A 71679-nucleotide genomic window follows, 5' to 3' on the forward strand; every position below is an offset into this window, starting at 1 on the left:
ATAGACTAACCCACACTTACACCCGCCTATCTGCAGTCGGATCTCTCTCGGGGTTACGAAATCCAAATCCAAATCCAAATCGAAATCGAAAATCGCAAGTCGCACAGCGCTGACGACGGCGATGGCGATGGCGATGACGATGGCAATGTGTGTGCGGGAGAGTTACCAAGATTAATGTTGATGCTTTTTCAATTACAACTCTGGCAGCATACAAATTTGGAGTAAAACGTAATCGGCCGTAATCTCAGACGTCCTAAACGACCGAACCAAACCGAACCGAACCGACCACGACTCCTCGACTCCCCGACTCCAGCCTTCCTCTGACTGACTGCCTAAGTGGCTGCTGGCTGCCTGATCTGAACTGAACTGAGCCCAGCCCGCTCCGCTCCGCTCCGCTCCGATCAGCTCGGATCGGTTCAGCTCCTCGACTCCACGCGGTATTGGATTTCCTAATGTTTGTTTTGCATGAGCTTTTTGTCTTTCTTTCTTTTTCCATTTCTGTGTGACATGCGCCGCTCGCTGATTGCCTCCTCCTCGTCGTCGTAGTCGTCGTCGTCGTCGTCGTTGTCGTTGTCGTTGCCGCTTCCATCGTCTTGGTTTTGGTCTTGGTCTTGGTCGTAGTCGCAGTCGCAGTCGACGTTGTCGTTGTCTTAGCAATTACAAATGCCGCGACTTGTATCATGGCCCGCCATCGATTTGTATGGCATGGAATGGGAATCGAAATCGGAATCGCATCGCATCGGATCCCATCCTATCCCATCCCATCCCATCCCATCAGGTGAGGCTTTCGTGTGCTATGCTTCTTCCATCGATCGCATCTGGTTTGGCTTGGGTTGGCTTGGCTTGGGTTGCTTTTGTCAATTGCAATTTGTTATCGTGTTGTTCGGTCGCCCGGCTGGACTAATGGGGAATAGGGTAATGCGACTCAGGTGGCTCTCGATTCAATCAAAAGGATTTGCATGCACCGCAGCATGCACTGAGCGGGCTGACTCCAGCGGTTGGCTCGGAATGATGTGATTCCTTCCCTAAGAACTGATTATGGCCAGGACAATACAATGGGAGCAGTAAGCCAAAGGATGCCGCCGCAACAATAGGCGGCTCAGATCACAGAAGCTGGCCAGGGCCAAGGAATGGTTCTCAGTAGTCAGTGGGTCACTGGGTGAGGAGGACAAGGCCTGGCCGGGCAGACAATCGGGCGACAGGTACACCGAGTCTGCGATCAGTCCTGACTTCCCATTGTCTGGCCTGCAAGGTGTTTCCTCACAGCTGATTCCTTGTGACCAGTTCTATCGTATTCCCTAGATTTTTTGCAATTGCACAAGAGACGCGCTCTGATTGCCAGGGAAGTGAATTTATTGTCCATTGTGCTGCCTGAATGTTACCTTCTAGGAACGGTTTTTTGTGGGCTGTCTTATTTATGGTGAAACGGTGTTACTGTTTCTGCAATTGTCGCTAATGGTTCGATCACTGCGATCCACATGCGATCCGACCCGATCCCCTAAGAGTTCGTGACCATCCATATCCAGAACAGGACCCGTGCCTGTCGGGGATTAAATCTTATCGACACACAAATAAATACAGTGGACGACTCTAATCAAACACCCCGGACCAACAGAGTCAGCAGATAAACCGCGTCTGGATCTAGGCTCCGTCTAGAGCACCAAATCTAGCACGGTGACATGTCAATCAACAAGGTCCTCGATAAGCAGCCGTCACTACGACTATCACCTGCACTTCGTGGACGGACGCATGCGCCGAGATCCGTTTGGCAAATACTTACGAAGGTTGGAAAAGGATTGGAGAAACCCCAGAGACCCGGAAATGTGCAGTGTCGTCTGTCGTCTGTCGCTTTGGGTTGGAGGGGCAGCTAATTAAATGTTTGCATTGGGAAAAGGTGCAAATTTCAGATGTTTCTGATACGCACTGATGGAATATTGGGGGCGGGTTAAGAGGAAGTGTCTGAAATGGAAAGTGTATGATAAATCGGAACCCTGTTTGCATTTGGCAAAGGTGTTTCTCTCCAAAAACCTCGGTATGCCCATTGTATTCCCCTCTATTGACTGAGAGGGTTGGGTTGCTGCAAAAACCTTTTGGTCTTCTTCCTGTTTATGGAATCCGTAAGCCCCGTATACTCGAATGTCCCTCTTGTTGTGCTGAAAGCAGCGGAACTCATACGAGCACTGGCATAAGTAAAACATTGCAAAGTTCGTGTTGATTTTTTGTAGTTTTATTTCAGTAAAAATAGATGTTCTTAACACTAGCAAAAGTCCTAACAACGGTTGTTTAACATAATGAGAATTGTAAGTAAAACTAAAACGTTAGCTAAACTAAGAAACTAAATGATTAAATTTGGTCAAATGCTGCTGTGATGATGAGGAAATGTACATGAGCTTAAGATCTAGGAACGCTATAACTGATATAAATAGAGAGTTGTGGGAAAAATAGTCCTAACTATAGCACCAAAACCGAATCGACTTACGGGGGATAAAGTGATAACTAATGTTAACTAGGATCTGAGTGGAGTTATTGTCGGTAGCTTGGTCTTCGCCAGCGGAATGTGTCAGCTTTATGTGTCAGATCTGCCGTGTCCGGCACAGTCAAGGTGCCTCGTCTGAGGGCGATGTCGTGCTCCTCACTACGCAATCGTGATGGTGCAGTTGGAGGCGGAGTGCTTGTTGAGGAGCGACATGCGAGAGAAGGACTTGTGGCACACCTGGCAGGCGTACTTCTTCACGTCCACGTGGGTCTGCTGGTGGGCTCGCAGATTGGAACGGTCGGCGAAGGAGCGCGGGCAGTCCGGGCACTGGAAGGGCTTCTCGCCGGTGTGGGTGCGGATGTGGCCCTGCAGCAGCCAGGGGCGCGAGAAGGCCTTGCCGCAGATGGGGCACTTGCAGGGCAGCGTGTGGGTGCGGATGTGCATCTTGAGGGCTCCGATGGTGGTGTACAGCTTGCCGCATTCCTCGCAGGAGTGCGTCTTCTTCTCCTGGTTGCACTCGGCGGCTGGGCAGTGGAACTGGCGGTGCTTCGAGAGGCCGATGGACGTGGAGTACATCTTCTGGCACTGGTCACACTTGAAGCGGTAGTTCTTGGCGGCGCTCGAGGCGATGCTTACGTTGTTGCCGCTCGTAGATGGAGCACTGCTGGCGGTCAAGTAGGCGTAGGATGCTACGCTGCCGCTGCTGGAGCTGGCACTGCTGCTGCGGGCTTCGTCGAAGAGGTGGAACAGGGCCGGCAGGGGAATGTCGTTGCGCACGGAGAGATCCTCGGGCTCGGAGCTGGCCTCCGAGCCGGGACTCGAGGGTGGCGTCATCTGCTGGTAGCTGTAAGCCGAGTGCGGGGAGGCCATGGAGCTGGCCATTGAGCTGGCCATTGAGCTGGCCGGCGACGGGAAGGCGCTCAGGTGGCTGGCGATGTGCGGCTGGTAGCTGCTCCACAGGGCCGAGATGGGGTTGCATCCGGCAGCCATCACGAAGGCCGACTGGTACGGGTTGGTCGTGTATCCGGCTGTGGCGGCCGTCAGTCCGCGCATGTGAATGTCTGTGGGCTGGTAGTCCGAGTGATCGTCCTTCGGCGAGAGAAGGGCCGAGCACAGGGGCGAGGCCGATCGCGGCGTCTCTGGGGCCTTGGAGAGGTTCAGGACGTATTCGCGCTTGGCGGGCAGTTCGTAATCCTCAAAGTCCTGCTCGCGGCTGGCCTTGCGCTTTAGCGAGAGATCCTGTGGCTGATCCTCACCGGCGGGGAATACGGCAAACGACGAGTTCTTGGTCAGGGCCAAGGCCTCCGTTTGCGGGTGCGGATGCTCCTCCTGCTCCACGAAGACGATGGGCCGCTTCTTCAGCGGGCAGCTCTTGTAGTTTGCAGCCATTGTGGTGTGTGTGTGTGTGTGCGTTGAGAGGGGGTAAGATCGGTTGAGAGGGTTCTTCGCGGTAGTTCCGGGTTAGTTCACTGAGAGATCGTTGCTGTGTGGCTGTGTTGCTGTGAGTGTTGCTTACTCAACGAGCGCTGAGGATGGTGTGACAGGTCGAGGGCCGAGCACTCTCTTTTATACGCCAGAGCTCGGGGCTGCTGCTGCTTCTCTGCTTCTCTGCCGCTCTGCTTCTGCTTCGATTTGGTGGTGGTTCTTCTTCAGTTCTCACACACACACACACACACACACGCGCACTAGGTGGCAGGCGCACGTGTGCGTTGCTACCTACCAGCAACAGCAACAGCAACAGCAGCAGCAGCAACAACAACAGGCACATCGACACTTTTCCCATACCCTTATTGCGTGTTTCCCATTTGTCGCTCTCCCTCGCTCCCTTGTTCCCATGGCCTCTACCTGCCTGCGCTCTCCCTGGGAAGTACACCGGAATCCAAAGCGACGGGCATCCAACGCAGGCGCACCCTCCCCAAACGGCCCGGCCCGGCCCAGCGAGAGCAGAGCAAGCTCTTGGCTGGTAACTTATGACAGCTTCTCGCTCTCAGACCTCCAGTCACCTCGGCTAGCGATACCCAGGGTTCTCCGATTTCCGCCCCGCATCCGTGCTGTAATAACTCGTCAAAACATCTCCTACCATCTCCCCCTCAGGTCGCAGCCACTTGGCGGCGATCGTCAATCTCCTGCAGGTTCGGCAGCGCACTCCTCGGCGCTTCTATTTTTAACCGCTGGCATTTTCCACGAGTCAAATTGGACTCTCTGTCGGGTTACTTGGGGTGGTTTCTGCATTCCATTTGAGCTCTAAGTGCATCGAGTACTTGGGCACACATCTGTCCCTGCAGGCCGGGGCCATAAACTGGAGGGGAGTTGAACCTGAGCAGCACGGGCTTCAGAAATGACACCTTGGCGGAGAGGTGCTCTATAAATAGTGCTGCGAAGCAGTTGATAATGAGCCGAGTGCCAGCTAACCGACAGTCTGCTAGCTCTGGGGTGCACTTTTCACTGACTTATCATCTCCAGTGCCTCATTGAGCTCGATCGAATCGATACGATCCAATACACAATACACTTTAAGGTTCCAATTCTGATGGTCCTTGGAGATTCTGCAAGGCTCCTGTGAACTTGTACAGTTCCTTTTCCCATCCTATTGAAGAGTAAACTCAAGCATACGAGAATATTACAATTTCGACTCTTTAGTATACGATTTTCGCTGTCTTGTTGTGCAGTTGTAGATGCAAGAACAAAGCCTTCCACGAGACAGATAGCCTTAAAAATCCTGCCCAGTTATTAGACAGAATGGAAACTTACTCAGAGATCGATAAATTCAAGGAATATCACTCAGGGCTTACAAGTATTGTTATACAAAGGGATATCTTCCTTCCATACCTAAGAGGACATAAAGTTCATTAAGTTTTGATGCATTTAGCTACTTTTTACTTGACGAAGTAATTGACGTCCTTGTTTGGAAACGAATGCCTTATTAATGAACATAAATAAGCTTAGATTATTGTAGTACCCTTGCAAGTAGAGTACTTGTACTTTGAAATTGGATTACTTGATTAACAATGAGTCCAGAGCTGTCAGCCAAAATACAGATATCAGCATTTGAGTTTAAAAAAAACCCCTTCAACTCAGGAGCATTCTGCTAATATTAAAAATTGTTTCGACTAACTACGGCGACGGTCATCAACAAATCCAATACAAATTAGTTGCGATTCTTTTTTATACCATCTACAACTTTTCGCGAATACCCTTAAATTTGGGGCATCATCCTGAAACATTAAAAACTGTGCAAAAAATGTGCAAAGTAAAAAAGTAAAACAGTTTTACTCCTTTTGTCAGTTTTATCTTATGAAAACTATATAAATAATATTATTACACAAGTGTGATAAATTAAATAAATGGTTTTAAATTGTTTTAAGCTGTTTGTTCCACATCCCAGTGTTTGGACTTTCTCTGGTTGATTATTTATTTCCATATATTTCCAAAATCCATAAAAATAAAATATTTAAGATCAGAAGGAAAACATAAATAAGCTTAAAATAGTTATATACAAAATATACCATGATGGTTTATTTGTATGCCTGTTAGAAATGTATTTAGAATTTTGTTGATAAACTGCTCTGTTGAATTATTTCGCGATACCGTCCTCCTCCCATGATCTTTGACTGGCGAGGGCCTCCTTGCACACACACAGCCAACCTTCAGCCAACCTCGAGGCTGAGGCTGAGGCTGCTACACCGCCCATCAGGACCCACATCCAGAACTTTCCCAACTCTCTTCTCGTTGCCTAAGAAACAGACTTTCAGCCAGAAACCAATTTCCCAGTCATCAAAAAAACCAAATCAGAAGTGCGCATGTTCCCGCACGGAACAGGGTACAGGGTACAGATGGATGAGGATGAGGTTGTTCCCAGGAGAATATTTGTGAAAAAACCAAAGCAAATCAACCCAAAAGTTTTCATAAACCCAGGACGTGACAAAAAAAATTCCAACGCGATCGATCCTATCCGACGATCCTAACTGAAATCGCAGAATCCCAGGACCGCCAGAATTTCCCTTTCGAACAGGCCACCACCTTGTCCGGATGTGGATCAGCATTGGATTTAAAGTAATTTCCCGGATTATCCAATTACGAGTCAGCCAAACTCAAGCAAAACACCGATGCGCGGATCGCGGGAAATGTCCCCGACTCCATCTACCTACCTCTGACGGAATACGTGTGTTATTCCGCGCAATTAACCGCCATGACAGCTCCAGGACAGTACCTCCTCATCACTATCATCACTATGCAGTGCCGCCGCGGAATTGCCACAGGACGTCGCCGGATAGTCCAACTCCTTTCATTCATCGCGCAGAAAAACCCAGCCACCTTCGGCAACCCTCGCACTTGTCGTCCAATGATCGGCTAAAGTACCTAGGCTACAGATTCTGATCCGGGCTGGTCCGCTCATTAGCATTAGGTAGAGATTGTCCGCATAATTTCCACCCAAGCCATTTTTCATTCATGCGAGCGAGCGCTATCGGAATTTCTACAGGTGCTGCCTTGCTTTCTGCTAGTCTTCCCTCTTCCCTCTTCCCTCTTGGCTGTTGCCTGTTGCCTGTTGTTGTTTTCCGCAGACAATGGGCCCGTCCCATTTTTGCACCTTGTGCCGGCTCATTTGTTATAGCCGACAATGGCAGTGATGTACAGACTTCGGATTGTATTGTTGGAAGAGGAGCCAGGCTCGTAAATCGAATCGTGCAGAGAATTGAAACCCACCAGAGATGAACAAAATTTTGCAGAAGAAGAGCGGCAGAATGGCGAAAGAGAACCTATAGGACATAGGATAAACCAAGATACTATTTATAATTATTACTCTCCAACACTGGCAGATTTTACTTTTTAAATGGAGAACAATCCGTGAAGGAAGTCAATTTATGAATTATTTAATTTTTGACTGATAAGATTGCCAAAAATAATTAATTCAAAAATCCACAAACATTTGAACAACTGAGATGGGGCTGTATCAGACCGGGCGTGGGTATTCTTGGGTTCAATCTGTATTTAGGTTTGTCTTAAGTATATTTTCCCCATCTATGACAGGAACTTTTCTACTTTCACAGCTTTCAGGCCTTCGCTACTTTCATTTCGTCCCCCTTGCCTGTTCCTGTGTCTTTCTCCATATCGCCCTATCCCAACAGCATCTTCAAATCACCGCCAGTGCTCACCTGGCCCGGTGCACCTTTTGCAAAAAGCAATGAATAGAGCAGAGGAGAAAGGAAAGAAAGGAACGAACATTTAGAATACCACCAAAGAAAACAAACTCTAGGCCAAGATATACGATGTGTGATCTCGTTGACAATGAATGGTTGATTACTACCCCCAGGCCAGGCCAGGCCAGGCCAAGCCCGGCCAGGGCAGGACCAGAGCGGAGCGGAGCGAGAGAGGCCAACTGCAACTCCTGCTGCTGTTGTTGCTGTTGGGTTTTGGCACACAACAATGAAACTTCGATCCATAAATCGAAGAGGGGGAGCATGAGGGTAAATCTCTGCCACGGGCCCTGCTCCGGGTGCATTGCACAATCAATAGGTCCACGACACAATAAACCCAAAACCCAACGCTCGAACACTGGAGTAAATGTTTTGAAAAGCCAGCGAAAGGAATTGCTTCCAGGAATCCGCCGCCGTAGCTGGTAGCTGGTAGCTGGCGTATCAATGTCCTTTAGCCAGAAGAAATCAAAAAGTTGGATCACCTGGCCGTATCTGGCTGTCTGTCGGCGATTATGTGCGGGTGCCGTTTCTGTCTCCATCTCCACGGCTACCTGTGTCCCATTGTTCTCGCCAAACTGTGAATGACCCCCGACCCCAGGACGAGTACCAGGACCAGGACCAGGGCCAGACCCCAAACTACCCAAGAAGCTCTTTTGTCCTTGGCCTGCACTTGTAGCAGCTGCCTTGACTCTGTCTCCGTTTACGATATCGCTTTGTTCGCGGGACATTCGCGCAGGTTTCGTGCCTATTCATGCTTCGTTATCCTGTCAATGCGACGGCATTACAGCCATTGTTGTCGCCGTGCTGTCGTCATCTACCTCCGATTTTCTCCTTCTCCTACTAAGCTGATTAGGAAGCATTGCGTGTGTCCCCCTTGTTGGCCACACTAAACACTCTGTTTAGCCCATTACATGTGTCTCCTAAATGCAGTGTATAAATATTTTATAATTCTGTTGCGGTGATTACAACTCAAACTGAAGGAGAGGAAGTCCTTTAAGAGTTATGCTGCACAAGAACAAGGAAGTAGGAAATAAAATCATTGAAAATCTCCAGGTGGTGGCTCCTATCTGGCTTGTTCTGTATGGGTAAAGAGTAGAGTAGAAGCAGGACCAGAGTGAGCCTCAAAGGAAACGCTTATTCCGCTTTCAAAGCTTTAGAATTATAGTAGTTCCCCGATATATTAATACTATTGAGCAGACTGTCCTGTAAGTACTGCTCACAGAGACACACCTTGATGGTCTGGATCAGATCTAGCACTCTCCTTGATCTGCCGTATCTTAGCCCAGCCCGAGCCACACACCAAGTTATCACAGGTCAAGCCAAAACTCCCCTATTAACAGCATTTTAACACCTTAGGCATGTTCTTAGCGCAAACAAGAATTCCTGGGTAGCCTGCAAATAAAAAAACTCGAAGAAAAATCAGTCGAGCAGGGGAGGAAAAATCATTGCACCGGGCGGGCGGTGATCGGCCAACAATGGCGAGGAAAACCAAAGGAGCGAAGGAAGGACTCGCATCTGCACTTCGGGCAGGCAGCACAAATCAGTTTTAGAAATATTGTCAACTCGGCAAACGTCGGGACCGAGGCGATGCGAGGCGAGGCGATGCCGCTCGAGGGTGGCACGTTAGTGGCTTGGAATTGACAGCTGCAGCTCAGCCCGGTTCGGTTTGGGCCGGCTCCTTTGGCGCGTCTTCGACTTGGTCGTGGCTTGGGTTTTTGGCAAGACGTGCATCTGTTTGCACAGACCCGACCCGACCCGACTCGACTCGACTCGCCTCGGACGTTGACTTACATCTGCGGGCGCACAATGGATAGCGGGGAATAATTCAAGCAAAAGGAAAGAACAACATCCATGATCGTCTCGTCATCAAAATAATCACAGCCAGAGCAGGGGAGGCAGCCAACAATAGAGCACCGTTCGAGATTTATAATTTTTTTTCTTTTTTTGGCGGCATGCCGGGCGTTACCTGAGTTCTGTATCCTCTGTATCCTTTGTTGATTCCCCAGGCATGTCCCTTGATTGTGGATTTCAATGCCCGTTGCCCGTTGCCCGTTGCCCGCTGCCCGGCTGGAGGCTGAGTGGTGGCTGCTGAATGCTGGAGGATGCTGGAATTTGAATCGGAAAGGCTGGCAGTGGCTTCTGGGGGTAATGCAACCGCAATTGTTTCCTCATGCTTTGTCCTCGATGGCGTTTTGGCATGTGCAGGGATTTGCTTCGTGTTGGGCAAATGAGTTCCGATCCGTTCCGTTCCGTCTTATTGTTATTGCTTATGCAGATGCAGATGCACATTCTTATAGATACGATATGGAAAGTTGCATCACAACATCTGTCCAAACACCGGCATCTTATCATTGAATCGCAATTGAGCCCCGATATCAATAATTACATGTACTCTCTCGTACTCTCTTGATATTTCCCTGTCAGTGGTGTCACTGCCCGAGTGACAGACAGAAACTCCCGAATTCGTGGGAAACCCCTGGCCATCCAGATCCTTCGTAGAAATGGCCAATCCTTTGAATGCCCAAGCATAATGTGCCCACATTAACAACTCTGGCTGCCGATGGGGATCGGCAGTTCAATCATTTATAAGCGACAACAATTAACAGGGGAAAATGAAGATTTCACAGGAAATCCTCCAGCAACAATGTGCCCAGTTCGCCCAGATGGGGCGCGTATATCTAATATCTAGCGTATTAACAATTACAAATTATACACGACTTTATCGGGCGGAAATTCCTGACAAATGATCCCTGATAGCAGCCTCTTTACAGTAGGATAATCGAAGAAGCGCGTCAAGGCGAGAACAATCAATCCAACACGTTCTAACGATTTACATGTCAACTTGACAGACACAATGGAGGATGGAGGTGGTGGCGCTATCCTAACCGGCCATCGATCGCTACAACGTGTGTGTCCAGGTGTCCCTGTCCCTGTCCCCGTAACTCCATCGATTTCCAATTCTATTTTCGGTTTCTGTTTGAGTTCGAATTGGAGTTTCACTTTCATTTGTCAATGCTGTTTGACACCTTGTTGTGTGACAAGCGAACGGCGATAGCCATCGGGAAAGGGCGGGTCTGAAGACTCGCCCCAGTCCCAGCCACAGTCCCAGCCCCAGCCCCAGCCCGCCCCAGTAGAGAAGCAAACACAGTTGCGCCAGCCACAACCGCCAGCCGAATCAAAACTTCGATTATATAGTATAGTATAGTATGCTCGCGTGATAATTATGCATGCAATCGTAAGCTTCTCTTTCTGGAACGGTCTCTGCCGGGGACTCTGCTATCGGACGACGACAATCGGTCTCATTGTTTCCGTTTCCCACCATTTCCCATTGTACGAACTGCGTCTTTGGAAATGCCTGCCCCAACCACCAAAAGTTGTCCAGCTGCGCAGCCCCGTGCGGCAGTAAATTTTATGGTTAACTACGGTACGCTCCGACATTCGTGCTATTTAATTTAACCTTTTTGTGCCATGCTTATCAGAGTTCTCCCCGACTCCCCTCCCTCCCATTGTCACTGGAACAGAAAAGATCCGATGCTGCGCCCCAAGCAGAGCTGCGACTACGTGGCTGCTGTATGCCAATGTGTGCCAATATTGTATGCTCCAATATTATACAATTATTTTCTGTTTGCTCTCTTTCTCTCTCTCTTTGTCTCAGCAACCTGAGACACTTGATTCGTTTCTCCAGCGACGCTCAGATTTATTTTGAACCTGTATCCCAATACATTTGTAGTAGTCAGAGCCCCCAGTAGTCAGTAGTCGGAGAATCCAAGTACTTTGGATCACACAGAACCACAGAGTCGACAGAGTATAGTAGGAAAATTTCCACAAGTTTCAGTTCTCATTTTCCAAGTTGAATTCATTTGCCTAGATGGAGGAGTACTCGCGTGAGCCGTGCCCCTATCGCATTGTGGATGATTGTGGCGGAGCCTTCGCCATGGGCTCCATTGGTAGTGGCCTCTTCCAGGGACTCAAGGGTTTCCGGAACGCACCCCAGGGCATGGGGCGACGCGTCATGGGTGGTATGGCAGCCATCAAGTCCCGCTCGCCCGGGATAGCCGGCAACTTTGCCGCCTGGGGCGGAATCTTCAGCATTGTGGACTGCACACTGGTGCGCCTGCGCCAGAAGGAGGATCCCTGGAACTCGATTATTAGCGGAGCCGTCACCGGTGGCATTCTGGCCGGACGCAATGGAAAGGTCTCCATGGCCTGCAGCGCCCTCGTCGGGGGCCTGCTCCTAACAATCATCGAGGGCGTTGGCATCCTCTTCACGCGCATCTCGGCGGACCAGTTCCGCAATCCAACGCCTCCCGCCAACCCGCAGGACGCCCAAAGCGGACTGGATGAGTTTACTTTCGGCGCTACCAGCGCCAACATATCCACCTAAATTATCGTTTATTTTCTTGTCAGTAAAAGTAAAGTCAACTTAATTATTGACTCCCGCACCAACTGATTTGATTACATTAGCTATGAGGGGAAACACAGGTAGGAGGGAAGGCGACCACTTCACACCCGAGCAGCGTCAACAATCATAGCAGGCGAGGCACCTGCCACGGACACGGACACGCGTCGGGGCATGGTATCGCAGAGCGGAGATATTGGCAAATGTTTACCTGTTCTCACCTCGCCTCTTGTTTGCTGATGCCCACCACCTGCCATGCATATACCTGTGCGGAAGGCTGCGCCTGCCCCTGCGCCTGCCCCGGCGCATAGAGTCAAGTGTGAGGTCTGGCCCAGAGCTGTAGGAGGAGTGTCCTCTTTACAACCTGTCCACTCGAGATGACCGCAGTGTGCGTTGAGCGGGCTAATGATGATCAGTACGCTTCGCTACTGGCCAGTGGCCAGTGGCCACATGTCGGAAAGTTCTCACATGTCTCGCTGCGAGGCAGATTTTTCCCATGCGAGGCAAAAAACCAAAGGCGAGAGAGTAAACTCCCAAAACACATGGGAGATGTGGGATTCGCCTTGAGAAATTCCTTTGCCGGCTCGGACACGCCCGCCCGGGAACATATGTAACGTTGGCTCGTGTGTTTTTTCGAGCGCCGTCTCCGTCTCCGTCGTAATGTGCGAGATGAGATTCTTGCCTTGAGAAATTCCTTTTCAGACTTTGACACGCCTGGCGCTACGGGAAAAGCACAAAACATTATCATGTGGCACAACATGGAAGAGAATGGGAATGGGAATGGGAATAGGAATGGGAATGGCAATCCAAGGACTCGCACCTTCGAGTAGTACGTGCTCTGGAAGCGACTTGGTCACACATGTGTTTGGCTCTGCCCTCCCGTGCGCCATGCCATGCATCGCCCTGCTTGTTTTTCCATTCCCCGCCAGAGTTCCATCATGTGTGAATACGAATACGAATTCGAATAATACCTTGCCGTGAAGGTAAGGAAGGGCGCTTCTATCTCTGGTGGGAAAATTCACACTTGGCATGGGCCAACTAGCCAACTGGCGAGGAGAGCCTAGCGGAGTCGGAGGTATGGCGGAGGTGAGCCCAAAGACTACCCTTGGAAAAGACGTGAAGATCTGCGAACATATTCTCAGTTTGGGAATGATTTTCCCAGAATAACAATTGGAAATAATATAATTTTCGTGGGTAGACATGAAGGCAAATGCAACATCATTATTATTGGTTGTAAAATATCGACATGGCAGCATGCTGAATTGAATGCCAAAATATTAGATTATTAGCATGAAAATACTTCAGTGAATGCTGGACTTAATGGAGCAACCAACCCCCAGTCTCCTGTCTCCTGTCTCCTATCTCCTATCTGTCTGTTATCAGTTCTCTGGTCAGTTCCTTGACCGTCACACCTACGTCCCGACTGAGGCTCGATAGTAGCAGGAGGACTGCCACACATGCCCAACACATGTTTGTCGTTGGCCAACAAAACACCTCAGTGCAAGCAATATGCACATACCAGACAGAGGATGCTGGAAAGGAAAGGAAAGGAGAAGAAAACCTGGGAATCGCTGGTTTCGCATGCTGCGCCCGCATGGCTCTAAGCGCGAGCCATTCGCTGGAGATGGAGATCGAACTGATGGATCGATAGTAGTCCCAGCCGTAGCAAGCCTTGGCACATGTCAATATCAATGTCAAACGTTGAACCAGAGTCGAGGCGCATTAAAGGAATTTCGCCGACTTGCTGGCACCTTTCGAGGCGCATTGGAGAGGAAGGGGAATTCATTTGTTTGCATTTCGGTGCTAGATTTGTTGGAAATCGTATGCCAGAAAACAGGCGCCAAAAATCTCATGCATATATGACACACATTTTGTGTGTCAGAACAGACCTGAGGCGATCGATCGCGGGCAGAAATTTTGAGGACTGGGGCAAGTCTGCAGGCAGACGAATGCATTGATCGCTCGACTTAATTTTAGAATATCTAATAAGGTGCTTAGTGCATAAATTAGTCCCCAGTCCCCAGTCCCCAGCCCCCACATCGGTCAGTTTAGGTTCAAGGTGTTCTCGCAGCTCGTCGACTGTGCCTCCTCCTCCTCCTCCCACTCCTGCTCCCAAAAGCACACGTTCCCTGCTCGGGCTCGGGCTCGGGCTCCGGCTCGGAATCATGCTGAGGCTGGGGCTGGGGCTGGGGCTGGACACTGTCCCTGAAATAGCGTTTGGTGCATTGCACCCTGCCGAAAGCCAGAAAGGGTTACGCCGAAGCCGAAGTAGAAGTAGAAGCCGCGGAGGAGCCTCCTCTTCCATCAAAAATGTGTATTGCAATAGTTTGCGGCGCAATGACTCTTTCCGTATCGCCTGATCGGTGGCTCGGCTCCATTTACATATTGATAAATATTTGAACCGCATCGATAATCGCTTTCAATTTTTAACTGCTGCTCAGTATGCATGCGATCTCTCTAGATGCTGGCATTTGCATGTTTTTGGGTGATGAAATCGATGAAATCATCGCCAAAGCAGGGGCAGAAAGTGCGTTCTCTTTCGCTTCTCCGAAGGGAAACTGCATCCATTGGGGACTCCAGCGGGAGTACCTATCCACCTTATTGACCTTAGCCCACAAATATCGATGGGGATTCCGTTGAACTCATTAATTCGGGATACGGGAATCTCCACGGGACTCGCGGCAGATCGAATGCAAATGGAATTTCTTTGAAATCCGTCTGCTTGGGGGTCTCAGGTGATAAAATGTGTATGCGTAATTGTCTGCATTGTCAAACAATTTCTTGGAACGCCAGAAGAGCTGTCGAAGGGAGTCTGTAAGCGAAGGGGGAAATGGATGCGGTAGGTTATGATTGAAGCCTCCGATCGAAAGTGGAGTATGGCCCAATCGGTTCAATGTGCAATGTGCCTTATGCTCTTGAATGGGTGTACTACGACTGAACCCTCTTCTTATGCACTATCCTTGAATGGCACTTAGGCTGGGAAGCATCAAGCTCTGAACGCAAGAAAGCAACACAATTTGAAACTCTGTAAATTTATCAAGATCAGTTTCGCCTTTGGTTATTGGACTCGAAACTATTCCCTCATTATGTGATTGCTGTGGCCCCCGCGGCTGCAGGCTTCGCTTACACTTCTGCTGCCGCCAAGGGCTCGCTGTGGCTCCCTTTGGTTTGCGCCTCAGCGTTGCGCTTTTCGCAGTCATTAGGCAAACGGAACGCAAAATCGAAGTCAAATGGCAAATTATTCACTGTCAGGCAGGGAGGCGGGCAACGCAAAATGCAAATGCAAATCCAAATCCCAGCTGTGCCCGAGTCTGGCACCGGCAAGGCAAGGCAGCGGCTGCCACTAGAAAAGTGCAACTGGAGGCACACAACTGCAGTTAGTATGAATGCGGCTACAAAATATTATTGCCAAATGGTCGCGCCATCGATGAGGCCGCTGATAAGAGTCGGGGAGTCAGGCGAGCTGTATCAGACCTAGACTTAGAGCTGCAGAGCTCGTTCGTACATTGTGGCCGGGGCTTTAGCTTTCAAGGCGAGTAGCTCCAGGTCCTAACTGCCGTCAATTGTTGACTTTAATTTGTTTTATTCGCGAACGACGAGCGAAGGAGCGACCTACGTTTCCCCACCTCCCCTTTCTACCCACCCTCCCTCCCCCACCACACCACACCACATCTTGATGCCGATAACGCTAACTAAGCGGGTCAGGGCTGCCACGTTGCCAGGGCTTATTGTCTAGGCAGGGGCCCAGGCACCACGAGGTTCTGCTAGAGTTCACACATGACGGCTTCTAATCGCTCGCCTTATGGAACCACACGTCGTATACGCAACCTGAGCAACCCGATTTGCATAACAATCGAGAGCCAGCGACAAGTAGCAAAAGTTGATTTCTGCCTGATACCTTTAATGCCTTTAGGAAGTCGACGAGTGCAGCCTCAAAAGCAGATCAGAGTAGAGCAGAGCAGAGCAGAGCAGAGCAGAACAAAGGCAGAGCGACGAACGAGTGAGTATACTCGTATTTACAATAACAAAAGGGGGGAAGATCGTGGCCAGAGTTTTTCCAGACACAATGGACAGGTCCCCGCATAGGTCCAATAATAATTGTGCAGTGTGCTTCGCAAAGCCGCGGACGGGGGAGACCCACTTATCTTTTATGTAAATGCCATAACAATCTCAAGACCCGTCCCTACCGTCCCGACCGTCCGGGCCAGTAGCGTCTACAGTTACAATTCGGGAAGTCAGCGGAAAGAAAGAAATGCGAATCAAAAGATGTACATACATACATACATATGTAGGTATAAATATATATACATATATATATATATATAAATGCGAGCACAAAGCAAATTATTGTCGAAATATTTAATGACAAACTGTTGATGCCGTGTCACGAACTCTGTCCGAACTGGAGTCGGGTTTTCCTGCTTTGCGTTTTCTGTTTTCCAAGCCAGACGATTCACGAGTTTGTAACGGATTTAGCGTCATAAGTAGGGATATCAGGTTCATAGCCTGGGCCGCAGATTGGCTTAGAAAGTGCAGTGCACAAGATGAATGGCCTCCTTCAATCAAGATTCAAGGGGCAGCCCAGCCAGTCGTTCTCTGCTTACGAATTCAGTTTTAGTTTGTGGTAAATACATAAGTTATATTTCTTCCCTATTCCTTTCCAAGTGCAAAAGAAAAGTACAAATATAAGTCATAGAACAAGTTATTGGGCAATCCACAATCTTGAAGCATTTATCTGATGCTCAAGTGGGAGGCACCCCAACCCCAATTGCTGAATGCCATACTCATAGCATAGAACGTTCCTTGCTGACATACATACCACTCCCACGCACTCTTATCAAAAACGGGTGTAAAGAAATTTCCATCGATCGATTCAGCTCGGTAGCCTACACAACGAACAGGAGCGGAGCCTGCCATGGCCTGCCCCAACACTGGATGCCGGGATAGCAAGGATATGGCGGAATCAGCATCCAGCTACACGCGGCTTATGCGTGCCTGGAACTTTTGGCATTCTTATCATTTCCCAAGAGGCGTGTGAAAATCGATTCCAGCCAGCGACAGCGCGTCACGTGGTGGGGTCAGGGAAGAGGAGTCGGGAATTCATACTGCTATTTGATTAGGAAACTTGATAGGAGCGAGCCCATCGCGTGGCAGTGGAGGCTGGGTGCCCGTTAGATGATAGTGGATGAGAGGAGCCGAAGCTTTACGCCTCTCTTTCTCACTCTCAGTGTCTCTCTCTTTTTCTCTCTGAGGAAGAGTCAACCATCCACCCACATAGCAGGAATTATGACAAAAGAATGTTTTGGTTCGCAGCTGCTGCCCTGTGATGGAGATATTGATGGGTAAGCGTGTACCCAAGCAGTAGGAAAGTCATTTCAGCTTAGAGGCTTAAGTTTATGAATTACGAAAAGGCTGTATGTGTTTAGTATTTAATTTGTATTATCTAAGTACGGGTATTGCTTACAGAACTTTAAATTTTTGCATAATTGCCAGGCTGTACATATTCTGTATTCCAATGTCCGTGAGACATGAGAACTCAGTGCAGAACTTAGTTGCGCGGTATCCCCTTTTCGACACGAAGCCCCACATTGGCAAATGTCGAAAATCGGGAATTCACGTGTACGCCTCCTCCGGAACTCTGCGCTTCTGTTCCAGTTTCTACACCATCCGCAAGTCAGTCTCCCGGTTCTGTCTCCCCATGTGTGCGTGAGCCTGCCGCACAGTGTGTGTGTGTGGCGGAGAGTAGATATTTCTGCGCGCGTGAGTAGAAAATGTTTACCCGTATTTTTTGGGGACTTGTCTAGAGGGAGTGTGGGAGTGGGGGTGGGGGTGGGGGTGGGAGGAATGCTGCATGCCGCATCAGTAGAATCACATCTCCTAGTTTAGTATGCGTGATGCTGCTGGCTGCTTTGGTTGCCTGTTCGCCTAAAATGCGTGTCGCTGTGATAATGTGATGTGCTCTGAGCTTGTGTGCGACGACAGAGGCGCGGCCCTGACTAGCAGCCCCACCACCACCCACCACCCACCACCCGAACAGAGAGTGATAGTGAGAGCGAGAGGAGAGGCGTGGCGTGGCGTGGCGTGGGTGGCGAGGGCTGCTGGGTGGGAGGGTGGTATTGAGTGTTGGACGGAAGCTCTCGGTAGGCTGGCCGGTTCTGCGAGCCCATTACATTTGAGAAGTAAAATCTACGCTATGTCGTGCACTTGAGCCAATCTTCTCTCTCTCTCGGTGTATAAAAAATATATAAAATTTAAATCCCTAACATTTGTTTGAGGCGAGAGGCAAAAAAAACCCGAGTCGCGACTGCTGCAAATGGGATTATCCGCCACTGCTCGAAAAGTAGTTCCGCCTGGGATGGGGAGTGCCTGTCTGTGCCACTCTCCCTTGGCTGTGGGGTGTGGGGTGTGGGGTGTCGGGTGGGATGCTGCTCAAGTGAGCAACAACTCCAAATCCACCACTCACCTGCCTCTGCCACGCTGCCCCCGCCCCCTCCCGTTCCACAGTCGACCACCTCCTGCCGAGCCCCGAGCGAGACACGCACACAAGTGAAAATGTTGAATTTTGGCGCCTTCGTCTACCAGGCAAGCAGCAGCAGCAGCACCACGCAGCACCACGCAGCAGGCCACGCTCAGAGCCAGCAGCTGCGCGCTCTCTCTACCTCTCAGTCTCTCTCGCCGTCCGTGGCTCTCTCTTTCTCTGTGTGTCATCCCCTGTTGCCATGCTACAATCGCGAGTATGTGAGCCGTGTCCTTGATTCGCTTGTGGCTCAAGGACTCCTCTGTCGACTGTTCTCATTTCGGTTTGCCATGACCTTGTTTCATGCATTTGACTCTCATTCGCAGTCCCTTTCCCGTGCTCTCCGATGTTCTCTGTGTCAAAATATTTGTTGCCAGGCAATGGAATGTCGGACCGGAAGTGGAACACTTTCCTCTCGTTTCTGTTGGCCTGTTCAACAGGATGCTTTTTGCGTTTGATTTCAGGGACAAATATAATGATTGATGGAGCCGGTTGCTATGGCGAGAATCTCCATGCGTGAGAGAATGTGTGCATGTGTGAGCAACATCTGAGAAGTGGGCAGAAAACCCAACCCCAAGAGTGGGAACAGCTTTTATTGATTGAGTCAACTAACCTATTCCTTGGGGGGAAGCCCATTAGCTACCCCCACATGACCCAACTAACCCAGATAGTGATAATTTATATGTTAAAATGAACGATTTTAATCTAAAAATTGTATGAATGGCATATGGCATGCCTGAACGCCGCAGCGCTGCTATGAAAATGAAAATCGAAATTCGAAATTCGAATTTGGCTGAGACTAATGGGAAATGCCTCGCAGAGATTTAACATGATAACCAGATTTCGTTTTCCAGTTGGCAAATGTTTCGTTAACTTGTATTCTGGCCTCGCCTCGCTTCTCCTCGTCCCACTCCCACTGAACAACTCCTTCACATCCACATCCACACCGCTCTGCCTGCGAGACCGAATTGGAAGAATTTTTGGGGGGATTAAGGTAGCCCTGTCTTATCAATCGCCAGCTGGCCACAAAAGGTCAAAGGTGGGGGAGCCACTGGGGGGTGCTGATTCCCCCCTGCTCCCTCCAACAACGTCTCGTCTCTGCAGTGATCTGCACGTTTCGCTCATTTGGCTAACGTGATAATAAAGTGCAAATAATATGCCTCACACAGTCGAAGTCGAAAACGAAAATTTCAGACAATTGTTGGGTCTTTTGATCTGGCAACTTTGATAGCTCGCTACAGCAGCGTCAGTGGCAGCAGCAGCAGCAGCAGCCTGTTGCAAGTTTTCCGCAATCGATGCAACAACAGCAACATAGCATTATCGCTGATGGAAATGCACCTGACGCTGGATATCATGAGGCTTTGCTGTGTGCTGCTTGTGGTATTTGCACGACTTCAGTTGGGGCGTTGGTTGTTATTTGCACCTAAGCGGAGACTGGAGACTGGAGACTGAACTGGGACTGGGACTGCAACTCAGACTGAGTCAGGTCTGAGTCGGTGCCCCACTTGGTCCATTCTAACGCACCCAACGTAATGTTGTGGGCAGCAGCAGCGGCAGCGGCAGCAACAGTTGCAACAGAAACGAATCAGCAACCTCCGCAGCCATAGTCAGAGGCAGAGGCAGAGCCAGAGCCAGAGCAAAGTGCAACGCCAACCCAACTCTTTTGCCCTGAAGGCTAGTCTCTCGACATTTGCAAAAACCTCCAGATCCAAGCTGCCTTCGACTCCAGCTCGTTATGCGGCAATTACTCGACAAACAATTTTTACCTTTAGCCTCAAGTTCAAATTTCAAAATCAAAATCAGCAGCAAAACCCGTACCCGAAGCTGGGGCCAGGTAATTGGTCTCCTCTCCACAACTCTCGTAAGATTTCCCATGGGTAACCTGTTGGAGCGACCATCCATCCGACCGACCGACTTCCACCCAAACACAACTGTAATCACTCACTCAAGCAGAGATCAGACCGGCACCGGGACCGGGACCGGGACGTGGATTGGGACTGGGACTCTGGGCCCGATTCACAATCCAAGGTGTTAGCCAGTCAGTTAGTCAGTCAGCCATTCAGTCGGTGCAGAGGGTTCGCATAGGGACACGAACTTCAAATCAAAGCCGGCCTAAGTGCTGGTTTGTGTCTGTGGCCCAAAAGCCACAACACAAGAGGCACAAGAGGCACAACAGCCGCCAAGGGACGACGACTGGCTGCATTCGGAAGATTTGCATGTGGCAAACTGCTGGAATGTTGCCCAGGCCCGGCAGGGGGCCAACAGCTAGACCATATAAATAGTTATAGATAGTTAAGCTTTTTCGGCAGCCTTGGTAGTGGCTGCCACCACCACAGGTTGCCTCAGAAGGGTAGACAGCTTAATTGTGATTCTCCGAGACGAATAATGCTGCTGCTGCTGCTGCTGCTGGTGCTGCTGCTGCTGGTGCATGGAAATTTTTGGGGAATTTGGGTTGCAGCAGGAATGTGTGCTTCCCATGGTCACAATGTGTCGGCGGCTTGTCGGATTTCCATATGAAGTTCTCACAATGAGTATTGTAAAACCATCTAGACAACTTGTTCAACTCTTTAATCCCTAAACTTCATTTCATATTACGCACTCTTTGGGCCAATAATAGGCCATTCAATCTGTAAATTATCTGTATAAGATTTATATCAAAAGTGTTATTTTAATACTCTTGGACAAGGGCACTGCCAAGGAAGAGGTCCTGCTTAGTATTAGTAAAGTATTTTTTTAAATTTATTTACAATTGTCTTTTATACGTGTATTGTATCCGTATGATATTCTTTTTAGGGCGTATGTTCTCAAATATTTATTTAATGGCTACATAGGATATTTTCGTTCTTATTACTATTAATGTTCTATATTGCATCTTTTATATATTATTTTATTTTAAGTGTTTCAAACTTCGTATTGACTTATGGCAAGCTTATCTTTATCATGTGATGCGGAAGTTGATTCCAAATGCGAAAACAAAGACGAAGAAATGCCTCTCCGAACTTAGAGTTTTTTTTGTCGTATGGTGGTAACATTGTTTATTCTGGAGTAATACGGAAAAGGTATTCGTGTTTAAATTTATGGTAATATTAATGAATACAAGTACGACAGGTAAGGATAAATTACTCTTCAAAGCTCTCATTTGAAACTTATTCTTTAAACCATGTTCTAGGTGTCATTTTATGTTTCTATAATATTAATATTATTTGTTTGCCCCCCTCCAATTGCGTCGGAACGGCATAAGACTCTCTTCCATCCATTTAGACTGGATTTATTTGATACGGGAAACCCATTCGCAATTCGCTAGAAATCAAACATTTAGCTTTACCCCCTTTTGGGTGGAGGGGAACGGGGATCTTGGCAACAAGATTTTTCAGGAACAATAACATAATTTGTGTTTGTTTATCCGCGCAGACCCGATACATGCATCCTCGCCCACAAATTTAGCAAAATTGGCTATAAAACGGGCAATTAGCCAACATTTTCACGCACTGCACGCGCCCAAGATGCTCCCTGTAGGAGTGTTGGAGTTCGTTGATGGCCAAAACGTGAGCGAGGCGTGAGCATAAATACGATTGAAAATGGCAGTAATTAACGAGAGTCGAAATCGGAATGGAAATTGGATTGGGATTGGGATCGGGATCGGGATCAGGAATAAGAGTGTGGGTGTATGAATGGCGATGGGAATTCGAGCCAAATGCAAACACTCCCCATCCAGAGAGCAGGGAGCAGTTCAGCGGCCGTTTTCATAAACATAAAAAGCCAATTTCAATAACATTTTCCACTCCTGGCTAGTGGCGGGCGGTGGCGAGTCAGCCGGAGTGCTGCATGCAACATGAAACGGCGGCAGCAGCAGCAGCATCAGCATCAGCAGTCCAGTTGCTGGTGCTACAAATTTGTTGTTGCTAGAATATCGTTTATTGAAACATTAATTGCCCATGTGAAAATCACTTTTCGTGGCCGTTTAACAGAGTTTGCCTCCAGAGACAGCCAGCTGCTGCCTGCCTGCTCTGTACGTAGCTGTTGCGATTGTTTCCCTGACTGAATTTTCATTTTTGCTGCTGCTTCTTTCTCCCCGATTCCAGACACTTGTTCATGTTTTGCTATGGCATTTGGTGCTCTACTGCTCTTGGGGTCGCCTCGCCTTTTGCTCTCGGCTGGCTTCCTTCTGCCATGCCATTCCGATAATTGAAATTTGATGTTGGACATTTTGTGTGCTATTTCCGAAGGTGCTGTGCTGTTGATGTTGTGGCTATATGTAGTTTCTGTTATGTGATTGCTTTGGGGGGAATAATGCAATTTTAGAGATTAGGCTCAGGTTGTTATTGGATGTGGATAAGTTATCAAATAATGACGTTATTGTTATGAAGGTGCTGAAATCATTAAAGAACCAAATTAAAACGAGAAGGAACGTGTGAGTCGCTTCTGGGGACGCGACTCTACTTATACCCGTACTCAGTCAGTATTACATTTTTGAGCTTATGATTTTTTAGAATTTTAGAAAAAAAAATTTTACATTTTACATTTTTTTGCTACATCTGTTATCTACATCTACATCTACAATGTATATTTTACATCTAACATGTAGATTATAGATGTACCATTCATATTCTACATCTCCTCCGCTAGGGGTTGCTCGCGCACTGAACGCGGCAGAGTGTGCGAGCGAGAAGGAAAATGAGTTGTGTTGTCGTTTGCCGGAGGGGGAAGGGGAAGCAACTGAAAATGAATTTCTTCATTCTGGCTATAATTATGATCCGATCTGATTCAGATTCGGCAATCTGGTAGATATGGTTATTCTCTACGATACTGCGTTTATCGCCGCCCCGCCCGGGGGCCCCCCCCCCCCCCGCGCGCCGCGCCCGTGGCTGTCAAGTCGGCCCCCCCGTCGGGTATAATAATATCGGTGTAAAATCGATCAATTTATGTGACATACATACATATATGCTAATATACTGAACTGGCCAGTGATCTTTTATTTTATATGAATTTTGCTCAACAAAGTAAATAGATTTGCACGAATAAAAAATGGATCTAACATTCTTTAACCGTCCCATTAATTATTTGCTTAAGCACCTGTCCTTGCATCTCTGTTTTAATATAACTACAAAAATAACACGAACTAAGCTTTTTGCTGTTCCATGTTTATTTTGTGTACTTTATTCAACTTTTTCAATTTAACGTTTAACGATTCCATTTTCATGCACAATTCGTTCTGTCTATGCTAATCCCTGGGTTCTTGACAATTGAAATGCCTTCAATGACATTTCACGGCTTAATCACAGGCCACGGCCCCGCCGACCAGCAAGTCACCCGTTGTAACACCTACACTAGAAGACACAAAACGATTGACAACCTGAACTGTCAACGCATTGAAAATCGCTTCAGTGAGTGCCAAAGCTGGCCACGCCCTCCCGCCCAGCCCCACCTAAGTGTACTTGTCGTCGCCGGTGGCAGTGGGGCGCGAGAAAGAGCGAGAAAAGACATGGCATGGCCACAGCCCCAGGAGGGAGACGTAGAAAAGGTTCCATAATGAAAATGTCAACCCGTTGGCGGGGCTCAAAGTCCACTGGCAATGGGTGGCTGCGGAGGACCGGCAGACCATTACAATACGAGTAGTTCGCAAACTACAACTGCGATATATCACGCGTGATTCATCGGCAGCAACAGCAAAAACAATAACAACACCAAAGGTAACTGTAACACCCACTCACGCACACATATAGTAGGTACATACATATGTGTGTATGTAAAAATGAAAATGGAGCTAGAGGCAACGACGCGCTTTGATACCCTTTTAGAGAGCATGATGACATTTCTGGGAGGCCTGTCAGTTCTGAAGCACATTTGATCACAGTGGGTGAAAATAATAGCCCAACTGCAGGTACAAACATATGTACTTACTGAATAAAATAGGATCAATATCGGGTCACAGTGGTACGTCGCATAGGAACGATGAATCTGGAAGAGTATCTTGAAGATAGAGCCTCCGGCCGTTTTCCTCGTTCATGCTTGTTAGAGCAACGCCCTCGTCTGCAACAGACACCCCGAGCGGGGCTGGGCCCACGAGGCGGAGTGGTGCACTTTTCTTATTTATTAACCTACCAAAGTCGTAATTATGTAAAACAGGAACGAGCCAACGAACACTGTGCGATGTCTTTTGTGGCTGATGAGTCTCCAGGTAAAGGGGTTCCGGGAGGCATCGACCAATTTGATTGCACAATTACCAAATATTTGTCAGGCCTGAAAACGACTCAACTCCAAATGTACTTGAACTCTCGATAAAGTGTCAGCCAAAGTGCAAGCCGCAGAAACAACACCAACAACACTGTCGGTTACAGGCAGCAACACGGTTTGTGGCATTCAAATGAATAAGCAGCGCTTTGCACCACCGTCCGATCTGCGCGATAAGCACTCAGAACCTTTGACAGAAATTGGTTACATTTTTTGGAAACTTTTTGTAGGGTACACTTCAATTTCCAAGATGTAACGTAACTCTAGAAATGCGAACTTGGATTCAAAGGAGATAATTGCTCAGCGTAAATTAATGTCACCCATAATATTTATTTATGTATTTCGTGTATTTCCAATAAATATTAAAGCTTTGTTTTATATTTATATTTTCAGAAAAGAGCTTAAATGAAATGGGCATACACATTAAACAATAATATACAAATCTACATATGTACGTATTCGGAAAGGGTATTAAAATTTCCCTTTTCTAAGCACAAGCTTTGGCTTTAGGGTGCCGCCAGCATCGATTGGCAATCGCTGAATGGAAGCTCAGCGTGACCCGCTTTCTGGGCCCAGCTCAAAGGGCCCAGCCGTGGCCCTACCAGTAGCAATACCAACAGCAGTAGCAGCCCCAGAAACGAAACCGAAACCAAAAACAATTTCTGGCATCTTCGAGACGACAATTTGGCAATCATTTGCATATCGATGCAGTGATCACTCCAAAGATCTCGGGGAACGTGTTGGCATTTTGCATATGCTGGCCGCCTCTTCCCCGCTGTCCCTCTAGCCACATAATAAGCGACGGAAGCCGCGACGAGCCGAGAGATTCATCATCCGCCAGAGAGTTTCCAACTTAATTAGCAACTGAAAAGTTTCGTTGATTACACCCCTTCATGTTGTGCTGCTCAGTCCGAGGGGGCGCATAATGTAAGCACAGCTGAAAATGAAATCGAAACCGAAGCCAAAAAGAAAACGAAAACCGAAACTGCGAACAAAATAAAGTTCAATGTTTTGTTTTTAAAATTTACCTAGAAAATCCTTGAATCGAGTCAATAGCCTCGCGCAGCATCCATTCTCAATTAATTTACAAATAGTTGAAATTCTTCCGCAAAAAAGAAGCAAAGACACAAACTTTGGTGAACAACAAACAACCACTCGAAATGTAGATGATCATGATCCCAGCACTAGCACTAGCCGCACTAGACGAGACTGAAAAGTGTCTCCTTGCGAGGCCGTGTCAAGTCAACGCACTTTGCCGCGGCTCATGAATTTTACTACAACTGCCGCTTTACGCACTTTTATCCGAATATTTTGTTCCTTTATCTCGTTTGTATACCCGTACTCAAAAAAGAGTTAAGGGGTATATTAGATTTTTGGTAAAAGTGGATGTGTGTAACGCAGAGAAGGAAACGTTTCCGACCCCATAAAGTATATATATTCTTGATCAACATCTGTCTGTCCGTCTTGTTTGTCGCCTGGATCTCAGAGACTATAAGAGTTAGGGCAACCAAATTTGTTTTACAAACTCATGTGATATAACACTGCTACAAGTGTATTTGAAAATTTCGCCCCGCGCCCTTCCACCCCCACAAAGGACGAAAATCTGTGGCAGGCACAACTTTAAAGATACGTATCGGAGAGAAAAACCATATCTAGCAGATTTCCGAAGCTGAATCAGATCGGATCATAATTATAGCCAGAATGAAGACAATTAATTTTAAGTTGCTTTCCCGCCTCCTCCAGCAAGAGACTCATTCTCTCTCTCGCTCGCACACTCTGCCTCGTTATGTACGCGAGCGCCCTCTAGCGGAGGAGATGTAGAATCTAAATGATACATTTAGAATCTTCATGTTAGATGTTGACTATACATTTTAGATATAGATGTAGATAACAGATGTACGGAAAAAATTGTAAAATGTTAAATTTTTTTTTTAATTGTAAAAAATCATAAGCTCAAAAATGTATATGCTGACTGAGTACGGTATAAGTAGAGTCGCGTCCCCAGAAGCGACTCGCACGTTCCTTCTCGTTTGTTTGTGAATTTCAACCAATATTATTCAAGCGCACATGAAACACGGAAAGTTTGGTACGTGAACCGAACAAGTACGAAAACCACCGATGCCATTGATACCATACCACCATTTTTCCATTGTGAAAACAAATAATTGTCTAGCTTGGAGGAGTGCCATGGACGCTGACTGCCGTCTCCACGAATGTCCACGAAGACATTCCTATATGTACATACATATATAGTGGCGAGGGATTACCTATATATTAGACGCTGTTTTAGACCCGCGGATACCATTCATTCATACCATACCATCCGAATCTACGGATACACACTACTCACATGAAGGGTAGCCAAAGTCTTTAAAATGATCGGATCTTCACTAAGAAAACGAGTTCCCGGAGACAAGGCCACATATCCATCACGAGATCATTGTGTGTGAAATAGAATTTGGTGCATCACACATGGAGAGCTGCAAAGCAGCAATAGGTATTATTATATATATGTAAAAATCTCGTGTCACGTTGTTTGTGACTGAGCTCCTCGCAAACGGCTGGTCTGATTTTCATGAAATTTTTGTCGTCGTATATTGAGTATATACGAGTATATACGTATATATATTCGTATATACGAGTATACGTCACATATTTCCGTCGACCTCATCCTTATTAAATTTATTTGGCAAAGATACTTTTAAGTTTATTGACAGTATACTGTTAACAGTATAGCTCCTGCATGGATTCCGGACCGCAACAGCCCTTCAATGGAGTACATCCTAGAGGAATCGGAAGTCCTTTCCTTTAAGGACTTGATAAGGCATCGCATGTTGGATGGACCATTTCTCATGCTCTTCACCCGTGATATTCTCGCGCAATCTTTAACATTTATTATTAACATAACACATAACATATTTTAAATTACTTTATCGTTATATCTGACAAGAGCTTATAGCCATTAAATACTTTACCAAAAGGAGCTGCCACATCAGGAGAAAAGATTAAATTAAGTTTTCTAGCCAGCTTAAATATTGGAAAACGCCATCTAGTGCTGAAGAAGCGAACTAGAAAATTGAGTAGCACTATGTGATTTTTCCCCATTTACTGCCAGCACCATCTGTCGTTCAGTGGCTCCAATACATAAATCCATACGAGCCACCTAGCGAATTTTTGTAGCACTGTTCAAATTTATATCGAAAGATTCCCATCACCACGGGAGCGGTTGATTCAATATGAGTTCAAATTCAAAGTGCCCTTTAATAAGTTAAATGAAAAGTCGTTTGCTTTTGAGAGCGGTACTATAATAAACGACTGCTTTGATTTATTCGAAGTTTTAAACCTTACCACTGTCCGTATCCTTTTGGGTAATTTAGTTACTCGCATCATGAAGTTTTCCGTAAAATCGTTGTCCTTGGCGTAATTGATTCCGATCCTGGAGATGGCGTGTTTGTGTTTGTTGATATACTTTACGTTAGTTAGCTATAAAAATAGTGGCTTGGATATGACCACTGTAACGTAGAGAATTGTTATGAGCTTAGTCGAGGAAAAATACAACAAAATTAAATGCGCAATGATAAAAAGCTTTAAAAACAGAATCCTCTGCCTAAAAATGGACACGCGGAATACTTGGAGTAAATGTCCAATTCATCGATCACGGTGAAATATGTGTAAGGGCCTGATATAGATGAAAAAATCTCACACATCCAAAAACCTCTGCACTGAAATTTATACCATCACGACGGATAATGGTCGAAACATGGTCAAGGCAGTGGAACTGCTAAATAGTTGCGACGCTGTTGATGACGAAGAAGAAGAGGCAGAGTAAGTTCGATAAAATGGTAGCACATACCCTTCAACTTGCTGTATAGGATTTTTTACAACGCCTCGAATCGATCGATTTTATTGACAAAGCACGACGAATTGTGAAGCTTTTAAGATTTTTTTATTGGCTTATTATTCAACATATCAGTGCAAGAAAAATAAACTAATATTATGTTTAATGAAGCTCACTGCAACTGAGTGGGGTTATTAAAAATGGCTTGTTGATACCCTGGAACCGGCGTACATTGCCACAGAAAAGCTGCAAAGCACTCAATTATTCATGGGTGACTTTTAGAAGCTATGGCTTGAGATGAAGCACAGTGTTGCAGGAGGAAATACAACTGAAAGCCAAACTTTGAGCCAGTGCATCCGTGAACGGGAAGAGAGCCTATTGGCGTGCGATGCATTCATTTGCAGAATTTACTTGGATCCAAGGATAAGGCGAGTGCTGCTGCAAAATACTAAATACTAAATACTAAAGCAGCTATTTTTGAAGATATTTTTTTTGTTTTAAAAAACCGGTTAGTATTTGTGTAATTCATATAACATATAAGTTATTAATATATACATTTCAGACTTTTCCAATAGCGCAGCCTTGCTCAAGTACGCCTAACTCAAACGCATCAACATCGTCCATTTATTTCGCAAAGCTCAAACACCTGCTCGCTGTGGAACGAGTTTTTGCAGACCATTGAGGTAGCTTCAGATGATGAAACTGAAGATGGTGAGCCAGCAGACCAAATAAAGAAGGGATATGCTGACATTGACGGCTATATCCCAAAGCCAATTAGCTTGACCTCCAATATTATGGAGTATTGGGAAGAAAACGATACGGATATCCTCATTTATACCAGCAGACCAAAGTGGTGCATTCAGTTCCTGAAAAATCGTTTTCGGCTCTCAAAATGTTGCTTGCAGATCAACGATGCTACATCGCTAAAGATTCATTGTCGAAATTGCTTTTTGTAACATTAAATAATATTAAGTAATTAAACGTAACCCAAAATATGGCACCAAAACCGAAAATCGTATTTTTAAAAAGAACATGAAAGCGCGTGGGGTAGCTTTGTGGTCCCTTTACAAGGATATGAAATAATATTGGTGAAAAGTCAAACGTAGAGAAATAAATAAGAATATAAATTCAGCTTGTTTTAGATTTAAATGTTTTTTGTTGCTGAAAAAGTATTGGAACTAGTTCTTTGGACATTTCGTGATTGGAATTTCCGAGGCTCTCCAGCGAATGCCATTAATGATTTTGCCGGTTTATTGTTTTGTGTGATGTTTAAATAATGTAAACTTGATAAAGACAACATTTTCGTGATGGCTAGGCGGAAAGTGGTGTATTTTATGATTGGCTGCCCAAAGCTCCTGCAAACACAACGAAGCCTACTACGCGTCACCCTCTTGTCCTAATCCACCAATGCACAATTGTCCCAAACTCGAACTCAAACTCCCAAACTTTTGGAATAAAGTCCAGAAATGTATTTTTCATATTTAAAAAAAAAACGAAATATTCGAAAATAGGTACCCCCAATATAATAGCCTTACCTGGGCGCGTCGCTTCGTATCGGAATAGCGCAATGAAGCAGAAAAGGCGTTTACTGGCAGACGCGCGTCGAATTTTGTTTGGGTGCTTGTGACAAGGAAGTAAACAATTGAACACAGTTAGCAAGACGCAGGAAATGGACGAAGGAATTGTTCTATATAATATTTCAGCTTCTTGTAGGGTGGAGTTCTCTAAAATTATGAAACCCGGTTCGTCTCCGCGTGTCTAGGCTCGGGGTGATGATATATACTCGTTTCAAGTATTCATGTTTAGTATATCACCTTGCACCCCTTTAGCGCCAAATTTGTACATTTTGTTGTTCTTAGGGTGTAGTTGCGCTGTAGGCGAAAGCAAAATGTCAGTTGCGCAAAGCAATCGAATATATCGAATAGCGCACATAAATCGGCCGACGCAACTTTTGCCACCACTAGGGCCCTGCTAACCTATGTAAAAACGCGCCCAGCGCAAAGAGCTGCGCAGTCCCAATGTAAACAGCCTATAAGGAAACATTTGCTGTTTAGCCTTGTGACACTTTTTGCGACGTCACAAATTCAACTAATCTATGGCAACCCTGGGATGTGATAAATAATATAAATAATATATAATTTATAATTCAGAGAAGGTTTCATGGAAAATAAATGTTTAAAATGGATAATACACGTCTCTAGCGTGGCGTATATGTATGTCTATTTAGCTGAAAAATCTATCAAAATTAGTTGTGTTGTCTAGAGTAGTACTTTTGTGGGTGACGAGGGGGGATCGAGATAACAAAGTTTAGTTATTCACGTTAGTTAAAGTATGCAGATTTATAATTACTGTCTCCCCGATTTGGAGAAAATTGATTTTCAGTTTCATATGAGTTTTGTCGTGAAGCCCTGCAATAACGATCGCAGCGCCGATGTAATTGATTTTATGTTTGAAAAAATGAACAATAACTGCATAATAGCCTTTTCCCACACAACACATACATATATGAGGAACGGTGGGAATTTTGAACAGATGTGAAACTCCGATTCCCTCTGGCACCATCAACCATCCATGGGAAACAGCTGATCACAACATTGTGCTCTTGATTATGAATTTATAATAATTTAATATAGACTATTTGACAATTGTTTTAGCCGTGGTTCCACAACAAAACATGTTGTTGCAAAAATTGTTAGTGGCGTTGGACAGAAAGCAAAGCAACATAGATGAATTCGAGGAGGAAGAGTTCATTGCAATGCTAAATTTGTTCAATACAAATATGTCAAGAAGGGTGTGTGCTATGTGTTTTAGAGCGGTATGGGACTTTTTGAGAGAAGGATGTTCTGGATAACAACGTTCAGAATGGAGAAGCCCACATTCTATGTATCAAAATGCTGCCATCGCAATGGAGCACTAACGCTTGGTCCAATTTTTTTTTTCAATCCTGCAACTCCTAGTACTCTTGACAATTTTTAGTTTTCAATATAAATAAATATTTACATACTTGTATTTTTTCGTCAAATTTTCAATCTTGGTTCGAACTTACGACCACTCCATATCGAGCCCAGCCTCCTTCATGGACTGGGCCATCTCCATTTTTACGTGGTCCCCGAATATCGTCAATGTTCTCCTGCCAGACATCTATAAGCAGGTTCTCCATCTCGGCAGGACACTTCAACCTGCCACCAGCTGTTTTTTTTTTTGCTTCATTTTTGTCTAGTATTAATGGTATTGTTATAAATTAAAAATACATCTTTTATACTTACCACCATTTTCTGCTCTTTATGGTTGCATTTGCAAACGATCGACCAAATACCGCACAAATTCCGTTCCGTCGCGACGCTTTAGACAGACGCAACGGACAGAATCGTAAATGTATATTGATACAAAATATATACTCATATATGGTACAGACATATATTTTTTAAACATAAATTAATTGTATTATCTTACCCAGAAAGTACATCATTAAATATTTTTCGCATGTCTGTGTCCTTATTCGATTGACACTTGATTTGTATTTCATTTAATTTTGCACATTTCTTTTTCTTGGGGTTCATGGCTGTGCAGCATAAGTTCAGTATCCTTTGAATCCTCCTGATTTGGGATTTATATTCACTAACACATACACAATTACACACACATAATCGCACACGTAGACATCAGTATATGGGTTACCTTATCCAGGCTAAAGCAGATACATACACTGATAGAAAAAAGGCATAGTAAAATTGACTAAAATCATATTTGAATTTAAAATGCGTTTTTAAATACAAACATAGTAAAATTATATAGAATTCAAATATAAGTGTATTAAAAATGCTTTTTTAATACGGTCATATTTAATCTAAATACAGAACACTTCAAAATAACTATAATATATTAAATTTGTAGTTAAATATGTTTCATATTTAAATTAAATATAATAATGTTTGCTTTAAAATCAAAAGGAAAACTTTTTATTTTAAATATTCCATATTAAATGAAATTAAATATCTTTGTATTTATTTTAAATATGTTTATATTATTTTTTTATGTCCCTCGAATTCCCAACTGGTTCGCGCTGCTGCAGCCTTGAATACAAAGTAAAACGAGAAGGAACTTGTGAGTCGCTTCTGGGGACACGACTCTACTTATACCCGTACTCAGTCAGTATATACATTTTCGAGCTTATGATTTTTTAGATATTTAGAATTAAGAAAAAAAATTTTTTTTGCTACATATGTTATCTACATATACAAAGTATATTCTACATATAACATGTAGATTGTACATGTACCATTTAGATTCTACATCTCCGCTAGGGGTAGCTCGAAAAACTGAACGCAGCAGCAGGTGCGAGCGAGAAAGAGATAGGGGGCGGGGGAAACAACTGAAAATTTATTTCTTCATTCTGGCTATAATAATGATCCGATCTGATTCAGATTCGGCAATCTGGTAGATATGGTCATTTTCTACGATAATGCGTTTTTAGTTTTATCGTATCTTTAAAAATGTGCCTGCCACAGATTTTCGTGAGTCTGGAGTCTGGAAACAAAATTTGGTTCGTCAAGCTTTTATAGTCTCTGAGATCCAGGCGTCAAACAAGACGGGCGGACGGACGGACGGACAGACATGGCTCTATTGACTCGGCTATTGATGCTGATCAAGAATATATATACTTTATGGGGTCGGAAACGTTTCCTTCACTGCGTTATACACATCCACTTTTACCACAAATCTAATATACCCCTTAACTCTTTTTTGAATACGGGTATAAAAATTATCTTTGCGCAGGGGCATAATCACAACCAATACAGTTCTACTCAAGTTGCGATTATTTCTAGTTGAAAACTTAAACCAATTCACAGTGTGAATTTCACACCATGAGGACTTGAAATGTAGTCCGCGTATGCAAAATAATAACAAATTAGTTTAAAAATGAAATATACTCAATATAAATAAAATAAATAAAACATATTAGATTTAAATATTAAACATATTAAATTTAAATATGAAGCATATTAACATTAAATATGAAAAATATTAAATTTTAATATGAAATATATTAAATTTAAATATTTCCATATTACTATCAAAATTTAAGTGAAAAATATTCAATTTCAATACAACTACTCTTAGATGAAAATCAAAGGCATAAATATTAAAATTTAAGTGAAAATATTAAAATTTCAGGGCTTTTTTCTATCGTCTATTTCTATTCTACACCGTCATTGCCACCGCTTTGGGCTCCCCAGAGAAACCCAACGATGGGGTATACTCCTCACCCTCCCAAACCGAGGATGAGCTGACACCACGATGACGCAGAGGACGGAATATTCCCCGGAAGAATTACACAGAAGTCTCCGACGATGACAGCTCTGGATCACGATGCAACAGAAACCAAGATGTACCCAATAGATGTGACGCAATAGTCGTTCTTCGACAATATTTTGAAAAAATGAACACCGAAAATGATTGCAACACATTAGAGTATTGGAAGGTAAGTGGTGATAGTCACATTTTTGTATATCAAACTTATTTGCGTATATACTTTTTTTCAGAGTAATCAAAGTGACATGCCAGCTCTAGCCAATGTGGCAAGGAAAGCTCTCTGTGTTCCCGCAACCTCGACGGAGTCCGAGCGGATGTTCTCAAAGGCCGGAAAAATTATTTCGGATCGTAGATCTGCGATGAAACCGAAAAATGTTGATAAACTATTGTTTATCAACAAAAATTGGTGGATTAACGATTGCAATATTTAGTAACTAAGGATAAAAAAAACAATGAACTACTTTATTTTATTTTGAGACTGATATTTTGAAAGTATGAATAAATCGTTTAATTTTGCTTAGTTTAATTTAATTTAATTTTTCGCTTAAAAAATAGCATTTTTTAGTAATAAATATTTTAGCCCGATACTATCACGATAGTGTCGATTGTTTTTTTCAAAACATTCAAATCTATCGATGGCTCGACTATCAATCGTTTGTCAGCTCTAATACATATGTATGTACACAAATATGTAAAAAATCTACCCCTCTGGTAGAGCTGCTGCTTTTAAAACATCGATGTTTTCAACATCGAAAATTGTTAAAAAATAAAAAAATTTCTTAGATTCTTAGATAAATTCAGCTTCATTTCTTATAATAATTAGCAAAAACTAAAAATCAATTTCTTAAAAAAAAATACAATTATACTGATAGGCTGTTTACATTGGGGCTGCGTCATGCTTCTTTGCTTCTTGCCGGAGACGCATTTTTTTTTACATAGGTTAAGCATAGGGCCCTAATGGTGGCAAAAAGTTGCGTCAGTTTCTGATTCATGTGCGTCTATTCGATATATTCGATTGCTTTTGCTCATTTTTGGGATTTTCTGCCTATCAGCGAAACTATCACCACTAATAACAACAACAAATTGTAGATCAAAAATCAAATTTTGGCGCTAAAAATGTATGATTGTGCAAAAAGGTGAAAATATACCTAGTCATTAAATAAAATACTTGAAACTGATTGTATTATTATCATATGCAATTTTTCTGACCCCCTGATGCCATTAAGACACTGCTGGAGACGAACTTCGGTGGTTTTCATAATTTGAAGAAGAACTCCCACAAACTCTACAATGAAATGTCTGAAAATAATATTTAAATATGAGAATCAATTCTTTTTCGTCCATTTTCCTGACGTCTTGCTTAATTCTGTTGATTTTCAAAAATTTTTGTATCTTTCCTTGTCATCAAACACCCAAATCCAAATTCAAGACGCACGTCTTCCAATGTAAACGCCTTTTCTGCTTCATTGCGTCTATGCCGATATCCATAGCAGACGCGCCCAGTGTAAAAAGGCTATGACTCATTTCTTAAAACTATTCATTTTTTTTTTAGATCTATGCGTCATTTAGCCATTGGTTCTTTGATAAAAATAACAATATATTTACTGCCTTTGGCTTCAGTGCTGCACGTTTTTCATTAACAATTTCCCGCTGCTGAAGGGCGGCCGAAATATTTGCGCATTGCGCAAGAGAACCAAATTGTGTTTCATTAATCTGAAAGTTAACGATATGATATATAATATCTAAAATATAAATGCACAAATATTTTTACCTTGCAATATTCAAGCGGATCTATTCCCTGGAATGCAATGCGCTGCTCGAAAAATTGACGCAACTCTATTATTGCATTTGCTCTATTGTTTTTTGGCTTCTGCTGCACTTTTTCAGCCACAAAACTATACAGGTCTGTGTTTTTCGTATTGGTTGGCGGTTCCTCGGTTGTACATAGATTTTGCAAATTTATGAAAGATGCTAAGTGGTTTTCCAGTGCTATCACTGATTGGTCTGTATTAGCTTGGGATATGAAATCCTTCCTTCTTAAAGCGCGGATCGAGTATCGTTACCGTGTAACCGTTCTGGTTTCATATGGAGACAGTCTGCTTTTTAATTATGTTATTAAAAACGAAAAGGTTTCAGCCCCCACAATCGTCTTCGTTTTTGGCTTTAAGTTATCTAACTTTATTAATAAGCCAAGCGCTGTTGGTATTATTAAGGATATAGTTACTGTTTTTGAAGCCGAGGTGTTCAAGGTTGCTGTCTCGAATGGCTCTAAAATGGCACAGATATCCTCAATCAATAAAAACTGATCCTCTGCCAAAGGCAATGGTGCCTTCGAAGTTTTGAGTAAAACTGAGCAAATGGCCTCTCTAATAAGGAGGACCCGCTTAAGCATGTGGAACGCGCTGTTTCAACGCGTAGGCACTTCCTGAATTAGGCTTAAAGGCTTTGCAGTATTTTGGGCGTTTTGAAGTACGTGACAATACTCTTTACACATTTTAAAACTGATTGAACATTCTTTATTGCCAGTGACTCTTGCACAATCAAGTTCAAGGAGTGGGCAAAGCAGCCTAGGTGTTTTTTTTTTGCATCAATTCGCATGCCTTTTTCATTGAAGCTGCATTGTCAGTAACAGTTTCAATTTTATCAAAAACAACAAATTCATCGCAAATGTTCTTTACTGTTTCAGCGATATTATTACTGCAGTGATTCGATTCATTCAGAAGGGGTTGTATAGCCAGTACAGCAGATTTTAATTTAAAATCGTCAATAAAATGACACGTTACTGTAATGAAGTTCGTATTGGCACGGGACGTCCAACAATCTGTTGTAATTGAGCAGTGTTCTATTGCATTCAGCTTGTTTTTCAATTTCACAACTGTTTCGTCATACATATTTTTTGTATGTACATGCTGCAGTGTTGTTCTACTGGGCAAGACATACTTCGGGTCAAGTAGGCGTACAAAATTGCGGAATCCCACACCGTCCACGATACTGAATGGTTGCACATCTGATGCCACCATTTTAGCAAGACCTTTATCCAACACCGTCTTTTTAGTCGATGTGGGAGCGTACGCCTCAGAACGGCTTACAAAATCGTCTATTTTCGACAAATTATCTGTAGTCACAGCTGTCTTCAATGGTGTGAAGGAGCAGACGCTCCCCCACATTATCTTTCACCATGAAGGATCTCTTATTATTATTTACTATTATTTTGTTATTATTATGTTTTATTTTCATTATTAGGTTAAGTGACGGCATTTGTTAGTAGTTAAGCTATGGCATTAATCAAAATTAGTTTAAGTACTTGTTCGGTCGTGACTTAGATGGGAGGGAAAAGCACAGTGATCGCTCGGGCATCACTGATAGCACTGATAAAAGCTCCAGAGTTGAGACACGAACCTCAACCACCAACATCAGCACAGAGTGGAGACACGAACCTCAACCACTAACATCTGTACAGAGAGCGAAAGCTCTACCACCAGCATCAGTAGAGAGAGCGGGAGAGCAGAGAGCGAAAGCTCAACCACCAGCACAACAAGGGTGGGTTTATAAGATCGCAAGCACATGGAAAACGGGGATATTCCAGACCAGCGAGCTGAACGGACGTGCCAGTGGAAGCAGCCAAGAAGACGAAGAAGAAAGATTTGAGGCTCAGTTGGAATCCCGCTCTGCACACAAGGGGCCATGAACTAAAACCATCACCAGCGGCTAAAAGCCCAGAAAAATTCCAAAAATCTCCAGAAAAAACCATATCTTCAAAAAATTTCAACCCCTACGAAAAGTCGTTTGGAGAAAAAAAAGTTCGATTCCTGTGGAGCCAGCTGGGACAGCGCCGCCACTTATCTCACCTGAGATCAATATTATTTATTATTATGTTTATTTTCATTATAGGTTAAGTCGATTTGAGTAGTTAAGCTATGGCATTAATTAATTAGTTTGTGTATTTGATTGGTTGGGAAGACAGGTCGTGGCATCACTGATAGCACTGATAAAACTCCAGAGTACCACCATCACCCCCCACCCACAAGGGAGACAGAACCTCAACCACCATCTGTACAGAGAAAGCTCTACCTAGCGGGAGGGGACCCCAACAAGGGTGGGTTTTGGATCCCACAGACATGGAAAACGGGGATATTCCAGACCAGCGAGCTGAACGGACGTGCCAGTGGAAGCAGCCAAGAAGACGAAGAAGAAGACAGATTTCGACGGCGAGCTAGGAAAGGGTGAGCAAGTCTCACCGTCGTGAGGAAGATGGCTGGCGAGCGGTGCGGTTAGGCAGGAGAAGAGGAAGAAGAAGAAGAAGAGATAAAATAAAAATGGAACTTAAATAACTACCAGCGCGTCTTCATCTGTCGATCGGTGCGTGTTTGGCAAACATCTTGTTCTTGCACTTTTCAAAGTGCTTCCATACCTCGGATGCGCTTTTTTTGCGCTTGCAAGGCGGCTCAAAATCAGACGAAGACCCAGCAGACGAAGACACACTGTCACAGTCTTTATCTGAAACGCAATACAATTATTACTAACTTGTTATGCGCAAAAACTTTTCCATTTTACCCGAAGGAACCACCAACCAAATTAAGAAAAACAAAACAAATGCCTTATGTCAATGCAGTGAAACATCGATGATACAAAAAAAACATCGATGACATCGATGTTTTTGCAGCCCTACCCTCTGGTATTGTGTTTTTGAATTGTAGCTTAAATGCTCTTTTTTGTTAATGCTTTATTGGAACTCAGGGTTTGTGGGATATGGAAGGGGACCAATGAACTTCAAGTGCTGCCCCGACACTCTGACAACGCCCAGGAAACGAACTGCTCCCTGGTTTGGCACATTGCTGCAGTGGCTCAGCACAAAATCGAGACTGGCACCCAGCGATTCCAGTATGCCGACGAGAATGCCGTCATAGGTGATGTAGATCTGCACAAACGCTGCGGCGAAGATCAGTATATTCGACCTGTACGGCGCGAGGCGGCTGCTCGCTTAAAGGGCTGTGTATGGGCAGCTTGGTGACAAGGCGGACCTTTGCAAGATCATTGTCAAAAAGCTTAAATATTATAAAATGTCCCGCCAGCTCAAGATTTAATTACAATACACACACTATACTTTATGTTACAAAAGCAATTATAATGGCAAAAATAGACTATGCTTTATTTATATATGGTTTCACACAAAACACAACATTAAAAAAAATTAAAACCCCTTTCAACTCAGCTATTCGAATGTCTCTCGGAGCATTCGCATCCACGCCAATAAATTCCACCGATAGAACTCAAAAGAGACCTTTTGACAGCCAAATTATCAAAATGTCTGATAAACTCTTTCAACTCCCCTATTGCCAATATTGAAAGAAAAACACAAAAATAAAATAAAACGAGAAGGAACGTGTGAGTCGTTTCTGGGGACACGACTCTACTATACCCGTTGCTACATTGCTATCTACATCTACATATACAATGTCTATTCTACATCTAACATGTAGATTGTACATGTTCCATTCATATTCTACATCTCCTCCGCTAGGGGTTGCTCGCGCACTGAACGCGGCAGAGTGTGCGAGCGAGAAGGAAAATGAGTTGAGTTGTTGTGGGCAGGAGGGGACAGGGGAAGCAACAGAAAATTAATTTCTTCATTCTGGCTATAATTAGGAAGGGGGCGGGGCGAAATTTTGAAATACACTTGTAGCAGTGTGATATCACATGAGTCTGGAAACCAAATTTGGTTGCCCTAGCTCTTATAGTCTCTGAGATCTAGGCGCTCAACAAGACGGACAGACAGACAGACATGGCTATATCGACTCGGCTATTGATGCTGATCAAGAATATATATACTTTATGGGGTCGGAAACGTTTCCTTCTCTGCGTTACACACATCCACTTTTACCACAAATTTAATATACCCCTTAACCAAAGACAATATAAGTATAAGATGCGTAACGCTCATACATTTCAATTGCCATATGCAAGACAATTTTTCGGCCAGCGACGAAATTCGCGCCATCTCGCTCGCACAAATTTGAGAGCGTACGAATCTAAAAATAGAATCCGCTTGCATGTGTGAATACACACAGAACCAGCAAGTGCGTATGTGTGCGTACTTGTGCTAAGCGGACGATTTTCGAGACGGAAACCTTTTTATGAGTTGAGAAACGAAATTATTTACCGGGTTTGAATACGTTGCATGCTAAATACCCTAATGAAAATTATTCCAATGTGAAGTCATGTATTAAATATATATTACATATGTATTTGTATATATGTATATCCGATCATTATTATCGAATATACCATCTGAAAAGAAATTATCATTGGAGGGATATATACATATAATACATATATGAGTTTTTTAATATTGGGGTGGTAAGCGTCCTGCAAAATTAACTGTGCTCGTTCGTGCTCGGCTTAGCATTTGCCCCGAGCTGCTCTTATATCGGTCATCATACTGACGCCTACTTTCCCTTACCAATATGAAATAAATTGTAAAACATTACCTAGTGAAACGCTCGACATTTTTCTTAATAATTGAGTTTCAACGGCTATTAAAAACTCTTAATAGCCAAACACAAGGGTTAAGGCTTCCGAAAAAATTTGTCCGCACACAACCTTTCTCTTCAACAAGCGAGCACGCATTGAACGTTAAGGGACTAAAACCCGAACGATTCGGCAGCCTTATATAATTGCATTATGGGCCTGGGCATCGCTGCTTTACACATTGCTTCTCCCAGAGGGCTGGAAACTCGATTTTACTTTTTACATTTGGTTTCGCGCGCTATGTAAAATATACATGGCGGCTGATCTATCGCATAATCGAGACTTGTTTTCAAGACCAGTAATGCTTCACTTTACTATAACTTAAGTTGAAAAACAAAAAACAATGATGATCTTGGTGTTAAATTAGACCCAAAGTTAAAGTTTTCTGAACACATTTCTACCATGGTAAATAAGGCCATGGGTGTGCTTGGGTTTATAAAGAGGTGGTCAAAGGAATTTGACGACCCCTATATAACGAAGACTCTCTACATCTCGATTGTTCGTCCGATTTTAGAGTACGGCTCTTGTGTATGGTGCCCCCAGTACAAAGTACACCAGGACCGTATAGAATCAGTCCAGAAAAACTTTTTACTTTTTGCTCTGCGTGGCCTTAACTGGGATGCAGGTGTGAGACTGCCATCTTATCCTCGTAGATTGCTTTTAATAAACCTTTCAACCTTAGTTAGTCGTAGAAAAATGCTGGGTGTGATTTTTATGCACAACCTGATCAAGGGTGACGTAGATAGCCCTGACTTGTTGAGCCGCATAAACTTTACGATTCCTATTAGATCTACTAGAAACTTCATTCATTCACTTTGAGTTGTGTTTAGCTCTAATTTTCCTCGAATTTTAGTCTAACACCTATCTTTCCTGCATGCTCGCGATCGGTTCGGTAACACGGGTCGCGCGTCATGCGGCAGCGCCCCTCGGTCGGTTGGGCGGGCTGCGTTTCTGCCTGGGTTCCGCGCGTAACAGGCTTCGGCTTGGTGTCGCATGGGCTACTTGATGGTGCAGTCATTGCATATCAACGTCCAGACAATGGATTCGGATATCAATATTTTATTGTATGATAATTATTTAATTAATAATTTGGTACTTGGTACCAGTACTTTGTTTTTTTTCGGCCACTTTGGGGGTAGTAGCCTGGTAGTTTTGCTTTTTCGTTTTGCGTTTTGGATGTACAAATATAAAGCTTACGATTTTTGCTCCATGATTTCGTTGGGAACCGTACTCAAAAAAGAGTTAAGGGGTATATTATATTTCTCTGTGTAACGCAGAGAAGGAAACGTTTCCGACCCCATAAAGTATATATATTCGTGATCAGCATCAATAGCCGAGTTGATATAGCCATGTCCGTCTGTCCGTCTTGATGAGCGCCTAGATCTCAGAGACTATAAGAGCTAGAGAAACCAAATTTGGTTTCCAGACTCATGTGATATCACACTGCTACAAGTGTATTTCAAAATTTCGCCCCGCCCCCTTCCGCCCCCACAAAGGACGAAAATCTGTGGCAGGCACATTTTTAAAGATACGATAAAACTAAAAACGCAGTATCGTAGAGAATGCCCATATCTACCAGATTGCCGAATCTAAATCCGATCGGATCATAATTATAGCCAGAATGAAGAAATTAATTTTTAGTTGCTTCCCCCGCCTCCTACAGCAAGAGACCCGCTACTCATTCTCTTTCTCGCTCGCACACTCTGCCGCGTTATGTGCGCGAGCGCCCTCTAGCGGAGGAGATGTAGAATCTAAATTGAACATGTACAATCTACATGTTAGATGTAGAATATACATTGTAGATGTAGATAGCAGATGTAGCAAAAAAAATTTAAAAAATGTAAAATTTTTTTTATTCTAAAATTCTAAAAATTCATATGCTCAAAAATGTATATACAGACTGAGTACGGGTATAACGGGTACGTTCCTTCTCGTTTGAGCCGCAGACGCGCCACCTAAAATCTGGCGCAGTTTTCGAAGTGTGTGTGTGCTCTGTAAGTGTGTGCGTCTGTTCGTCAGACGAGAGCGCCGCCCGCCGCAAAGAATTTTCGAAGAAGAAGAAACTACATAATTTGGCGCCGGCAGGCCGCCGAAATATATGTATCATGCAAAATCATAAAGGAGAAAAGAAAAGAAAAGCATAAAAGTTTTTACGCAGTGCTCAACCCGCAACATGGACTACAATACATTATTTTCTAGTTTAAACCTGTACACACCAAGGGATATTCAAAAGTCCATCAAATACACTACTCGACACGATTTTTCCTCAAGGAACAAAAAATACCTTTTGGAAGGTTGCGGTCCCAACTGCCTTTTCGACTTTTCCTGAGTTTTTAAAGTCAAAATTTCGTAAAAAATACCGCACAAAAATCATCATTTTTGCATTTCAATGCTTTATATTTCCCAGACGGTAAGCTGAAATCACAAAGTGTTTGGGCTTAACTTCAAGCTGTTTTAATTATCTTTTCAAAATAGCAAAGTTCTTTACAACCATACGTAAGATACTAGGGTTATGTGAAAAAAACAATCGCTACCTCTGAAAAAAGGTTAAGAAAAAAATACCAGTTTTCAAAAATTCTTTAAAAGAAAAGTTCTGCTATAGAAAAAAAAAACATAATTCTTTAAAAAATTTTAAAGCCCCATATCTATCAGAAAAAGTTGGTTTGGATTCTTGAGGAAAAAAAAGTTCGATTTTGTCGAGTAGTGATATTAGAGCGACGACGTCACTTACACGAATTGGACGACGGGGAAATTACCAGATTCGGCTATCTAAAATTTTATAAGGAGCAATTTATCGTCATATTTGATGAGTATCATTTCATTGACAAAGTGCCGGGATCGGACTACGAACTACGTAAGTGAAACTGTTGCTGCCATGAAGATTAACGGGACTGAGTACCACACATTATGTGTGGATCCGACGGATCCCTTCAAGATAGGAAGTAAAGAGATAAAATATTACACAAAGTTTGTTTTAAAAGAAACAAAAAGCAACGGACTTGAAATATTTCTTATGGCCGTTGTCTGCGACGCGTGTCGGAGCAATCTTCAAGCCATGGCCGAAACTTCAAAGAAATTTCCCGTGCTATACGACATAGTTCATTTTACGACGTGCATGGCGAAGATGTTGTGCGCAAAATATATGAAAAGGAGCTTGAAAACATCCAAGCAGTTGTGCAGCGGAAATTAATGTTTTATGGCTAGCCATTTCGTATGGCAGAAATTAAAAGTATACAATTAGAGCAAAATGGAAACTTTTACTCTTACTTTATTAGAATAATTAGAATTAGAATTTAATAAAAATTGTTTATGTACATTATACACGTATCATACATCATGTAAAATATGAAAAGGAAACAGCGATTGACTTCGGCCACTAACCATACAGTATATAGATGTGCCAGTTCATACAACGAAAGGGGCGCAGCTGAGCTTGCAGCGAACGTTCCCAGATCTTCGGCTTTGGGAATGGCCGCGTTGGGCTCATGACGTCACACGAGCCGACTGACAGCAAGCATGCATGTGTTGTGTACGTGTACACTCCAAAATATATGATTGTATGCATAGAATAATTTTTAGCTGCCGAAACCGACTTTGTTCGAGATTTCAGTTTACGTAAACGTGTGTGTGCCATGTATTCACACATACTGTGCTTGTGTGTGGGCTCTACAATTTTTGGCCGCTTGAATTGGTTTTTCGTTTTGTTTTGAGGGCTGATGTGATGTAGCGACCTATTCAGGGCCGGATCAACCCTCAACCGGGCCCTGGGCAACCATCAATCTGGGGCCCTCCTTTATTTTGTATTTTTCTCAGTGGCTATTATATTTTTTATTCATTATTTGGAGTTTTGTTTTTTCAACAAAATTTTTCTGTTATCCCTAGGAGGCCCTAGGCAACTGCTAATCCGGCCCTGGACCTATTCCCGTCGTAAGACTTAATATTTTCTTGGTGTATTCTGTCGCTTTCTGTTGACGAAGCCGAAAGCAGAGGCAAAGGCTAGCCTAAAAGAGAACCGCGCGCCCGTCGCAACATCAGCTTTTCAAAACAAAACGAAAAAATATTTTATGAACCGCTTCGTCAATGCCTCAACCCGCGTCGAGTCGAGCTACAGATATACTGTATGGTTAGTGCTGGGACTCTCAGTCCTAAACAAATAATTTTATCCGATAAATACATAAATTTTCTGCAAGATTGGCAAGTTTTCACGACAAAACACCGATATTAACATACCAAATGAAGTATCTGGTCATTGCAGATTCATCGTCGTGCGACCACTCAATTCGCTTTAGCGATAAAATAACAAAACAAAAAATAGAATTACTAGCTAGTTGGCCCTCTCAGCCGTAAAAAATTAAAGTCTGTTTCGGAAGAAACCACTCTTCCTCGTCAGCGATCTTTACTTTTTCAATAAAGAAAAAGATGGTAAATCGGACAGCCTACATTACTGCAGGTGCTATCATAACTTATGAGTAAGTTTTTAAATTAAAGGGGTAACGCTTAGCATTTTGTAATTATTTTTTAATCACAGAAGCCATCGTTTATTATGCCTTTTATTTTTTTGGCATATGGACAATTCTTTTCAGAATATATTTGCCCTTCCTTCATCCATTGTTCTTTCTTATTTTTCTCAGCGATACTCCTCTTTATGTCTAATTTTAAGTTTTTAGTGTTTGTCATTGAGCCACATAAAGTTATAAGAAACAAAAAATTTTATCAAGTGTTCTAAGATTTGTTGTCTATGGGAAGAGCATGGATCGGAAGCCTTAAACAAATTTGCATCAGTCCTAATGCATTTTTCAACAATATTGTTTGAGCATGGAGTTTTACTGAAGATTTCTGAAAATATTCCAATGTGCTGTTCCATTGAATGTTCAAAAAGCGCTTCAGTTGGATTTATAATTTTTCCAATTTTTTGTACATCTGCAATCACTTTTCTTTGATAGATAGTGCATTCAATATTTAGCTTGCACAGAACAATTCCTAAAGTGTTTCTCACAGCAGAGCGCTCAGCAATTTTAACAATTGGTCGCCGTAATGTTTCTGTTTGAAAGAAAAGTAAGCATTCTCGATTGAATTTCCCTTTGCAAGGTTTTTAGAAAGCTGCAGCAGCAATTGGGCTACTGTTGGTCTTTCGTATTGCCATCCAATACTGCGTTTCAAGTTAACAAAATATTCTTCTAGGGAATCTTGATTGAAACCCCTGATATTAACGCTAACAATTTCTTTTATTTCTAAAAGATTTTCAGAAACAAGATTGATTCTTTTGCAAGTTTCAATCAGCCTTGTCAGGCATGTTGCTTGAGATTGTGATCCGGTAGTATTTTTTGGACCGAATTTAATCTTTCCCAAATAACTACAGAAGTCCTCTAAGCGAGTTTTAAATGATTTATCATCTTGGGAATAATTATGGTTCAATAAATCGAAACCATCATTCATTCTTTTTAGAAACATCGATGTAGCAAAGGCTTCATCTTTGTCGTCAAAAGAATTGCAATCAGCAAACATTTTAATGCCCGTACTGACCGTACTAACGGCCAATGAAGTATTCATTGTATCATATCCTTTCGGATCGATGTGTTTTAGCGTTAGTTTTGGTGCCAAACGAAATAAGTTTGATGAATCGACTTCATAAAACTTTTCAATGATTTTCCATGACGCTTTACCGTCTGGTGTAATCAGGTCATGTGTCAAGAAGTTATTTCTAACACTCTTGAACAAATGTATGTAATCACATACGAATTGAGGTCTTGGCGCATTTAGTAAATTTGCTGAGTTTATTTTATTTAGAGCAACCGTTGACTGATCGCAAACCAAAGCTCGGACATTAAAGCCGACTGTTTTGCAACAGTTAACTGCTTTTTTAATGGCTTCGGGGTAATGATGATTTACATTTTTGTTAACAAAAACTGCAGTAACAAAATGACTATAATCATTAACCAGCCCTCGTACCATGAATGCTAACATTCCGGTTGCTTGGGAGGAGTATTGTTCCTTATCGGAAATACCGTCTCCCAGATCTATATAGCCAACAGCTCGGTCAGCCATAGGCAGATACTCAATTTTAGGTTGGATGAACATTTCATAAAAAACTAGCGCACAATTTCTGTGACTCTCATCACTAACCATACAGTATAGAGATGTGCCAGTTCATACATCGAAAGTGGTGCAGCTGAGTTTTCAGCGTACGTTCCCAGGTCTTCGGCTGTGGGGCCGATCGCGTTCGGCTCTGGGAATGACCGCGTTCGGCTCATGGCGTGAAACAAAACAAAACGAAAAACCAATTCAAGCGGCCAAAAATTGTAGAGCCCACACACAAGCACAGTATGTGTGAATACATGGCACACACACGTTTACGTAAACTGAAATCTCGAACAAAGTCGGTTTCGGCAGCTAAAAATTATTCTATGCATACAATCATATATTTTGGAGTGTACACGTACACAACACATGCATGCTTGCTGCCAGTCGGCTCGTGTGACGTCATGAGCCCAACGCGGCCATTCCCAAAGCCGAAGATCTGGGAACGTTCGCTGCAAGCTCAGCTGCGCCCCTTTCGTTGTATGAACTGGCACATCTATATACTGTATGGTTAGTGCTTCGGCTTTTCGCTCGGGTTTCGGTGACTTCCCCCTTTTTCGTGGTGTGAGCCACATGTTCCTAACGGGAACCGTATGGAACGTCGCAACAATGAATCTACATTCCAAATAATCAGCACCAACCAATGAAAAATGGTTGAAATTTTGGTACAGTTTCAGTATTCCCGGTCCCGTAAGATAAATTTTGATTTGTTTGAGACAAATTTCAGCAACATGGGGAAATGAATAGGCAGCATTAGCATTGTTGTGCAACTTTGGCACGGAATGAGCAACAAATCTGAATACCTGGGAAAATGGATATTATTTACTTGAGTTATTGTTTGTAATTTCAGGCTCCAATAAACGCAGAAACTAATCAGACTCTGTTAAAAAGATATTAACGAAATTTTGCAGCTCACGGGTACCAATAATAGGTATAGGTAATAATAGGTACCAATAATAGGTATCAGAACCGGGATAAATGTATTTATAAAACACGAAACATATGCATTAATAGGTAAAAGCATCTCATTCTAAGAAAAATGCAATATTAATGTTTTGAAGCTGATTGGAACAACAAATTTAACATCAATTGAAGGAAATACGATATACAAATGTCCATACGCATAGAAGAAACTTGGTTGACCAGCAACAATGACGTCACATTTAGGCCGTCTTTGTTTGAACCTTATTATGTAAACAATCCAATGAAAAATAGTTCAGAAAACTAGCCAATCTTGTAGAAAATCGATGTATCCATCGGATAGAAGAAACTTGGTTGACCAGCAACAATGACGTCACATTTAGGCCGTCTTTGTTTGAACCTTATTATGTAAGCAATCCAATGAAAAATAGTTCAGAAAACTAGCCAATCTTGTAGAAAATCGATGTATCCATCGGATAAAATTTGTTTAGGGCTGAGAGGGCTATCTAGCTAGTAATATTAAACTGAATATCAAAATCATGGAATACGATTTCAAACAAGAAAATATAACGTTATCCCATTGTCAACCAGGGGGGTATTTAATATTTCCACGAAATTTATGTAACTTTAACATATTTTACGCATTACAGGTGAAAGATGTCGGTGGTCATTTTTGTTTTGTAAGTTAAGAGGAGGATGGAGCTACAAGGAGCCTTTACAAACAGTTTTATTTTCCGCGGTTTAACAAAGGGTGCTCAACTTTTTAAATAGGAGGGTGTTTAGTGGGTTATCCGGCGTTTGATTGCCGGACTGCCCTGGTTTTTTATGGTATGGTATTTAAATGGTATTTCTCGAAACTGAATTGGTATTTTGGGCGTATGGTATATTTCTTCGATAAATCCGCGGTCACACTGCTCGCCTCGTTTTTTGAAATTAAATTAAATTAAGTAAAAGCTGTCACTGCGTTCGGAACGTGTAAACGGGAAACGACATGGGTAACTTTGACGCCTTCGAGCAGGGCTTCGCCAGCCCCAATGGCAACGGAAGACTGCCCAATGGCCACGGTTCTCCGAAAGAGAGCCTCAGCGTGGAACCCCAGCGTAAATTTTCGGCGCCGGCATACACAGAGATTCGCACAAGGCGCTGCAACGCCAAGGCGGCCGCAGAATCCAAGGTGAGGACCGACCCAAAGGTGTCCAAAGTGGAGTCAAGCACCACCATCGCCATCGAATGTGGACACTCCTCCGTCGCGAACCATTGATTTTGTGTGGGTGCGTGCGTGCGTTCGGGACTGTGTGTGTCACGGGCACGGCATGCGTCATCTGGGAGGCAAGTGCAGTCTATCTTCCGCCCCAATATCTTTAGCGGCCTTTTCACCATTTTCTGGGTCAGCTCCCAGCTGTTCGCCGTTGCTGTAGTGTTTTCCTTTTGATTTTTCCCCGTCCGGTTTCATTGGCAAATCAATGACGTTACAAACGTTTGGTTGCCAAGGCAACAGGGACATGTGTCCTGGAGGTCCGCATTGTCCCATTTGTTTATTTCGGTACACGGCTACGAATATTCGATACCCTGCGGACTGGTAATGTCATGCCATGGCGCGAGTCACCTTATCAGGCCCATTCGCTCCAATCTCTTTTTCACGTAAAGCTTCGTAGAGCGCGAGTCAGCGTCGCCGGGTGGTGATTCACAGTCGTTTGCTAAGGGCGGCCGATTTGTAGTGGGCGTTGATTTTTTCGCGATAAGATTTTTTTGGCGATTTAGTAGTAGAGTCGAAAGCCTTGGGCATTCCTTGGGTCTTAGAGATAGGGGCATGTGAAGCCCGTTGGATATGTACATATGTATGTACATACATGCATACCTATGGCCTGACCAGGGAAATTTTGTTTCTTTTAGGCAAAATGATTTTCAAGGCGTACATTTCATTCATAATAAAACAAATATCTGTCATTTTTCTTATGAAAGTAAAGAATTTCCTTAGATTAACTGAATATTAAAAGTAAAATTTGACATTAAACAGGTAGCTTGTATATATAATATCATATTTTATATGAACTATACACCATGAAATTGTAAATTAAATATTTTTATGCGGATTTGCCATGCAATTATTTACGCTCGCCAGCTTTCACAAAGTTCCACGTGCATATCTTAAACGTTTTATTATTATGGCTAACAGAACGTCTGCGCGTGTTTCCCTTGATTAGCCCCTAAAAGTTTTGACTCGCGAAGCATAGCATAGATTAACTTGTTATTAGGCGTCTATTTATTCCAGCGATCGGCAAGATAAATTTATAAAAGGTTCCAAGAGCGAAGGGGAGTTCGTAAAGATTCGTAGGAGTTAGTCAGAGCCCAGACTTCGGCTTGAATATTATTTCTCTTGGCTTTTGAAATGATTCTTCATTAGAGAACGGTAACATGCACCCAGATAGTCATTCAATAGCCAATCGTTATCTACAATACCTTGGATCCCATGAATATGGAAGCCGTTATCTGACTCCACCCCACCCTATTCCCCAACCTCTGTAGCCCGGTGGGTGTAGACTCTCTAGACTAATTAGTAGTACACATTTTTTATTTATTTACTCGACTCGTTTTCGCTTTTTTTCTATTTTCTGGTTTCATGTACATATGTATGTATAATATGTAGGGTATACCAAAGCTCACGTTCAGTTCATTAAAAACATCGCCAGCGCGTAACTGTTGAAACCTTTCCACCCCGATCTACTGTGCTCATCTATCTCGTTTTCTGTCTCTCTCTCTCTCTCTCTCTTTCTCTCTGCCTCCTTATAGAAATATTTTGTTAACAAGCCAGAGGCAAATGATAATAAACACGAAATATTATTGTCGTCGTCTTGTTATTGTTATATAATTGAGTTCGTACGGTCAGGCATACACATTCCCTGTGCATGAGAGTGGTACCCTGCATTGATGGCTCCTGTCGGATACTTCCCCAAAGAAAAATCAATAAGCAAGCTATTTCTTCACGTATGTATATTAATAAATATGTTAATTACACCGTGCCGCCTTTAAATCGGAGAGGTTTGGTGGGCAATTGCTATATGGCTTCCCTACCTTCCATCTCCCTCTCTATTTGTGTGTCGGACTTCATATTAAAGCTAACTCATGTCAGTGGAAGAGCTAGATCAGCAAATTGTTCGTAGTTCGGTTAGCTTTTACAAGTGTATATGATTTACTGTGCACGCTCGACATGATGAAAATTGGGGTTACACGTACAAGTGTGTAGGAAAGGAACATTCGATAGATAGCAGTCGTGCTCTTGCTAGCAGTTTCTTGTTTATCTGATATTTTAATACTGCCATTTCGGTATCATTGATGTTCACTCCACCGAGCGCGCCATTGTGTGGAAATATGTATGGCACATATGTATGTATGTATGTATAAACGAGCATTTATGTACATATGTGTGCAGATTTGTTAGTTGAATGTTAATTGGATTGTTGAATTGCCTGAACTGTACTGAACTGAACTGAACAACCGAGTTGCTGTGCACTCATCACTCATGACGATGCTTCTGCGGAGAACGCAGTGTTCTCAACGATCTCAACGTACATATATGTATGTATGTATATACACATTGGTTCTACTAATATGTACATATGTACATATATATGTGTGTGCCCCTAGTTTTAGCTCCCCAGTAAACTATTTTAGCACCTGTTGGTGGGGCAGAACTCTATGGATTTGGTGTCTGATAAGTGATTTTTATTGCATTTTATGTATGTAGATGTCCAGCGATAAGCTTCGCAGGCTAATCAATTAATGATAACATCCTATTAATCGCTGTCTATCCCTCCGGCCCACAGCAAGCCAGCTCGAGCAACTACCACCCGGAGAAGAAAGCGCACTTGAATGGACACGCCTCCGCGACCAGGCAGCAGAAGTCAGAGTCCAAGCCCAACCAGGCAGAGGGCAAGCTATCGCCGGAGAAGGAGCACTACCAGAAGACCTCGTTCGAGGAGGTGCCCATGCACACGGCCTGCCTCACATACCTCGGATTCTACCTGCTCATGATTCTAGGCTACATCAACCAGCTGCTGTTCGTGCCCAAAGTGGCCACAGAAAAGGGACGTGAGGGCTACGTGGCCCTGTACGACGCCTTCGAAAGCTTCTACTCCCGCTACGTGTACCGGCGCATTAAGGATTGCTGGAACCGTCCCATATCCAGTGTGCCCGGTGATGAGCTGACGCTCAAGGACCGTGTGACCGATGACTATGGATGGAGCTTCAAATTCACGGGCACAGAAACGCGTTGCCTCAATCTGGGCTCCTACAACTATCTGGGCTTTGCCGCCGCCACGGGTCGCTGCGCCGACGAGTCCGAGGACCGGGCACGTGGCTCCGGCCTGGCCTACTGCAGTTCCCGCTGTGAACTGGGTAACAATGTTCAGGTGGACGAGCTAGAGAAGCTGACTGCTCGCTACTTTGGCGTGGAGGATGCTATCGTTTTTGGCATGGGTTTCGCCACCAACGCCCTCAACCTGCCATCTCTGCTCGGCCCGAACTGCATGGTGGTGAGCGATGAGAAGAACCATGCCTCAATCATCCTGGGCCTGCGTTTGTCCGGGGCCACAATCAAGGTGTTCAAGCACAACAACATGCGGGACTTGGAGCGCGTGCTGCGCGATGGTATCTGCCACGGCAATGTCAAGAACGGAGGCAAACCCTGGTCCAAGGTGATGATAATTGTGGAGGGCATCTTCAGCATGGAGGGCTCGATAGTGCGCCTGCCCGAGGTCGTAGCGCTGAAGAAGAAGTACAAGGCATATCTTTATTTGGACGAAGCTCACAGCGTGGGCGCTATGGGGTCCCATGGAAGGGGCGTCACGGACTACTACAAGGTTGATCCAAAAGACGTCGACATACTTATGGGCACGTTCACCAAGAGCTTTGGCAGTGCCGGGGGCTATCTGGCCGGGTCTAAGGTGCGATCCCCCTTTAACTAAGGTTTTTTTTCCCTACTAATGCTGCTATTATTTGTTCCCTTGCAGAAACTGATTGACTTCCTTCGCACCAACAGCCATGCCCACTGTTATGCTGGATCTATTTCGCCGCCCATTGCTCAGCAGATTCTCACCTCCATGAAGACCATCATGGGCGAGGATGGCACTGAGACGGGTCGCAACAAGATAATGCAACTGGCCAGGAACACGCGGTATTTCCGCCGTCGTCTGGCCCAGCTAGGAGTGATAACCTACGGCCACGAAGATTCGCCCGTGGTGCCCATGCTGGTCTACCTCTTCTCCAAGATTGGGTGAGTGCTGAGCCCCAAATTACTCCAAATTCATTGTTTCATTGCTAGTCTCGATATATTTCACCCCCTTTCAGAGCCGTGGTTCGCACTTTGACCACCCGCCACATAGCCGTGGTGGGTGCCGGTTTCCCAGCCACGCCCATTATGGAGGGTCGCATCCGCTTCTGCCTCTCGGCTGCCCACACCAAAGAGCAGCTGGACTATGCCCTGGAGGTCATTGACGAGACCGCCGACGATTTGGGGCTGAAGTATTCACGCAAGCCACGCGATCCGAATCCGATTGAATACTAAAAGCACATTGTCATGCAGCCTCACAAATAGGAGTTAAGTGCAAAAAGTGATGGGAGGAATGTTATGTTAGGGAGGGAGGTAATAACTCTCCCGATTTTCAGACCGAACCAGCACTCAGTCCAGAGCTATAAATGATTGCTGTATGGTTCCAGTGCGAGTGTATTTGACCAAGCTTTAGTTGACAGAAGTCGGTGGAGAACTAAGCAAGTAGCTTCAGAGCACGGAGCAACAAAACTAAGCTGCAGCACATAGCTTAAATGATAAACTATTATTAACTATTTAGCATTTACCTCTACATAGTTGTTATTGTAATTGTAAACTCCAAACGTCTTCTTCTGTGGGCAGAAACATTACATTTCGAGTCTTTTTACTCGCCCAAAGGAAAGGGAAATGTATGCTGATCAGAATTTGGTTATAATACAGATCTAAGCTAAAACATAAGAGAGAGAGTGCTTGAGTCCCCAGCACCTAGCTTCTAAAATGTCAGTGTTAAGCCAAAAAGGAGCCGAGAGCCGCAGCGAAATAGTTGTACAATTAGTAGTTGCTAGATATGCCAATGCCCATCCGTAGAGGGGCTACGTGCACAGCGTGGCAGGGAACTGTGAGCGGAAACTTACACAATACAAAACCTCTTAAATGTAACAATAATAATAATTATGTATTAATGATTTTATTTTTCTATCAAGAAATAAAGAATTGTTGCTGATTATCCAACTTAAAATTATAATCAGTGGTCAAGTTGTTATTCAGGCTGCCTTAATATGCCTAGTTATTGAGTTATTTTTTACTTTAAACACACACCTCAATTGTCTTTTGTCACGATATCGCGAATTGAAAATAACTATAATGCAGAAATGGGGAAATGTGGGACTTTTCCGTCTTATGGCCTGAGGATTTTTGGTTTAGCATAACTGGCTATTGAAATTTTTGTTGGTGCGAAGGCAATGATCCAGCTATTAATATATAATAATTAAATTAGGTATTATAGTTCATAAAATCCTTTGTTTTTGCCTTGAGAAAAATCTCAGCCACGCGTTTCATCGAATATTCGCACGATCCGAACATTGGAGAGATCTCCGAGATGTCAAATTTGGAGTATTTCTCTCCTGATGCTGCACATTCCCTGGTTGGTCCCAGTCCCGCCTATTACCAGTTCAACCGGTGGAAGGTGCTGGCGATAGAGCCTTTAACCTGGATGGAAGCAATTTCCAGTTTTTGTACCTCAAAGTGGTAAGTGATATATTATATGTTTATATTAAATTAATTATATATATACTACTTGATTAATATCATTGCAGGTCTCCGTACACACGGATGTTCTCGGCAAAGACGCCATAGACGCCGGCCAGCAACACGTACTGCATTCGATACGGAGAGCCGGACTGGCAAGGATTGAGTGTGCCAAGAAACATAAGATTGTGACCAGGTGTACAGCCTGCATTTCAGTGCTGAGGACTGGCAAGACACCAATTAACCGCCGGTGCTGGAGGACTTTGATGGACGCATCCAGGCTAAGGCGGATACCATCCGGCGCCTTCTCGACGGCACCTTTCACCACCCTGGAGAGCCTGAACAGCACCAACTTGGAGCTGTGTGGTCGGGTGATAGTGAACTTGGTGGTCGAAGTCCAGGAGCGGCATGGAGCCGCGGTAATGCAGCCGGCACCTGTGCGGTTCATGGCACGCATTGTGGGCGTGGCAGAGCTTCTGACGCTCAAGCCAAACTCAGTCCGAGAGTAATTTTAAACTTTCTATGTTATTTATTTTGCTGCGATAACATTAATGACATTTTAATTTGTATTACTGTGGAAGTTCGGATATTAGAACCACTCTAATTTCTGACCATTTTTATACCCGTCGGTGGGTGGGGTGGGGGCGCGGGACGTCCCCCGCTCGCCTCCGGCTGCCGCTGCGCCGTCCGCCGCCGCGTCCGCGGGCCCTGCTGGGGGTCCGGCCCCGCCCTCGGCCCCCCCCCCCCCCCCCCAAAGGCGAGGCCCGTACAAATCGGGCCCCCGCGCTCGTTGCTGCGTCGTCCCCCCCCCCCCACCACCCCCCCCCCCCCCCCGTTCGTGCCGCCCCAGCGGGGGGTGATAAGGTTTGTTCGTGTTTGTTTGTACGTGTGAAAAGTTCGTATTTTTAAATTGCCAAAGGCTGGTCGGGTATAGGGTCGCGCCGTTCCCCGTTTGTTTACAGAAAATGACAAAACATTAAATATAGTTGCGCAAACTTTATTAAATTAAACAGATTAAAACTCATCAAAAAAAATTTTAAGTTATTTTTAAATTTGTATTTTGTCCTCTAGTCATCAACTGAGACAAATTTCCACAGGAGTATCAAATTACACAGGCTTTTGACTGAATTGTATATACCACGAAAATTTCGGTGATTCCCATTTTTTGTTTACTTCAATCAAAAAGGCAAAACTCTGTGTGTCGCCAATGCAATAAAATGCCCGGTTCTAATGGACAGTTATAATTTGTGGGGTTTGTTATTTTCGAACTTCCACTGTCAATGTTACTGTAGTACAACAATACAATAACAATATAATACATTATATAAGAAAATCGAGAAAAGCAACGAAATTTAATTAAAAACCTGTGTTAAGCATGGAAATATATACAGCTGTGTTCATAGAAATATTTACTTTGAATATGAAACGAATTAACGGAACTCTAATTAAAGCCTATATTTCATGTTCATGTTTCTTAAGCTTCAATACTTGCCACTTGCCAAAACTTTGCCCTGGTTGACGGATGTGCAGTTGCTAGAATACATTTTAAATTCCCCATAAGATTTCGATGAGATAAAGATCCACAGACTGAGCTAGAAATTGCAAAACGTCGATCTTTTCTTTGTATGTCGGGGAGTTAATGAGCCAAGGAGCCGTAATGTTTAATACTCATCCATGGCCAGCGATGAGGAATAAATATACGACTATAATTTGAAATAGATTACTTTAGGTCAAGGAAGCTACTTCATGTGTCTGGCCAAACAGTACAAAGGAATTGCAGCATAGCAGAACCAAGGCAAGGGTATCATGTCAATCTTATCTTTAACAATAACTAATAAGCAAAGAAACGTTATGGCATTTTTCTTTCAATTTAGCAACATTCGAGGTACAGTACATTATGTATGTATGTTTAATTAATGTTTATATATAACACCAATGAAATATAAATATAGTCGGGAATAGATAGATTCCATCAGATATAAATTCCTTAGCCCCCCTTAATCAATCTAAAACATGGACCCACAAGAAACCCACTGCACACAGACTCCAATCTATTGAATAACAATTTTCTAATTAACAGTAACTCATGATATCTGGACGCCTCCTTCAGTGCCGTGCCGTTTCTGTCCAGACCGGCCAGTCTGCCAAATAAATTCCAATTGTAATTGTCTCAGCCTTTTAAGGAATTAAGTCAGAGACAGAACACAGATCGAAAGACAATAACATAGCATGGCATGTTCGGAGTGTTGTTGTTCTACGGAGTTAGGAAATACTCTCAATTGTATGTTCGATGCAATATTTATTGAGTTGTTTTCGTCCATAAGGAGGGCAACTACGACTACATCTCGTACATACTTACAAAAATGCATACATACATATGTATGTATGTATATGTAATGTTGGGCGACAACAACGACACTTCAAAAAAGGCTGAAAATAGTTGTTAAAATTTTATTTGAACCTATTTTAAATTAAATTTGACCACTTATCCAAACAAGGAAAGAGTGAAGTCTGAGGGAAAGGAAGTTGCATATAGTACATATATTGGTCTTATATTTCTTGCAGGGACTCTAGAAAAAGCTCTTATTCTCGTTAGGATTCTTTATTTTGAGCAGAACGGCAGGGCCAAATCAGCATCGGAGGGGTTTAATTTATCTCTTTCCCGACTGCCAGAATGGAAAATGTCAATACACCTACATATGTATGTACAGAGGTATGCAGCCATATGTAGAAATACATGTACATACATACAAATGTATGTAGATGCACGTGTGGGTGGGTGGTAATCCTGCCTGCTGCTGGTTTGAGTAATTGACTACGTGCGTATAAAGTTTGTGCTGGCATTTTAGCCGAGTACCCGAGCCGAGTGCCACGAAAGTGGGAGCAACAGCACCAATCATACTGGCCTTGAGTATGGTCAGGAATGTGTATCTGTGTGCAATCATAAATATGCATTCTGTTGGCCATTTGTCATGGCTTTGTGCATGTTAGGGTTGAGTCTGCATCTTCATCACCGCCAGTCCCGAGTTGTCCCGGATGCTCCTTCGCAGAGCGTTCTTTAATAGAGATTGATAAGGATGCAAGTTAGCATTAGTGGGGTCGCTGATGTATCTATCAGTAAAAAGAGGTGAGAAATTTCATTTAGATCCTGCTGCTGTTTTTTACAAATCGCTGATGCCACTTTCGCGTGCCTGCCTGCCTGCCTGCTCCCAGTTTCCTCACTGGTTTGCGGGGAAAAAGTTGAAGCACAATTCTAAGGTGCGCTAAGGTGCAACCTCTTCAAACTTCTCCAGTTTTCTTGAAGAGTTCGCTGTTGCACCATCTATTTTCTAGCCGATTTCCAATTGTTGTGTCAGCTTTTCTCCGCATACGAGTATGTACGAGCCGGGGCGACTACGAGTATGGCTCACAAATACAAGTTTAATGTTTCCGTTTACTTTGGGAAATGTGTATAGGGGAAAGGTACGAGTAAGTAGAGGGGTATATTCGAGCTGTATTTTTCTTTCTTCTTATATTGGTTGCCCATACACTAGCTCGTGCACACACACAGGACGGAAAGTTGCATTTTGTGTGTTTCATAATCTGATAAAATGTTGCAAAAAGTTTTTCCTCGTCAAGCTGGCACGGCATAAAGGGAATTTATGCAATGCGGAAAAATCCGAGTCCGAATCCCATTTGTAAACACTCGAAGCATGCAAATGGCAGCGTCTGAGTTATGCGCATACTTTTGATAGCTGAGTGTAGACGGTGGGAGTGCGGGTCTTTGTAGTGGTGGGTGGTTTGTAGTGGTTTGAGAATACGAGTATCTGCTTGAAGTTTTAGCTGAAAGTGATAGCGATTTGCTGATCAAGCACCGTTTCTTTCAGATTATTTTATGATATATGTACATACATACATATGTATGCTTCCACGCCGCTGTATCTTTTGTCGATTGTTGATCTTCAATGACTGATCGGAGAGAATGCGAATGATATGTTTATAACGAGTTATATGTGAATCCTTTTTCATCACACCCAGTGGCACCTCATCTGATAGCGGTGGACGAGGTGGTCCACCGATATTAATATCCAATCGATACGGATTCGACTGCCGCTGCTTTCATTTCTTTGCTCTCGGAAACTTTTCCCCTTTTCGATTCAGTTTTTATTTTCATCAACCTATCAACCTATCAATCTTAGCCCCGTTTCAGCCGCTCCTGTAGTGAATTGGTGAATTGGCAATCTGCTACACGACACGGAGCGCGGGCTCGTCAAGTCAGTCAAGTCAAGTCAAGTCAAACACTTCACTTTGGAGGCTATTACTTAAGCACATGTTTTATAATCAGATTCGCAGAGGGCAAGCCGGAACGATTTTTCATGTGCGAACGTGTCGCCTGGGTCCCCAGTTATGGCTATAGACGCAGCCATCCGCGTTTATGTACGGGTATATGCATATGTGCTCCAAACACGAGGGCCAAGGACAATCAGTCATTCGCCCTCTCCGAGCAGCTCCTCTGCAAATCCGTCCAAAGGTTGGCAATGAGACGTAGTTTGACTTTTGTTGCCATTATTCCTGCTGCTGGAGGTGGGCGGGCACTGTGCACCCTACACTTTCGATTCGACACACACGTTAATCAATCACAGTGCCACCCAAGCTCGCCCAAATGCTGAATAGGGGGAATTTAATCAAAGAATTTGCAGAGATTTTCGCCAGAAAATTTAAATGCCTGGTCCCCCAAGACTTGGAGCCTGCTTGCTCGTCCCCAGTCTTCAGGCTTTCGCCTCCTGCCAAGTTAGCCGCAAATTAAATTTGCTGCCAAATGTTTCACAGGGAAAAGGCAAGGTCCGACCGCAGTTTTCTAATTAATTCCGGTGCGAGATAGGCCGAGGCTCAGGCCCAAGACCAGACAGACCTAGAAACAGATAGAAATAGTATTCGAATTCGGCAGACACCTTAGCACCTGTCACAGACACATGCTAAATGTGCTCTGCCCACAACCGGCTCCCTCTTGTTTGGCATCATTAAGTCTTGTGTTTTGTGGGGCGACAGCTCCTTGTTAACATTTATGGCTATTGTTTTCTCCGAGTCCCTGTCCGAGATAGTCTGTTTATGTGTGCATGTGTCTCCGCTGGTCTGGAACGGGCGTGGTCAGGGCTAATTTCCCTTAAATACGCAAGCAATTTACTTGGCCAAATTAAAGTATCTGTTTTGTCAGGCTTGTATGGACGTGGTGCCATTTTCTGATCCCCCAAATCCGACCATAGGGCTTTTCAATGGCATGTGGACAACACAGCCACGCCTCTCATATCGAATAGGTAAACTCTTGCTTAAAATTTGAGAAGTGATGATTAGGAATCATCAGTTGGCAGCAGCCACAAAATTAGCAAGCAGCACTTTCCCGTTCAGATTAAGGACGTCAATTGATTAATCTGCACTTCAAAGACGCTCGAAGCTATTAAAATAGCTTCAAACAATTCAAACATGCTTCCCAGTTCCATTTCCATTAGGGGAAGTTAGAGAGCCTGGAGCGTCCTAATTCGGTTTGAAATAATCCTCTGGTAGAGCTTCTGATCACAGCCTAATTTGGGCTAATTGGAGACAACTTCAATTGAATTAAATAAGTTTGGTGTCTCGGATTTATTAAATGCCAACCTACATATCTCTATGTGAAGTTCCCAGTCTTCAATTGAGGTTGTGTCCCGTGACGCACGGCGTATGCGTAATTTGATTATTAATTAAATTACCGAGACCGAAGCGAGCCGATTGCGGCACTTAAACGGAGGCCAATCGAATTAGTCTGAGGGGAAGATGCGGATGCTGATACCACAGAAACAATGACCCATGTTTAATGACAAGAACGAAGGACAATGGAAGTCAGACCCAAACCCACATCCCAAGAGTAGTAATGGGAAGTAAACAAATCAAATAAGATTTATTATGTGACAGGCATAAAATGGGGACAATCGCGTCATGGCCCAACAAGCTGGGAGATGCCCATGTGAGCTGCTCCCGACATGTCCCATCCGCGCACAATGAGCATGAGCTGTGGTCTAGGACCATTAAATCAATTGAGTGTAAGATGGCACGCACGAGACCTGGGCCTGGCCCAACCTCCGTCATTCCGTTGCCAGCTATTCAGCCGATTTGGGGAAATGGTTTCTAATTAGCGCGCCTCATTTACCACACGCCTGGAGCTCCTGGAGTTCCGTTGACACACTTGTCGGCTGTGTCGTCGTCTCTAGCTACACGGAGAATTTCATACAGAGGTCAATGCGGACCGCTCAAACTTTAAAGACTTGCAACGATGTTGATGAGGGACCAGCATCGAGCAGGTTTTTCCCCAGTGTTTTTTTTTCTACGGCCATGAATTTCGAGTCTGCGTGTGCGACTCGTCTCGTCTCCCTATCGGCAGCTCAATTTGTTATCAATCAAAGACCAAAGTGTCCTCAATCCTGTCGGTTCCGGCGAACATGATTCCCGGGCTTGCCGGGCTATGGCAACAGGATTAGGGGCAATTATGTGCAAGTTCTTAGCGCGTTTCCAAGCTAATTAGCCATTTGGACAATACGAACTGCTGCATTTTGGGTGTCCAGTGCCAATTGAATTCGCAATTGAATGCCCAGCGGGCCGTCGACTGCACACCCTGACCTGGTTGGCATCCGGAATGGTTGGCAGGGGATAGGGCAGGAAATGCCTTGCAGCTCGCCCACGCAGATACACACGCACTCGAATACCTCCTGCAACATGCCCAGCAGAAGCGCGACAGATGAGGATGATAGGGGGCCACCTGCCAGGCCATCAACGAGGCATTCTTCCACCCCTTCCCAGCCTCAACCCAGGCCATATTTCCTCACCGCTGGCCCCAATGGGCTTGGCTCATGGCCAGGGCCAACAGAGTTTTAATAGCCTTTTTGCATTTTGGCTGAGAGAGTAGCTATACAATATCCCATCCCCATTCTGCCATCGATAATAGTTTCCATTGTCCAGCTATGGCTATAAAGCGGGAAATAGGGCAGTGGCAACACGTGTGTGCACGAACAGCTGTTGCTGGCTCTCCTGCTGGTCAGAGATATGAAAATGCTCCAACAGTTCGTCAAAAAGATATTCCTTCATCTCTTTACCCAGTCTAAATAAGTACATTAGGTTCATCTGAACGCGACACAACTTTGTATTTTCAGTGAATATGAAAATATTTGAATTAAAGGTACTACTTTCCTATCCATCGGCACTCAACAATTATTCCTTTATATAAATCTTTAGTCAGAATCATATGGTCAATGTCGTAGTCATAATCAGTCCGCCAGTGATATCTTGGTTTAAACTTTAAAGTGGTCACTTCCACGATTGTCTGGCCGAATCTGACAGACTTCCTAAATGTAGACTGGATGCACAAACTACATCCCAGTAATCATACAGATTTGTCTTACTTGACGTTCCATAAAAAAATATTTATCAGCCTTTATAATAATAATAATTTCTACTCGTATATTATACAATGCCACTCCACAAGTCAAAAACGGTATGATTGATTTGAACAAATTGAATATAAATACGCATCTGATAGAGAACTATAAGTTGTGCACATGCTCCATTTTTCAGGAGGAATAAAAAAAAGTAAACTATATATCGTTTGATTCTGCGATTGATCTCATTAATGTATTCGTTGTTATCATTATTCAATAAAAATGTATTTATAAACTCTTTATTTTGTTGGGGTATTTTGAAACTTTGATCTGATTTAAAAGGGAGCTGCCGCGCATATCAGAAAAGTAATGCTCGTATTTTATTTTGTTTTAGGAAGCCAACGTTCTCGATTATGTATGTAATGAATGCTAACATTATCTCCTGATGTATTAAAGCTACTTTTAATCATAATAAATAAATAATATTCTGTGTCTACTGAAGAGGAAAACCTTGGGTCTGGCACCTTCTGTATTGCATGCAAGAATTGGATGTACGGAATTCAATTTAAAACTTGCATGTATGTAAGTGCATAGTACATGTGTATCATTCCGCGAAAGGGAGAATCTTTTTATGAAGACAAACTAAAAAGAGAAGGAACGTGCGAGTCGCTTCTGGGGACGTGACTCTACTTATACCCGGACTCAGTCAGTATATACATTTTTGAGCATATGATTTTTTAGAATTTTAGAATAAAAAAAAATTTTACATTTTAAATTTTTTTGCTACATATGCTATCTACATCTACAATGTATATTCTACATCTAACATGTAGATTATACATGTGCCATTTAGAATCTACATCTCCTCCGCTGGGGGTTGCTCGCGCACTGAACGCGGCAGAGTGGGCGAGGGAGAAAGAGATTGGTAGTGGGTCTCTGGCAGGAGGGGGCGGGGGAAGCAACTGAAAATTAATTTCTTCATTCTGGCTATAATTATGATCCGATCTGATTCAGATTCGGCAGTCTGGTAGATATGGGCATTCTCTACGATACTGCGTTTTATCGTACCTTTAAAATTGTGCCTACCACAGATTTTCGTCCTTTGTGGGGGGTGAAAAGGAGCGGGGCGAAATTTTGAAATACACTTGTAGCAGTGTGATATCACATGAGCCTGGAAATTAAATTTGGTTGCCCTAGCTCTTATAGTCTTTGAGATCTAGGCGCTCATCAAGACGGACAGACGGACGGACGGACGGACGGACAGACGGACATGGCTATATCAACTCAGATATTGATGCTGATGAAGAATATATATACTTTATTGGGTCGGAAACGTTTCCTTCTCTGCGTTACATAATATACCCCTTAACTCTTTTTTGAGTACGGGTATAAAAATCCTAAGTAGGTTTCATAGACAAATATATTTAATCTTTAATGTGGGAAAGGACATCCATTTTAAGGGCGTGGGGCTGTATAAGCATGCCGAAAATTAGCTTTATCTGTTTGGCTGTTCGAAAACAAATCGTGAAATAAATTTTAAAATCTGTTTCCCCCTGCATGCTGGCTCAAAGTGAGATCCAGCCACGTTAAGAGGAATGCAGCACATCAAAAGGAGGGATTGTGCAGCTGGCATCGGCAGCTGGCGGAAGTAATAGCAACATAATCGATTTGATTCCGCCTCTTTCCCGTGTCCCCTGTTGATGTTGCTGCTGCTGCTGCAGTTTGCGGACGGATGAGTAATGCGACTGAGGCTGCGGATGTGGATGTGGATTCGGATGCTTTCTGCTTTTGGCAGGAAGTAATTTTCCAACAGTCGCAAATCTCAGAAATATTAAAGTTGCTTACGGCAAACACAATCCGTGCACCGCAGGAAGATAAGATTTGGTTATTGAAAGCGGGGAAACGGCTGAGCGAATAAGCTTTGCGCAATCGGTTTATCTTCTGTGATTATCAGGCGACTCAAGAAGGTACAAGGTAATAAGAGGATTTCGTCCATCTTTCCTATTACACCTCCATACAAATTTTAGCAGGCAAAACTATTACATAATCATCTGAATGCCAGCCAGACAGGCCCGAAAAACTTGGCTAGACATTTCTGGGTCACATGTGCAGCTGTCACGGAACGCCGCCAAAGAGCGTGTAAGAAGGCAACTTGATGGACAGCCAAAGTCGACACAAATCCGAGCATCTTAAAAGTTAAACAACACTGCGACTCCTGCCAACGCCTCTTGCAAGGACGACAGCCCGCGAAAAATGTTAAAAAGAGTAAAAATGGTAAAATGCAGCAACTGCTATCATTTGTTGACGTTGTTGCTGCTGTAGTGTCATTATTTGCCATAATACCCACGATGTTGCCGTCATCAGTTTTGTCGCATTTTTGCTTAAGCGCAAGAATCATATTTTATGTGCCACCGCGCGACCCAAAAGGCCAAGGAATGGGCTCCCCACTGGTGGGTGTCCTCGCTAGCGAGGATTTCGTGACAGCTCACGCCGTTCTCCTGTAGGAGAAGTATTCACGCGGGTCTTCCATTGCCGTGTCTCCCCACTCAACGCCTGGAGAGACTCATCCCCAACAGGGACATTAACACAATTTCGCTCACCTGCTGCGCTTCGTTTGCTTCCTTCTCGTCTGGCTGCCACTTTTACATTTTAACATAATCATAAATTTTTATGCGGCGCGCCGTCTGCGCTGAATGTGCCACCCTCCGCACAGTGTGTAGTTACAGTTGCCTAGTTTCGATAGTTGCCCCTTGGCTGGGCATCTTAGAGGCGCCCCATCGGCCTTGGCCCCCCCTTTCACTTGTTGCTCGCACTCAACAAATTGTTTTCCTCGTGCCCTTTTTCCCCCAAACCTTCTTTCGGGGTAATCGTAATCGTATTTTGCTACTTCAAGTGTTTCCCTCGAGCTGTTTCCGTTTCTAATACATTGTCCCGCCTCGCTGCCCCTCGCCGGGCCAGGGCACGTCCTTGCTGGCAGGTACAAAGTGGCGTATACGTAATGTCTTTATTTCCATTGTGTGCAGCCGAAGTTGCGTGAGGCAATTTATTGTACTATTGCCGCACATTTTTGCTGAGCACAGAAGCTCCGATTTTCATTTCGGTCAACTCTAGTCCTTGGGCTCGACTCGAATCCCTTTTCCTGGGTGTCGCATTCGAAATCCAATTGACATTTCAGCCCATCAGACTCATCTGTCTATCACTCAATCCGCGTGGCACTCCATCTTATTCAGAGACACAACAAAAAGAGCGAGTGCAGAAACATTTTTAGCAGCTCGAATTGAATTGAAATTGACAGCAATCGAGCAATACGAGTAAACACTATGCCAAGACCCGTCGATGCTCTCATTATTGATGTCGGTACCCTTCCGCATAATTTCCTCGCAAAAGATGGATCTGAGCAGTAGCAAACATTTCTATAGGAAATAAATTGTATTGCAGCGCTAAACAGCGGGAAAAGCCCGAAAATTCAGAACTTTAGGGAACTCTAATGATCTACCCGATATTAAGTCGGTATTGTATGATTTATGTAAATACAACTGTAACGTAAGCGATGACTGCTCTCTTACTCATATTGATTCGTATACACATAATCAAGATAATCAAGTATGATATGACTGAGTAAAATACATATATGTACGTTTGTGTAAACATATACATATGTACTCGATATGGACTCAATAGCTTGATAGTGAAAGCCTGCTTTCGTCCAGGTTCGGATTTAAAGTTTTCATTTAGCTTCATCGATTGGCGGTTACGGCAATTCGTAATATTCTATTCAATAGATTTCAATTTAAGTTATTCCCGCATCACAATAGCCGTTTGCCAATTTGTTGGCAATTTCGAATTTTCAAATTAAATTCTGTATATTTTTCCACTCACATTTATCAATGAAAATGATTTGATTTCGGTGTAAATAATTTGAAATTATATTTATAATTTAATTGTAATTGATATTTCTGTTTGTGGACGGGCTGCGAATTTTATTTAGTTTCGCGAAAAACCAATTAGGCTGCAAAGGTGTATCGAAATATAAATTTAAATCCGTTTATTCTTGATAACCCAATTAAATGATTATGTATGTAAATGCAGTCGCAGATATTTTGCAATTGCATTTTCGGCGCTACTCATGAGGCAGACCCGGAATTTAAGAGGCACCTCCATTGGTGGTGGCCTTTGCTGGCCCGGTTTAGTCCAATTCCCAGATGGGAGGCAGGTCCAAGGAACTTTTCCGTCCGTTTGGTTCCGGTAATTGCCACAAGCGGCTGGCTGTTTGTTTTCGACGACTGCGAGAGTCTGGGAAAAGTTGCGGCTGGCTCAACTTTCGGGCTGGCGCCACCAACAGGCGACACACAGCCAAATATATTTTGCATTTAATTCAAAAATTCTATAAATTGTGTAGCATTTATAAATTGCGTTAAAAGTTGTGCCCACGGCTGGGGACTCTCTCCATTCGCCATGCGCCGCACGTAGCGCCAACTGCAGGGACTGTGCAGGACAGGGCACTGAGAACATCTCTCGTTGTCGTCCATTTCTGTGAGAGGCTTCTACACGTGCACTGATGTAGGTGCAGATGTTCCAGCACAGGAAACATGTTAGAAAAATGTTTGGGTTTTTCTATAATCTCGCACCATTCATTAGCCAGTCAGTCAAAGCTTTGTAAAATTCAATGGATGTGGACTGGCAGAAAAGACGAACGACATTTACTGATACTCGTACTTTGATTAATTAAGCTTATACCGAAAACAGAAACAGTAAACTGAAGTTAGAAGTCATGAGGGAGCTTGATCTCAAAGTAAACATTTCAGTGGAACGACTTGTGCTCGCGAATGAGAATGCTCGTTGAAATTGGGAGCGAGAACTCGGGATATTCTGGTTTCTGGAACTCATTTCTCCCCGCTTTCGTGTCGCACACAAACACACTCGTTCACTTACATATCCACTCCGTTAACTATTCCCACTTTGCATTCTGGAAACGTTTAGCAATTATTTCATTTTCGAGACGCAGCTACCCCCACAGAAAACTTTTGCGAAATGATTTCGAGTGCATTAAATTGGTTGGCTTGCAACAAATGCGACTAATTAAAACGGGCATGGGGACGTGGCACAGCTAAATACTGGAGGCGCCTCCAAAGTTCCGTGTGCTCTGTTCTGTCTCTGCCGCAACTCCAGTTGAATTATGAGTTTCTGTTGCTAGCGACTGCCTAACAACTTCAACTTCAGGCCTAGATTCTGCGCCTCCTGATGACTGGCAGACACCTTGGGGAAGGTAGGCTATTTGCCAGGACAGCCACGAACAGCGGCCACATTTGCGTCGTAGCCGCGGAGTCGGCAAGTTTCTGTTTAAGCGTTTCGCACAATTTGTTAAAATAATTATCCATTTTAGCCAAATTCAAAGCGGCAACATTGAAACTTTTAGTTTCCCAACTTAAAATGAATTAACTAGTATAAGGTTCGAGGGGGAAGAAGGCGTGCACTTTCTGATTCTGTGCCTCTGAATGGCCTGTGAAAAACCGCAGCGATTTTAGATGGCGGAAGAGCAGAGAAACGCAAATTGGACGATGGTACAAAATGCCAAAAATAGCTGCTCCTAGCTAAACCATCGCGGATCTCTTTCAAAAGAGCTATGGCTAAGCCTTTGAATTAATTTTCATTCAGCAGTTGTCTGCCTCCCTGCAACACTTAAAATGTTAGACAAGAGTGGCCAACTTTTAACTTAATTTAATTTAGCTCCCCAAGTGCTTCCCCAATCGATTCCAACCACTGTGCCAAATGTTTACTAATTTCCGGCTTCATTACGCTTAAAACCATTAGGAAAACTTTTGAAATGAATCCCGCCAGCAATGGTATTGAGTGTGAGTCGCCTCTACAGAGAGCATCTTTCATTAGGGGAAAAACTCTCGACGCTCTCTTCCGTATTGACATCCTTGGCTTGGATGATTGAAAATGCATTAGGCGGAGAGTCGTGGAAGCTCGTCCTGGCGTCGGAACGCGCCTAATCTAGCGTGGTAAAGGGCAAAGTGTTTCCCCTCAACTAATACATGGAGCAACATACTTTCTGGGACCGACCCCGAAATGCGCATTTAAATGGATTTGACAACGATTTATGCCTTAAAGTTGCCTTCAGAAAACCGCAGCAGGCCGAATTGAATTTATCGTAGGGAACTTTAGTTTGGTGGTCAGGCATCAGCTGCTCTACGAGTATCTCTCTTTCGCCCTGTCGTGCTCGGTCCTCTCCCGTTTTGCCCTTGTCCGGCAAAACACAACCAAGTGCAACCGGCAAGTGCAAGTGAAAAATGAAATAACAACTCCGAGACCAAGGGAGAACAGCACAGGCAGACAGACTGAATATTGAGCTTCAGCCAGGACGAAGTTCGGGTACTCTCATTGTGTTTTCTTTATGGATATTGGCAGACGAATAATGGTAGGTACTGTTGGCTTAGTAGATCGATTCGGGTTTTTGCAGTGATACAAATTTTCCTTATATTGCATTGGCTTTCTACCAATTATTTCTGCTTATAACAATTTCTTGCGATTTTAACTCTCTGAAAAATTGGTCACCATTTCATCAAGGCTCAAGCACACGTCTTAAGGGCTAGAATCGCAACTTTTACAGAACTTCAGCAGCAGTACTTACCCTGTTAGAGTATAATGAAATAATTTACAAGATGGCTGCTCTCAACTGTCCCCTGGTGTTGGAGGAGACAAACACTTGGAGCTCTTCGGAGTGCTGCAGCAGCACGAGCAGCTGAAGAAGAAGCAGAAGCAGGAAGACGCCTCAAAACGCAAACAAACTTGAAGTGTGAATCGGTCAATAGTCTGAAATATCAGCAAGACAATAACACTGGCTATAACTTGTGCCCTTGTACCACTCGAGAGGAACGAGTGGAGGAGCTGTAGGACCAGACTAGAACGAAGTTGGCTCCGAGCTGTTGGTCAAGTGCTTGGCAGAGGCCAACAGAGCTCTTAATTAATTTGTATGAATTGCATGAAATTTGCCACAAGCACAAGTTCATTTTTTGGCAAGTATTTCCCGCAAGAACGAAGCAGCCGTCGCAGCGGAAGAGCCGGGACCAGGGCCAAGACAATGGATGCTTCACGGCGGAGGCAAATGACGTGATGATGATGAAGTGTCGGAGGTTTCATTTGAATAGTGTCCTGCCTTGGGAATTGTTCGGCTTTGTAAAATGGCGAATAACTGATGGCGCCGACAAATTTGCGAGATTCTCGAGTGAATCTGGCAGTAAGAGGCGAGACCACCAGTTTTGGGTTACCATAAACTTTTCTTTGCAGTAAAAGAACCAGAAACGGTACAAGGGAGTGGATTGGCAATCCGTGTCTAATATTCTGTTAGAATTGAAGGATAACTAAAACTAATGGGATTTACATAATCAGAATACTTAAAAGCCCATTAAAATGGATATAAAATATAAAAATATAAGAAAATAAGAAAATAAAAATATAAAATACACCCATCTGATATTATTGAATCGAAGTATCGATTACTTTTTGGTTTTATAATGAGGTAAGACAGGGTCAGGGAATCCACACAGTCCAGTCCGTGCTTTAAGCCGTCTCTCACCGTTTACCCACTTAAGTGGACTGTCCGCTGCAGTTTGCTTTGATAAATCACGATAAATCCTATCAGTTCCATATTTTTCTCCCTTGCGAGCACTGACCCACGGGTAAACCAGGTAAGCCCACAGACCGGTGTTCGATGGGCGATTCCTTTACTCAACTTGGCACTTTGTGCTTAATAGCTTCCCCATACATTGGAGTATAATTATGTGAGGCATTCCGCCTGGCTCATATCTGTTGGCCCTATCTCGAGCAGGTGCAGTATATAGGAAGTCTTGGCCTGGACACGTGGGAAGGGGCAGCCTCAGAGTAGGCCACAATAAATTATTTCATTGCTGACCACAAACAACTCGCTCTGTTGGCTGCTGGCAGCGCTCACGTCTGCCATTAAACTCGGCGTAAAAATAGCTTGAAATATGTAATTTTCCGGTTCAATTACAACGCCACATCAGCAGCAGCAGCTACCTCTGAGGGAGACAGGGGCAGAGTGTGTGCTGGGCCCGCGGATACCGATTCCGCACATCCACATCAGAGTGGAGATGCATGTCCGTAGATAGCTGGACTTGACTGGACTGGACACCGCGATGGTGCGCCGTGCGGTTCGGATAGACTCCGTAATTTGTAGTAAATCTCTGGAGCACGTTAGCAGATAGCAGTCGGGGGTGTATGTACATATGTATGTATGGACTCTCGGTGGGGGGATGAACCTGGCACTTTGAATAGCAGGAGGTCCTCCCCAAGGTCCTCCCATTGCGATGTTTCGGTTTTTGAAAAATTCGTTTGCTGCGTGTCGCATTTTAATAAGCTTGGAAGATTCCGAAATCAGAGGGGGTAAAATATGGAAAGTTTAAGATGGCATCCAATTCGGAAAATTGAGTAAAAGTAAATTTCATAAATAAATTGAATCCCAGTTTTTTTTAAAGTGTGCTGAGTTTCTACTTTGTTTTTGGAAATGCCCAGAATGGAGAGAGGATTGCTTTCTATCAAATTTAAATAAATACGTAAAATTAACAAAATTCCTGTCACATGTTCGGGCGAGGACTCAGATATCGTAAAAAATAAAATCAATGCAGTTGCCCGAGCACAGTGGTTGGATAGACCCAGTCGAAGAGACAGAGTTAAGCAACTCTCGAGTTGGGGAAAAATGCCAGGCGAGTAAATTTTAAACCTCGCACGTGGCTATAAAAACCAGGCTAACAAATGTGCTCTGGCCAGGGGCAGGGGCAGGGGCAGCAGCAGCAGCCGAAGCAGCAGCAAGAGCCGCAGTAGAACCAGGTCCAGGACTAGACCTGGGATCGGGAAGGAAGTAACGTTGGTGGCAGCAACTGGAACTGCATTTTAGCGCCATATTTTATACACACTTAGAGTCACACACAGAGCCAGACAGCGGGTGGAGAAGCACTCGCATAGGGATGGCCACAGAGGACACAGGACAGAGAGTGCTGCAGTGTCAAAGGCAATGCAGGCAGAGATAAAGAACCGAAGGCGAGAAAGGAGCATCAAAAACAAAAGGTTAAAAACTTTTTGCCCGCCCCTGCCCGAAGGAAAAGTGTGAAAAACTCTCGAGCGCGCGTAAAGCTCCGGAACTGGGTTGAGCAAATGCCAGGAGCCAAAAAAAAAAGAGGCCGCAAGCAAAATGCTCCCCCAAACACATTGCTTGAACACCAACCGGCCCAGCGCACTATTGACCGCGTACAGCAGTGCGTATAATGAATATTAATAAATGCGTCTCGGAATTAATGTGTCCCTCCCGCGCTCAACGAATTTTCAATTAACAGCGAGAGACAAGAGACGAGACGAGACACTTCACATGGTCGCAAGTGCTGTGGGGCTCTGTGAGTTGTTGGAGCGGAGTCAGAGGGCGAGTCAAAATGCCTAATTGAATTTTAATTAATTAACTATGTTTGAAAAGTCTCCAAGTGCCGAAATGTGGCCCACAATGGCCGCCATCTGCTTAGACTAAGCTGGAAAATATCGCTAGAAGGATATTTCCCTTAAAATGCAACACATTGCCACAAATTTCCTATTGATTTGCTTCTGCCGCTGCTGCTGCTGTATCCCGTTGTAATTGCTGTTCAATATGCCACATCATTTTCGGCTCATTAATCACTGAGCCATTTTCATTAGAGGCCATTTCTTTGGGAGGGGGAGAACAGAAAAGGAAAATATATTTCATAGATTTAATAGCCAATAAATGGATTGAGCTTGGCCAGTCGAGCGCAGATGGAGAGTGGAGCTTCGAAGCATTTTTCTGAAGCCGGCAAACGTGGCAAGCCCAGGAAAGACAATGGTAAGGCTTGGGAAAGTGATGATTGGTTTTATAGTGTGCAAGAAATATAATGACAAGAGATTTCATCAAGGGAACCCAATTCAAAGGATTCTCTTTCCAGGCTTGCCCTATTACGGTCCAGCATTAAAGCTGGTTTCAGCTTTT

General features: G+C 43.8%; 4 protein-coding genes and 1 long non-coding RNA gene across 7 annotated transcripts; 3 read left to right on the plus strand and 2 right to left on the minus strand.

Moving 5' to 3' along the window:
• Positions 1–2256: 2256 nt before the first annotated feature.
• On the minus strand, positions 2257–3972 carry LOC111081757 (protein snail). Its single transcript, XM_022377895.2, has one exon. The coding sequence runs from the start codon at positions 3863–3865 to the stop codon at positions 2636–2638; it is 1230 nt and encodes a 409-aa protein (XP_022233587.2). The 5' UTR covers positions 3866–3972; the 3' UTR covers positions 2257–2635.
• Positions 3973–11376: 7404 nt separating this feature from the next.
• On the plus strand, positions 11377–12097 carry LOC111069256 (mitochondrial import inner membrane translocase subunit Tim17-B). 2 transcript variants are annotated; one of them, XM_022359234.2, is made up of 2 exons: positions 11377–11480; positions 11539–12097. In XM_022359234.2, the coding sequence occupies exon 2, from the start codon at positions 11539–11541 to the stop codon at positions 12052–12054; it is 516 nt and encodes a 171-aa protein (XP_022214926.1). In that variant the 5' UTR covers positions 11377–11480; the 3' UTR covers positions 12055–12097. The 2 variants fall into 2 exon arrangements, with proteins under 2 accessions (XP_022214926.1, XP_022214927.1); XM_022359235.2 differs by having other exon boundaries at positions 11381–11475.
• A 14721-nt stretch (positions 12098–26818) lies between these two features.
• Positions 26819–28075, minus strand: LOC111069262. The gene is made up of 3 exons (XR_002607272.2): positions 27793–28075; positions 27168–27700; positions 26819–27084 (listed from the first exon to the last, which is right to left on the minus strand). It is a non-coding gene; the product is annotated as an uncharacterized LOC111069262 (long non-coding RNA).
• A 20331-nt stretch (positions 28076–48406) lies between these two features.
• Positions 48407–53785, plus strand: LOC111069254 (serine palmitoyltransferase 2). Of its 2 annotated transcripts, none has more exons than XM_022359231.2 (4): positions 48407–48669; positions 51320–52438; positions 52505–52767; positions 52842–53785. In XM_022359231.2, the coding sequence occupies exons 1-4, from the start codon at positions 48487–48489 to the stop codon at positions 53056–53058; spliced, it is 1782 nt and encodes a 593-aa protein (XP_022214923.1). In that variant the 5' UTR covers positions 48407–48486; the 3' UTR covers positions 53059–53785. The 2 variants fall into 2 exon arrangements, with proteins under 2 accessions (XP_022214923.1, XP_022214925.2); XM_022359233.2 differs by lacking the exon at positions 48407–48669 and adding an exon at positions 50195–50480.
• A 127-nt stretch (positions 53786–53912) lies between these two features.
• Positions 53913–54864, plus strand: LOC121405295. The gene is made up of 3 exons (XM_041595911.1): positions 53913–53922; positions 54212–54288; positions 54357–54864. Exons 1-3 carry the CDS (start codon positions 53913–53915, stop codon positions 54795–54797), a joined length of 528 nt encoding a protein of 175 aa, XP_041451845.1. The 3' UTR covers positions 54798–54864.
• The last annotated feature ends 16815 nt before the right edge of the window (positions 54865–71679 follow it).

The sequence above is a fragment of the Drosophila obscura genome, unplaced genomic scaffold (assembly GCF_018151105.1).
Source record: "Drosophila obscura isolate BZ-5 IFL unplaced genomic scaffold, ASM1815110v1 contig_9, whole genome shotgun sequence".
In the NCBI taxonomy this organism is placed as follows: domain Eukaryota; kingdom Metazoa; phylum Arthropoda; class Insecta; order Diptera; family Drosophilidae; genus Drosophila; species Drosophila obscura.

Excerpts from the sequence above, each read along its gene's own strand:
- LOC111081757 (XM_022377895.2), bottom strand. The coding sequence starts at position 3,865 with ATGGCTGCAAACTACAAGAGCTGCCCGCTGAAGAAGCGGCCCATCGTC.
- LOC111069256 (XM_022359234.2), top strand. The coding sequence starts at position 11,539 with ATGGAGGAGTACTCGCGTGAGCCGTGCCCCTATCGCATTGTGGATGAT.
- LOC111069254 (XM_022359231.2), top strand. The coding sequence starts at position 48,487 with ATGGGTAACTTTGACGCCTTCGAGCAGGGCTTCGCCAGCCCCAATGGC. Across the intron at positions 52,439-52,504 it reads GCTATCTGGCCGGGTCTAAG|AAACTGATTGACTTCCTTCG; the intron begins GTGCGATCCCCC and ends GTTCCCTTGCAG. Across the intron at positions 52,768-52,841 it reads TACCTCTTCTCCAAGATTGG|AGCCGTGGTTCGCACTTTGA; the intron begins GTGAGTGCTGAG and ends ACCCCCTTTCAG.
- LOC121405295 (XM_041595911.1), top strand. Across the intron at positions 54,289-54,356 it reads AGTTTTTGTACCTCAAAGTG|GTCTCCGTACACACGGATGT; the intron begins GTAAGTGATATA and ends ATATCATTGCAG.